Here is a 72,089-nt window from a genome sequence, read left to right on the forward strand (position 1 = left end):
TGTTTTTATAAAATCCTTGAACTTATCAGCAGACATAATTCATTACAGCCTTGGAGTCTTGCATCTAAAAATATACCCAAGACACATTTAAATGTGTTCAAACATACTGTATAATCTTGCATGTCCAGGTGTGCTTTGAGTTGCATCTGAAATATATATAATATACGGGTAAATATACGTGAACCATTATGCAACGAGTTGACAATTGATTTAGGTATGCCCGTTTGCGCTAAGACGGAATCCGGTCGCAAAAATGGCCACGGAAGGGGCACGAGTCGCTATTCGGCTTGTCCCGGAATAACACGAGTTGGTCACGAATGCGAAACACACTGTTCGGCCATTCGGCACCGCTCGCCCATTTCCGTAACCCGGAAGCAAGGAGCAAGCAGCAAGCACCAATCACAAGCGAGTTCACGAATGGACAAGGTGTTTGCCTCCATCACATGGTCATTGAATCTTGTGGCAGGCATCACCGCACACACGCGTGCTCGCTCGGTCTTGTCGCATCTCCATCGCAGGTCAGGACTGTTAGGCACATCATGCATCTGCAGGTCAGTCCATTTATATCTTTCACTCGACATTCTTTTTTCTTGCTCACGCCAGAGACCATATAATGGTTTCTCAGCAATGCTCATGGCAAGAGGAGGTAACTCTTCCTGCACTTATTCTCAAAGCTAGTTTACCACACCTCGGAGGGTCGGTTCAAAATCCCATCTCTTAATTCCTCGATTAACGCAGAAAGCGGGAAAATCAGCGTACATCACAAACTAGGGTAAAGGTTGCGTGCGTATTTCATAAGCTGCTATTTTTAGAATTTTCTTGGAAGTTGAGTTTCATTGATTAAGTCAACAGTTATTCTTGAAACTATCAATTCAGCCGAATACGCGGTTTGAAATGGGTGTATTCTCTTCAGCAATTATTTGTTATAATTTGCAGTGTGTTTTAGATTTAAGTTATAAGGAACAATATATAAAAAAAATCATAAATCGGACCCCACCCTATTTCTATTAGCGGTATGCAGTTTTTACATAACTACGCAGTTACTTCCCTTCGGACAAACACGATCGAATTTACTACAGTATTTTTTTAACAATCCAGCAACAATTCTCGCAATTTGAAGCAGTATATGTAAGTATGTTGTAAAGGAGAATATATTTATGATATTGGGGTATTTTGTGCACTGTAAATTTCGCGATGACAAACTATGATATGTGTTTAAAGTTTAACAACAAACTTTGTCCGGCTGAACCATTTCAGTTTTTTCACATTGTCAATGTCACGTGTTTGTGACTAAAACATGTTTATTATCACTAAAGAACATAGTTTCAACGTAGTTAGGAGGATCAATTATGATGTTATGTGTTACAACAAATAACTCAATTTATGTTTTAATTAAAGTAAAGTACAGTGTACTTGTATGAAATATTGTACAGCAATGATTCATGGGGGTTGGGGTGGGGCAGATAGGGTGATTGGAATAATCTTCCCACCCCACCCCACCCCCACCCTCACCCCATGCTCTATTTAATGTATATAATTGTATTATATATAGTGCACAGTCTGTTATATATATATCAACAATTGTCAATTTATTTGATTGTGGCAATTCTCATTTTAGTTTGAACTTTGTGAGCAAAAAAACTTCTTCAAGAGGAACATTGATGTAAAGGTTCCATCCAAAAAAAGATTGAAATATTCACTCATTACGGGATAAATGACTTTGATAGGTGTTGAGAATTAACTGTTACTTGAATGAAAGGGGGGTAACTCTTGTATCTATCTGTTACAGTTGGCTTATTCACTCACCTTAAAAAAATACAAAATCAGATTTTAGTACCGAAAAAATGTAATTAATATTTTCATTCAATATTTTTTTACCTCAGTACACAAAAAGGATTAGTTTGAATAATGCTATAGCATTGTTTTAAGAATAATGGAAGGCTCTGCACACACAAGTCCATGGTCCACCACTGTGTGGAGCTCAGGGGCGTCTGCTACACCAAAATATGATATTTCCTTACAACTATTAATGAATGACTTGGTCGTCATTACATGTTCTACTACACTAAATCAGAACCGGTTGGGACAGTGCGGTTTTTCAGCCTTCAGTGCAGATCGAGAGTCATCTGCAGATGTGATTGGCTGATATTTTGTAAGATTTTTATGTCTTTTAAATGAACATCCATCCAGTAATTAAAACTGACCATATTTTTCAATATTTGGTGCTGACCTTTTCAACAAGATGACTTGTGCTTTATGTGAGCACAGCTATTTTCAAGTAGGTGACATTTGGTGCGAAACTGGGGGTGATGTGTTCAGCTTCCTGTACTCGTAAAAGGAGCTGGCTAACTAGCCAAAATTTGTGTTTTTATTGCAGCTTAATACCAGACTGAGCATATACTCAACAACAAAAGTTCCCGTGACACCAATATTTCAGTGTATTTTTCAAACAAGTAAAGTTTAGTTTTCAATATCGTAGTACATGTTTGGAATCAAGTCACAAAAACGCAACTGCTACAGAAAAGCATGCATTTCATGAAAAAGTTGACTTTTATGCAAGCTCCATGCATTTCACTACCCAAGAATGGGTATAAAAACGTATGTTAACGGGATTCCATATGCATTGTTTAGCATCGTGCTGACAACAACCACTCAGAAAAACAACAAAATTATGCAATGATTCAACATTACGAAATGCCCAACTGTTCGAAAATAGGCGTCTGCGAGCCATTGGTATCCTTGAAGCAGGATTGAGTCAACGTGATGTTGCAAGATCAATTTATTGTCCACAGAAACACCATTTGGTGTTTATGGCAACGTTGGCAACATACGAATGCAGTCAGAGACCATCCTCAGAGTTGCAGGCCACGCGTAACCAATAATCGCTAAGACAACTGGATTCGAACAACATACCTACGAAATCGATTCCAGCCAGTCAGAGTGACTGCAAGAAGCATCCCTGGCCTTTGACGAATATCTTCACAAACCGTATGTCATTGCCTCAAATGTGCAGGGATTGTCGCCAGAAGACCCGCCAGACGTCCCATTTTGACAGGAAAACATTGTCAAGTACGTCTACAGTGGTGCAGACAGCGTCTACGCTGGACGGCCATGCAGTGGGGACAAGTTCTATTCACTGACTGTCATGGCACAGGCATTACCTTTCAACATGACAATGCCCAGCCTCATATTGCTCGACTTGTTCAGTATTCTCTTCAACAAAACAACGTGAATGTCATCCCCTGGCCGGCTTGCTCCCCTGATCTATCACCAATCGAGCACATGTGAGATGAGATGGATCTGCGCCTTCGACGTCAACCACGTGTTCCACAGACACTCCAGGAACTTCTAAACATGCTCCAGCAGATATGGGCAGATATCCATGAGGACCTTTGTGTGACGCCTGGTCCATTCAATGAGAAGATGTGTTGCTTGCATCGCAACCAGAGGTGGACACACACGCGATTGATTTGTAAATTGACATTTTGGCATGTTCATGTTTTTTTATGAAATCACGCATTTTCTGAAGTCAGTATGGCAAATTAAACCATTTGAACACTTACATGAGTCTTTTATCTGTTGCAAACCAAAATTGGTTCAGATTTGGTAAAAAACATAACTTTGCATTCAGTCTTATTCAGTGTCACAGGAACTTTTGTTGTTCAGTATAATATGTGGTGAGTTGTCATGACTGCTAATTTCACAAAGCTAATTATATAATAATAGGCAATAACTTTGTTATATCTGTCAGTTTGTTATAAGCGTGTTCGTCATAAACCTAGTATAATAATAGGCAATAACTTTGTTATATCTGTCAGTTCGTTATAAGCGTGTTCGTCATAAACCTAGTATAATAATAGCCAATAACTTTGTTATATCTGTCAGTTTGTTATAAGCGTGTTCGTCATAAACCTAGTATAATAATAGCCAATAACTTTGTTATATCTGTCAGTTTGTTATAAGCGTGTTCGTCATAAACCTAGTATAATAATAGGCAATAACTTTGTTATATCTGTCAGTTTGTTATAAGCGTGTTCGTCATAAACCTGGTATAATAATAGCCAATAACTTTGTTATATCTGTCAGTTCGTTATAAGCGTGTTCGTCATAAACATAGTTTACTGTATTGAAATACGGTCGTCAGCAAGACACATATTGCAATACAGTCCTTGTGTATCCATATTTTCCCATACAGCCACAGAAGAATTAATATCATATAATATAAATTATGTCTACTATCTTGAGGCATTTGGATGGACTGGGTTCCTATCTAAACCATGTAAACAGCACACACTTCACACTGTTTACATTACATTCCATATTGATGACGTAATATGTAGTCTCGTTTATCCATGCTACCAGTCTTGCAGTCTGAAGTCTGAAGTCTGGATTATTGCATGAAGAAGTACAAATGTATATAATTTGGACATCAATACATCTTGCAGTATGTATGGCAATACAGCTCTCCATGTTGCAATGCAGTGTTTATGCCAATACGCCAACCCTACTGTAAAACCCTGAACATATTTGACATGCAAACATTCTTGTTGTTTTTAGATCTTGGTTCTGAAGGTTAAAGCTTCCAACACCAATAGTAACAAAAGCACTGTGTTAATATGACACAAATGCCCTCATCAAGTTGTTGTTGGCAGTGAGGGCACGGGGGCCCAGTCGTCTAAGGCGCCTCAATTTGCTGTGCAGAGTTGCGTCCCTTGGATACGCCAGAAACCTATGATTGTAGGTTCGAATCCCGGTTCGCCCAAATTATGTTTCTAGGTTTGTCAGCACCATACCTGTGCTCGTGGGTTTCACCGAAGGGGTTAATGTCTAAGACCTGCATCACTTCGGGTTTTCCTCCCACAATAAGCTGTCATGCCATGATATAACTGGAATACTGTTCAAAGCGGTGTTACACCCACTCACTCACTCGCTCACTCACTTGTTGGCAGTGTGAAGGCCCCATCATGATGATGTGTGTAGTATGTGCAAGTGACCGTCGATGAACATTTAATGGGAAGCTTGTGGGTGATACATTCAATGCATACATTTCAAGGTGTAATATGCAATTCACGTGTCACATTTACCAGGAGTTGCTGTCATAGCTCGTCACATTACGCGTTTGCAATAACATTGCTGCCACAACATACCGACTGCCTCCTGTGTTGAACACAGAATCTCAATAGAGAGGGGGGACATTGCTGTATTTGAGCACAGAAATAGTCTCTCTTTGTCTCATCCTGCTCTAATTATGAACATTGTCATATAAGCTGAAGGACTTTCGGATGCTATTATCAATTCATGAAATCAAAACCCGAGAATCAAACCATTGAATAGTTAAAGGTGGAAATTGAAACAGCATGGAAGTTGACACCTGTGGAGATCCGGGTTACTATAGGTCTCAGGCAACCTGGCTTGTCGTAAGAGCCAACAGGATCGGCTGGTCAGGAACACTGAGCGTAGAATGATGCTCATGATGTTAATCACTGGATTGTCTGGTTCTGGCCTCGATTATTTACAGACTGCCTTCATATAGTTGAAATATTGCTGAGTGCGGCGTTAAAAAACTTTCTTCACAGACACTATTCAAATTTATGGTAGTTCCTGCCCGTTGTCAGATTATGTACCATCAGGGACATCTGTTCCTGCCCGTTGTCAGACTCTGTACCATCAAGGACATCTGTTCCTGTCTGTTGTCAGACTCTGTACCATCAAGGACATTTGTTCCTGCCTGTTGTCAGACTGTACCATCAAGGACATTGATTCCCACATGTTGTCAGACTCTGTACCATCAAGGACATTTGTTCCTGCCTGTTGTCAGACTCTGTACTTTCAAGGACATTGGTTCCTGCCTGTTGTCAGACTCTGTACCATCAAGGACATCTGTTCTTGCCCGTTGTCAGACTCTGTACCATCAAGGACATTGGTTCCTGCCTGTTGTCAGACTCTGTACCATCAACAACATCTGTTCCTGTCTGTTGTCAGACTCTGTACCATCAAGGACATTGGTTCCTGCCTGTTGTCAGACTCTGTACCATCAACAACATCTGTTCCTGTCTGTTGTCAGACTCTGTACCATCAAGGACATTGGTTCCTGCCTGTTGTCAGACTCTGCACTATCAATGACATCTGTTACTGTCTGTTGTCAGACTCTGTACCATCAAGGACATCTGTTCCTGCCTGTTGTCAGACTCTGTACCATCAAGGACATCTGTTCTTGCCCGTTGTCAGACTCTGTACCATCAAGGACATTGGTTCCTGCCTGTTGTCAGAATCTGTACCATCAACAACATCTGTTCCTGTCTGTTGTCAGACTCTGTACCATCAAGGACATTGGTTCCTGCCTGTTGTCAGACTCTGTACCATCAAGGACATTGATTCCCACATGTTGTCAGACTCCGTACCATCAAGGACATTTGTTCCTGCCTGTTGTCAGACTCTGTACCATCAAGGACATCTGTTCTTGCCCGTTGTCAGACTCTGTACCATCAAGGACATTGGTTCCTGCCTGTTGTCAGACTCTGTACCATCAACAACATCTGTTCCTGTCTGTTGTCAGACTCTGTACCATCAAGGACATCTGTTACTGCCTGTTGTCAGACTCTGTACCATCAACAACATCTGTTCCTGTCTGTTGTCAGACTCTGTACCATCAAGGACATCTGTTACTGTCTGTTGTCAGACTCTGTACCATCAAGGACATCTGTTCCTGCCTGTTGTCAGACTCTGTACCATCATGGACATCTGTTCTTGCCTGTTGTCAGACTCTGTACCATCAAGGACATTGGTTCCTGCCTGTTGTCAGACTCTGTACCATCAACAACATCTGTTCCTGTCTGTTGTCAGACTCTGTACCATCAAGGACATCTGTTACTGCCTGTTGTCAGACTCTGTACCATCAACAACATCTGTTCCTGTCTGTTGTCAGACTCTGTACCATCAAGGACATCTGTTACTGTCTGTTGTCAGACTCTGTACCATCATGGACATCTGTTCCTGCCTGTTGTCAGACTCTGTACCATCATGGCCTCCGTGGTCTTGTGGTAGAGCGTCCGCCCGGAGAGCGGAAGGTCCAGGGTTCGATCCTGGGTCGCGTCATACAAAAAGACGTTAAAAGATGGTACTTGTTGTTACCCTGTCTGGCGCTTGGCATTAAGGGGCTAAAACAAGGACTGGTCGGCTCGGAGTCAGTATACTGTGTCTGAGTGGGGTATTCATGTTAAACTGCGGCATGGTATCTCAGTGAGCTAGCACTATAAATCGGCATCAGTCCGGACTAGTACAAGCAGCCACACACACACATACACGTGCATGCACGTCGCTATATAAGTGCAATAATCTTCGACGCCACGTTAAACCCAATTTCACTTCACCTCACCTGTACCATCATGGACATCTGTTCCTGCCTGTTGTCAGACTCTGTACCATCAAGGACATCTGTTCCTGCCTGTTGTCAGACTCTGTACCATCGAGGATATGTGTTCCTGCCTGTTGTCAGACTCTGTACCATCAAGGATATGTGTTCCTGCCTGTTGTCAGACTCTGTACCATCAAGGACATGTGTTCCTGCCTGTTGTCAGACTCTGTACCATCAAGGACATCTGTTCCTGTCTGTTGTCAGACTCTGTACCATCAAGGACATCTGTTCCTGCCCGTTGTCAGACTCTGCACCATCAACAACATCTGTTCCTGTCTGTTGTCAGACTCTGTTGCTGCTAGCTGTGTGAAGAGGTATTGCAGACATCTTTTTGAGGTTTTTGTTTTGTCTGATGAGTTACGGTAAGATATTTGTTATGATTTAAGTTCACATCAGTGCACTTGGAAGTACAGATGTTTGTGACAGATTTGTTGACATGGTGCTCAGACATGTACATTTAACAAGATAACTGACTAGGAAAGGCTGACCATTTGTTTGGAATTGATGACATCAACTCTGTCTTCATTGTTTCTACAGCTTCTTAAGTGCCAATGAAAGACATTTCTCAGATCTCATTATTGTGAAGTATTGCATGTCTGGCATATTCCCAGCAATGACGTCAATATTTAACGAGATGTACATTTGACCCCATTTTTAGCATGACGGCTATGGTAGCCCTTTTGTAAACCTATTCTCAGCCAATTATTTAGTTTCCAATGAATTGATCATTAGTTTTCTAAATGTTCCAGAAACAATGTAAGGTGAGCTACATGTAGTTATCTTAAAACTTAAAACTACAGAAAGAAAACCTCTTGATTCCATCACCTCAAAAAACATTACTTCTAAAATCTTCATAACCAATTTTTTTGGCAGCTTGTCACAACATAGGACACATTTCATAAAGGGGACATGTTTTGTTTGTTTGTTTGTTTGTTTGTTTGTTTTTTAACGCCGCACTCAGAAGTATTTCAGCTTAATGATGGCGAGTCTGGGCCGGACAATCCAGTGATCGACATCATGAGCATCGATCCACGCAATTGGTATATGATGATATACATCAACTAAGTCAGCAAGCCTGACTACCCAATCCCGTTAGTTGCTTCTTACGACAAGCATAGTCGCCTTTTACAGCAAGCATAGTCGCCTTTTACAGCAAGCATGGGTTACACCGGGTAGCCTAGCGGTTAAAGCGTTCGCCTGTCACGCTGAAGACCAAGATTTGATTCCCGACATGGGTTCAAGGTGTGAAGCCCATTTCTGGTGTCCCCCTCCGTGATATTGCTGGAATATTGCAAAGCGGGGTAAAAGCATACTCACTCACTCACTCACATTAACAAGACTCTCAGGTTCAAACTTTGCTCATTTCTCTCATGCTGTTGACCACAGTAAATATTGATTGCGGCACCACGCAACACCATATCCAACCTTAATTAGAATAATATTGGGGGTTTAAATCCAAGATATGACAAGTTTGTAGGGATGTCGCAGTACAGGCGTTACACGATGTGATACATATCTTAATACAGAAGCCACCATGTGATTTGTATCTCAATACTGCATCTATGACATTTTATGACAAAATCCCAGTCATTAGACTGAGAATACAGTTTCATAGAAGGACAACTGACTAATTCCCATCAAACATGACAATGAGTCAAGCCAACCATTTAGTATAAGAATAAGATAAGAAACAAACAGTTTATGTATTGTATTATGACAGTCAGCAAGGAAAAGCTGGTCAGTTTTGTTATTGGGCCGGTGTCGTATCCGTAGGACGGCCAAAAAGTTATGAGGAATTTAAAAAATAGTTTGTACTTGCTTATTCATATAGATGAGAGATCATCATGGACAATCGATACGGGGTTAAATGGGAATCGCTGCCAAATTAAATGTATCGGGTATCGTATCGTGCAAAGTTTGCTGACGATGCGCCTGTTTCCCGATGAATTGCAACAACACTACCAGTTTTGGCATGCTCTTTGTTGAGTAAAACATGACTGGCACATGTCTAAGGCAGGTAAAGGTTAGACTTGGCATAGTCTGCTTTTGAATTGAGTTTCAGCCATGGTAATCTTGTTAATCCAATGTAGTTTTTCTCAAGATTAATTTGCGTTTTGCTGACTACGCAATTTCAGTGTGGTCCTGTGCTCCCCATTGTCGTATTGTTCAGGTTAAGATGGTCATGGCCTGGGACCATCTACACTACAAATGTTTGGCAGCAGGCAGAGATTTCCAAGTTGGAACAGTCACTGTTTCAAACCTGTGTGACTTTCATGGTCCTCTATTCATGTCTGTCCATAATAGTGGGCAAGTCTAGATTACTGCAATATCAGGAAATGAAGAGTCTCTGGGCTCCTTTTTATTATTTCTTAATTAAGATAATTTACCAACAATTTTTCTGTAAGATAAGTTCCATTCGGAGATTTGTCTAGGTTCTCTAGTAATGTGATGGTTTTGTTATTTTCAGATGGTATTCAGAAATGCCTCCAAGGAGTGGGTGCTATCGCCAGGCTATGCCAAATGAACATTTCCTGTCCGACAAGGGGAGGCATCGCCAGGTAAACATGGCTTATGTCACAGTTGACCATTGGACAGTGATGAATATGGTCATCGATGAAGACAGATGTGATGCTTATTGTAGGCCTGGATGATTGTTTGAAATGTTTAGTGTGAACCTAAAAAAATAATCCAACAGCAAAGTTTTTGTAAAGATTTGTTTTCGCCACATACCTCTACACGAAAATGTTTGTGAAGATATTCTAAACGAGTTGTTAAGATGAGCTGTAAGTGTATTCAACTTCTGATATCTGGGACTCTGGCGAAAAAATTACGCACCATAAAATGAAACAACTCAGATTGAATAAAATGATTATTTCGAAAGGCTCTGATGCAAGTTATTTAAGTGGTTTAAACCATTCGACCTGTCTCTATTCTTTCAGTAAAATATAGAAATAATAAATAGATTATTCTTGATTCATATTTAGATATTGTAACAAACAAGCATGTTATTGAGTGGTAAAATTAACTGATTGTCAGTGAAGTGTATTGACAGATTTGATAATGTAGGCTAGCTGTCTGTCAACGTAGTCATTGATTTCGCTGGCAACATATTTGTTTTGTAGGATTTCCCTTGTCACAACGTGTGTTTCTATCATGTTGGCATCTATTGATAGTATCAAGTATTCTCTTTGGGTAGATGGATTGTTCTGTAATTTGACATTGAAGGAAAAGTACCTCCTGATTATGTATTTTGTTACAAGTGATTGAATGATCCTCTGCAGTGTGAATGATCCTCTGTAGTGTGAATAATCCTCTGTACTGTGAATAATCCTCTGTACTGTGAATGATCCTCTGTAGTGTGAATGATCCTCTGTGGTATGAATGAATCTCTGTGGTCTGAATGATCTTCTGTAGTATGAATGATCCTCTGTGGTCTGAATGATCCTCTGTAGTGTGAATGAATCTCTGTGATGTGAATGATCCTTTGTGGTCTGAATGATCTTCTGTGGTATGAATGATCCTCTGTAGTGTGAATTATCCTCTGTAGTGTGAATTATCCTCTGTAGTATGAACGATCCTCTGTAGTATGAATGATCCTTGGTAGTGTGAATGATCCTCTGTAGTGTGAATGATCCTTGGTAGTGTAAATGATCCTCTGTCGTGTAAATGATCCTCTGTAGTCTGAATGATCCTTTGTAGTGTGAATGATCCTCTGTAGTCTGAATGATCCTCTGTAGTATGAATGATCCTCTGTAGTGTGAATGATCCTCTGTAGTGTGAATGATCCTCTGTAGTGTGAATGATCCTCTGTAGTATGAATGATCCTTGGTAGTGTGAATGATCCTCTGTAGTGTGAATGATCCTTTGTGGTCTGATTGATCCTCTTTGGTGTGAATTATCATATGTGGGGTGGAAGATCTTCTGGTGTGAATTATCTCTTTATAGTGTGAAGTGTCCTCTGTAGTGTGAATTATTCAAATGTGGTTTGAATGATCCTCTTTAGTGTGAATGATCCTCTGTGGTCTGAATGATCCTATATGGTGTGAATCATCCTCTGTAGTGTGAATGATCCTCTGTGGTGTGAATTATCATATGTGGTGTTAATGATCCTCTGTAGTGTGAATGATCCTCTGTAGTGTGAATGATCCTCTGTGGTCTGAATGATCCATTGTGGTCTGAATTATCCACTGTGGTCTGAATGATCCACTGTGGTCTGAATGATCCTCTGTGGTCTGAATGATCCACTGTGGTGTGAATGATCCTCTGTGGTCGGAATGATCCTCTGTGGTCTGAATGATCCTCTGTGGTCTGAATGATCCTCTGTGGTCGGAATGATCCTCGGTGGTCTGAATGATCCTCTGTGGTCTGAATGAACCTCTGATACCCACTCCCCATGACTGACCCACAAATCTCCATCACTGACACACCACTCCCCATCACTGACCCACCAATCCCAATCACTGACACACCACTCCCCATCACTGACACACCACTCCCCATCACTGACCCACCACTCCTCATCACTGTACCACCACTCCCAATCCCTGACACTCCACTCCCCATCACTGACACACCACTCCCCATCACTGACCCACCACTCCCCATCACTGACTCCCCACTCCCCATCACTGACCCACCACTCCTCATCACTGACCCACCACTCCCCATCACTGACCCACCACTCCTCATCACTGACCCACCACTCCCCACCACTGACCCACTACTCTCCATCACTGACACACCACTCTCCATCACTGACACACCACTCCCCATCACTGACACACCACTCCTCATCACTGATACACCACTCCTCATCACTGACCCACCACTCCTCAGCAATGACCCACCACTCCCCATCACTGACCCACCACTCCTCATCACTGACACACCACTCCTCATCACTGACCCACCACTCCTCATCACTGACCCACCACTCCCCATCACTGACCCACCACTCCTCATCACTGACACACCACTCCCCATCACTGACACACCACTCCCCATCACTGACACACCACTCTCCATCACTGACCCACCACTCCTCATCACTGACACACCACTCCTCATCACTGACCCACCACTCCTCATCACTGACACACCGCTCCCCATCACTGACTCACCAATCCCCATCACTGACCCACCACTCCTCATCACTGACACACCACTCCTCATCACTGACCCACCACTCCCCATCACTGACCCACCACTCCTCATCACTGGCCCACAAGTCCCCATCACTGACCCACCACTCCCCATCACTGACAAACCACTCCCCATCACTGACCCACCACTCCCCATCACTGACACACCACTCCCCATCACTGACCCACAACTCTCCATCACTGGCCCACCACTTCCAATCACTGACCCACCTCTCCCCATCACTGACCCACCACTCCCCATCAAGGACCCACCGCTCCCAATCAATGGCCCACCACTCCTCATCACTGACACCACACTCCCCATCACTGACTCCCCACTCCCCATCACTGACCCAGCACTCCCCATCACTGACCGACCACTCCCCATCACTGACCCACCTCTCCCCATCACTGACACACCACTCCCCATCACTGACTCCCCACTCCCCATCACTGACCCAGCACTCCCCATCACTGACCCAGCACTCCCCATCACTGACACACCACTCCCCATCACTGACCCACCACTCCCCATCACTGACTCCCCACTCCCCGTCACTGACCCACCACTCCCCATCACTGACCCACCACTCCCCATCACTGACCCACCACTGCCAATCTGTGACCCACCACTCTCCATCACTGACCCACCACTCCCCATCACTCTTCATCATTGACCCACCACTTCCCATCACTGACCTACCACTCCCCATCACTCCTCATCATTGACCCACCACTTCCCATCACTGACCTACCACTCCCCATTACTGACACACCACTCCCAAACTCTGACCCACCGTTCCCCATCACTGACCCACCACTCCCCATCACTGACCCACCACTCCCAATCTCTGACCCACCACTCTCCATCACTGACCCACCACTCCCCATCACTCCTCATCATTGACCCACCACTCCCCATCACTGACCCACCACTCCCCATCACTCCTCATCATTGACCCACCACTTCCCATCACTGACCGACCACTCCCCATTACTGACCCACCACTCCCAATCTCTGACCCACCACTCCCAATCTCTGACCCACGGCTCCCCATCACTGACCCACCATTCCCCATCACTTACCCACCATTCCCCATCATTGACCCACCCCTCCCCATCACTGACCCATCACTTCCCCATCATTGACCTACCACTCCCCATCACTGACCCACCACTCCCCATCACTGACCCACCACTCCCCATCATTGACCTACCACTCACCATCACTGACCCACCACTCCCCATCACTGACCCACCACGCCCATTCACTGACCCACCACTCCCCATCACTGGCCCACCACTCCTCATCACTGACCCACCACTCCCCATCACTGACCCACCACTCCCTATCACTGACCCACCACTCCCCATCACTGACCAACCACTCCCTATCACTGACCCACCACTCCCCATCACTGACCCACCACTCCCCATCACTGGCCCACCACTCCTCATCACTGACCCACCACTCCCCATCACTGACCCACCACTCCCTATCACTGACCCACCACTCCCCATCACTGACCCACCACTCCCCATCACTGACCCACCACTCCCTATCACTGACCCACCACTCCCCATCACTGACCCAACACTCCCCATCACTGGCCCACCACTCCCCATCACTTACCCACCACTCCCTACCCCTGACATTTGGTTGGAAGTATTCTCAGGTGATAGGAATTCACAATTGTACAAAAGGACTGATTGTGTAAATATCCCGGTGAGCGATACAGGCCCCATGGATCTCTTGTTTTGTTACTGGAATGCAATTTCTCTTCGCTGTCACTGACACCAGTCAAAGCTCCCCACTGTGATGGGTGACCACAACCATGCTTGGAGTACAACTCGCAACCGACTGACCATTTTGTTTATAATCAAGTGATGACTTCCGTGACACCGAATATACACTTACCTCAGCTAATAATTATTGCTTTCTCAATTTGAATTCAATTTCGTATCAACTATCATATAATTGGTACAGTAGGAATGTAAGGGGGAAGTTGGGTGATTTTATTAAACTGGTTCCATTGTTGGTACGCCACGCAAGGTTAGCGCGATTTAGTTTAGGTAGACAGGAACACAGTCTAGTGATTTCATGTTAGTCTGCAATCTCGATCCAGAGATCCAAAGAAAAAGGTAAATTCCAGAGCTCAAGATAAGCTGTGTATTTGCGTAAAATACGCATTAAATAAACTGAACTACGCAGATTAATCAAATACGCAACAAAAACTAAAATTTTTGCTCTTTAAATAAAAATTATGCTTATATTATAACTATTAGATAAAACGATTGCATATGTTACAACTGTTAAATAACATGATTGTGTATCAGACGATCGCCAAATTCACTTAACGTCAGTTACATTCGGAAAAGCGTTTGCGACAAACTGATCGATGCCAAATAAAAAGCACATCGTGTCTCGTCAGTATACATTATACATATTGTATCTTAAAACATGGGAAACACAATCAAAATTAACCCGCTGGATGCTGAGGTTTTTTTCAGACGCACATTTTCCTAAGATCGGAAAAGTGCAGGTTGTGCGACAATTGCGCTCATGCGGGACTGGATCTACCTCCGGCTATATGATTACACAGAGTATTACATTTCCTATCTGATGGTTTAACTGTAACTGCAGATATTTATCCGTTTGAACAAAAGATACTGCTAAGTGTTGTCTGAAAATTTATTCAGGAAATTTCGCCGCTTTTTATCATCAACTGGTAAAAGTACTGTGAGACAATTTTTGTTATTTAAAGCTTTACGGAAACTGTGAGCGAACAAAATTCTGCCTAATATCTGAACGACATAACTATATATCAAATGGAGTTATATGAGTACTTATAACGCCATACATTCATATAACAGTGTTTGGGTAAAAACTAAGAAGTTTGGTAGATGCAGTGGTGGTGTGACAATTTTTATTTGAGAATCGTGGGTCATTGATGGATATTTAACAAGGATATATGAACATTTTGAAAATGCAGTAGTTTTCTTATTTAACACATCAAGATTAGGTATTGACAAGGATACAATCTTGATTCTGACATATCTATCACCTGAGAACTCGCCTATCTATGAGGATAAAGATAGAGATGGTATGTCAGTATTGGAGGACTATTTGACAGAGATTGTACATGATCACCCAGAAAAGGAACTCTATCTTGCTGGTGATTTGAATGCCAGGACCAAAACCTTCCTTGATTACATACCTGAAGATAACATTGATTTTATCCAAAAGGAGATTGATGATTACCCAACTGACAGCTTTGAAGTACCAAGGAACAATAAAGATTCTGATAACTGCAACAATTTTGGTAAGAGACTTGTTGAATTGTGCAAATTATTCAGTATACATATATTGAATGGAAGATATCACCGAGACAAGCAAGGTGAATATACATGCATTACACACAATGGTGCCAGTACTGTGGACTATATGATAGCTTCCCCTAGCCTCATTCCATGTATATCTGACTTTGGAGTAGGTGAGCGAGATGAGTCAAATCACTTCCCAGTGTTTTGCAGGTTTAATTTTGCTCATAATGATTGCAGTAATGTACAAGTCAACAAGTACAATGATGATTCTCTGCTTAGTGAACTTGAAGTTAATCCCTGGTACAAATACCCATGGAAGGAAGATAATAAAGATGTCTTTAAATCCAAGTTTAAAGACTTGTATGACCTCCTCAAAGATGAAATTGAACAGATAATTTCAACAGATGTTAATACTGCACTCTGTGGACTTGTGAATGACTACCACGAAGCAGCATCTATAAACAAGAGACTTTACTGTTTTCCTTCAACACATGATAAAACTAGACAGATCAGTCAACCACCTTGGTGGGACTGTGAACTTGAAAACTTAAAGAATGAAAAATACTGTGCCCTGAGAGGACATAGAGACTATTGTTTAGATATTAGTGTGTTTAAGGAGTTGCGATCTAAACTCAAGAAAACTTTTGCACTTAAAAGACAATCTTATCAAAATCAACAGCAACAAAAACTAATTGAATCAAGAGCTAATCCTAAATTATTCTGGAAATTGTTAAAGCAAGGGAGACAATCACAATTGCTAGCTGGAATTAGAACTGATGAATGGATGAAGCACTTTTCTTCCCTCCTCCACTCAGAAAATAAACCCATCTTACCTCCACCAATGGACACAGATAATTATGTAACTGATGATACCCCGGCACATGAAGATTTAAATCAACCTATAACAAATCAAGAAGTTGAACAACATATCCAAAAGCTTGCAAATAATAAATCACCAGGACCTGATGGTATTGTCTCTGAATATTTCAAGAATACAAAAAATATAATTATACTTACATTGACTGCTCTCTTTAATGAAATACTTGACAATGGTGTGTTTCCAAATGCTTGGAATAGAAGTATCATTTGCCCTCTTTTTAAGTCTGGAGACAAGCATGATGTAAACAACTACAGGGGAATATCCTTGATTGATAACTTGTGTAAAATATTTACCTCTATCATAAACTGGAGACTTAAGAATCTTTGTGAGAAAAATAACATAATTGATGAACTACAAGCAGGATTTAGGTCCAATTATTCAACTATTGACAACATTTTTAGTCTGCAGGCAATGACTCAAAATATGCAGGGAGAAGAAAGGGGAGATTTTACTACCTCTTTGTTGACTTTACAAAGGCATTTGACACCATAAGACATGGTTACTGCAAAGCCTGCATGATGTTTGGATCAAGGGTTAACTGTTCAACATAATTTCATCAATGTATTCAAGTCTGTGTGCTTGTGTAAGGGCTTCAACTGGACTAACTGATTATTTTGAATGTAAAAGTGGTCATATAATGGTGAAAGCATTGATGTTGTTCCATTTTACAGATATTTAGGAATTATGTTCACCCCCAAACTGGTGTGGACCCAGGCTCAAACATGTTTAGCTGCTCAGAGTTCCAAAGCTGTGTTTGTCATAAATAGATATCAGAAGAAACTTGGTGATATTCCATGCAAAGATTTATTCAAAATTATTGATAGTATCGTAACTCCTATCCTGTGCTATGGCTCTGAAATCTGGGATGTTAATTACAGCAAAATCATTGAGGATATTCAAGTTAAGGTGTGCAAATGAGTTCTTAAAGTGTCAAGAAATACATGTAATGTGATGGTGCTAGGTGAGTGTGGTAGAGCTCCTTTACAGCTTACATATATATGACAAGAGCTGTGAAGTACTGGTGCAGGCTGATACAACTGAGCCCGGAGAGACTAACATATATCAGTGTTACAAGATGCTAGCTGTTCTGGATGATTCAGGTCGCACCACCTGGACCACCTGGGCCCGGAGAGACTACCATATATCAGTGTTACAAGATGCTAGCTGTTCTGGATGATTCAGGTCGCAGCACCTTGACCCCTGGACCACCTGGACCACCTGGGCCCGGAGAGACTACCATGTATCAGTGTTACAAGATGCTAGCTGTTCTGGATGATTCAGGTCGCACCACCTGGACCACCTGGGCCCGGAGAGACTACCATATATCAGTGTTACAAGATGCTAGCTGTTCTGGATGATTCAGGTCGCACCACCTGGACCACCTGGACCCCCTGGGCCCGGAGAGACTACCATATATCAGTGTTACAAGATGCTAGCTGTTCTGGATGATTCAGGTCGCACCACCTGGACCACCTGGGCCCGGAGAGACTACCATATATCAGTGTTACAAGATGCTAGCTGTTCTGGATGATTCAGGTCGCACCACCTGGACCACCTGGGCCCGGAGAGACTACCATATATCAGTGTTACAAGATGCTAGCTGTTCTGGATGATTCAGGTCGCACCACCTGGACCACCTGGGCCCGGAGAGACTACCATATATCAGTGTTACAAGATGCTAGCTGTTCTGGATGATTCAGGTCGCACCACCTGGACCACCTGGGCCCGGAGAGACTACCATATATCAGTGTTACAAGATGCTAGCTGTTCTGGATGACTCAGGTCGCACCACCTGGACCACCTGGACCACCTGGGCCCGGAGAGACTACCATATATCAGTGTTACAAGATGCTAGCTGTTCTGGATGATTCAGGTCGCACCACCTGGACCACCTGGGCCCGGAGAGACTACCATATATCAGTGTTACAAGATGCTAGCTGTTCTGGATGATTCAGGTCGCACCACCTGGACCACCTGGGCCCGGAGAGACTACCATATATCAGTGTTACAAGATGCTAGCTGTTCTGGATGACTCAGGTCGCACCACCTGGACCACCTGGACCACCTGGGCCCGGAGAGACTACCATATATCAGTGTTACAAGATGCTAGCTGTTCTGGATGATTCAGGTCGCACCACCTGGACCACCTGGGCCCGGAGAGACTACCATATATCAGTGTTACAAGATGCTAGCTGTTCTGGATGATTCAGGTCGCACCACCTGGACCACCTGGGCCCGGAGAGACTACCATATATCAGTGTTACAAGATGCTAGCTGTTCTGGATGATTCAGGTCGCACCACCTGGACCACCTGGGCCCGGAGAGACTACCATATATCAGTGTTACAAGATGCTAGCTGTTCTGGATGACTCAGGTCGCACCACCTGGACCACCTGGACCACCTGGGCCCGGAGAGACTACCATATATCAGTGTTACAAGATGCTAGCTGTTCTGGATGATTCAGGTCGCACCACCTGGACCACCTGGGCCCGGAGAGACTACCATATATCAGTGTTACAAGATGCTAGCTGTTCTGGATGATTCAGGTCGCACCACCTGGACCCCCTGGACTACCTGGACCACCTGGGCCCGGAGAGACTACCATATATCAGTGTTACAAGATGCTAGCTGATCTGGATGATTCAGGTCGCACCACCTGGACCACCTGGACCCGGAGAGACTACCATATATCAGTGTTACAAGATGCTAGCTGTTCTGGATGATTCAGGTCGCACCACCTGGACCACCTGGGCCCGGAGAGACTACCATATATCAGTGTTACAAGATGCTAGCTGTTCTGGATGATTCAGGTCGCACCACCTGGGCCACACACTTTAAAAATATTTTTATTCCGATTTGGATTTGAATATGCATGGATAGCACAAGAATTTGGGATAAAATTGTTTTTATTTCCATGTTTAAACAGAGACTATTTGACAACTTGCAGCAAACCTGGAGTGTAAATGTGAACAGTTTATCTGACTCTTATTCCTATAAACATTTTAAATCGCTACCAAATGTTGAATATTACTTAAATTCACCACTTCCATCTCACTTAAAAAGGATTTTAAGTAACTTTCCAATAGCAGTATATATTGGAAGATACCATGCCTAACCATCTGAAGAAAGACTTATCATTAATTTGTGAATCCTACAGCCCCGGTAATGCACTTTTAGATAAATATATTACCTCAAACCTTCAGCATAACTTTATCTCTATTATTTCCTCAGATGCATAAGATACCTTATATAAAATATCTATTTTTCTTAACCAAAGCTCATCAATTAAGGGTAAATAGTAAATAATCCACTGCGAATTTATAAGAAAAAAAAATATGTAAATAATGTAAATTTTCCCAGTTTGTAAATATGTCATTTTGCGCAGGCTTTATGTATTCCTGCATATGTATGTATTTTGGGTCAGTGGCTTCTATTGAATAAATTGTCTGTGTGTCTGTCTGTCTGTCTGTCTGCCATACATTCAATGCAAAAAATAGCCTGCCGTAAATGATGAAAACTGATTTTTCACTATGATGTCAAAAGGCGACAGAGAGGTTACGCACGAAAAAAGAAAAGGGGGCATAATTTGGCTTATGTTGCACCATTATTAATGGAGTGAGTGAGTGGGTTTGGTTTTACGCACCTTTAAGCAATATTCCAGCAATATCACGATGGGGGACACGTTAAATGGGCTTCACACATTGTAACCATGTCGGGAATCGAACCCGGGTCTTCGGTGTGACGAGCGAACGCTTTACCACTAACCGCCCATTGTTAATGAAGCACTAGCCTTGTGATCAAATGTAATGAAATACTTAAAACATCACACCCTTCTATTTGATGTATGGCTGGTTTTATGTCTTTGACAACGTCGGAGAAAGACGACACTGGTATTTTGATTAATATATATATACCTCCCCTAATTACTTTCTACAATTCTTGGAGAAATAAAGTAAACAGTTTAATATCCTGTGATAACAATATTTAGAAAAAGATGAACATTTTGATTATATAATGCAAAACGAGAGGAATAATTCGTAAATCGTTTGTGACAACGCACATCTGCGAATCGTTAGATATCACCATTATGTTTATCAAACGACCTAAAAAAACTATTCCAAGACCAAGACAATTCTCCTGGAAATGTGTGCATATATTTTAACGAAAAATATTATCCATTTGGTTAAAGTAATATATTCAGTTTTAAAATAAAATGAAACGGCTGTTCATGGAAATTGTTTATATGAACACTCCCCCAAAATACGTACATGTTGCAGTTACATTTACATTTCACCTTGTAACACTTCTCCAAAGGAAAGAAATTTGGTATACGACACTATAAACTTAGCAATTTCTTATGTAAACAATGTTCAAACAAACACGAGATCATCAAAGGTACATTCATACATGTTGTGGCCTATATTTACGTATGATATTATATTGAACACTGGCGAATATCCAAAGTTAAATTAATTGTGTGGAAATATGTATTAGAGATAGGCAAAATCTACATCACACTTGAAACTGTAAACAACAGGATACAATGATCGTGTGTGCTTTCATTCAAGGGCCTTCACCTTCAGAAATTACCAAATATGTACAACAATGTTGACTTATGACATCACTACCGGTGACTGACTTTTACAAAATGACGTGTTCCCTGTCAACAGTACGCGGGATTGTAGGAGGTGACTTTCGTTGATTCACGGATCGTATATACATAAATGTGACATGTAAGTAATCAGAAACATTCTGACAATCTGTTTACTGTTATTTGTTGTTATATTTTTATTGAAACCAACGGAAATAGTCAGAAATTCCGATAAATACCGTTGTCGTTGTGCGTGATATTACGTCAGTCATGGCTTCACACAGAACGGTAGCTTGGACAATTTCTGTTGGAAAATATCAAAGCATAGCAATATATCTATTTTTAATTTCCTAATTCTTCCTATAATTCTCTTCCCATGCAAATTCTGAACGAATAGACGAATGGATAGCTAAAAAAGGGGAAAATGCTACACTGTTAAATATGTATTTAGCTTTGTTTACATTTCAAACAAGTGCAGTTTTTCGAGCACAGCTTTGTTTTCACACGTAACTTATTTTGCTTTATTTGATCTCGGCACTTTGTATTGGTGACAGAGACCATGTGTCATTTGATTCTAAAATGTATGAGGAATTCAAGGATGTATGTATCACAGCTGAGTTTGAAATACGCGTAATGTTACAGGTGTCTCATTACCGGTAGGCTACATGTGAAACGTGATTTTGTAAACACTATCTAATATGGCGGAAAGTTCACAGTATACAAAACTGTGACGTGTATCTGCGTGTCTGATGTATTTTGAATTTTATTCGACTTCAAAGTGAGGTTTGAAGAGGAGGGACATATATATCCCTCTGGCATCCTGCCCCTGGGTAAAAAACAACAAATAACCCAAACCCTATCTATAGCTCTGAATTCATCTGGGAAATCTGGTCAGTCGTAAAACGAGAGTGTAAAGAAGGTGTGACGCGCTGGGAAGTAGCTTGATTGAAATGGTGATATGGGAGAGAGAAAATAAATATCTCGCCAATCAGAAATTTTTCTTTTTAAATTTCAGCAGCAATAATATGCAACACATCTCCACTTGTTAATCTATATCGCCCACATGAGGCCTGTGCTGTACTTGCATACATCGCGAAGTCAGCAATGTGCCGCTCTGTGAATTACCGATATCGTAGTTAGCAGAGAAAACAGCCGGCAGCTTTAGTGTTGAGACCTAAGCCGGAATGCCGTGACGTCATCGACAGTGTGACGTCACTGTCATTGTACATTTGGCGCCAGGTCAGCTGGGCGAACCTCGCCTCGGTCTGACGTCACCGAGTGCAGCGAGATGTAAACAAACAGGGGTTTTTTTTTGTGTGTTTTTCACGATTAATTACAAACTTATGGCGTAAAACTAACACAGAAACATATGACGACATGCATGAACATATCACGAGGTGCGGTGCTTACATACCAATCACACATCATCTCTATTTACACTCAGTTAACAATTTTCTTACCTGATCATGCGAAGTTCCAAACACAACAAATGACAAAATGTCTGACAAAGTTTTTACAAGTTTTATTCATCTCTCAAAACAACAAACAGTTTCACGTAAATAAAGACAGATGTACACACGACGACGTGAACGGCACACCACGTCACTGTCAGGTCTCCCCCACCGTCTACACAAACACGACACTGACGTCACTGAGCGCCGCGGGACACGAGGAGATCCGCCACTCGCGTATGTCCATTGAGTCTCGCCCAGCCCGCCGCCGTGTCCCCGTAGTTGTTCCTGGCGTCGATGTCCACCACGTGCAGAGACAGCAGAAACTTCACCGTCTCCATGTCTCCTCCAGCACAGGCGAAGTGAAGGATGTTGTCACCGACCCCGCTCACCAGTGACACATCGGCCCCTTCACCCACCAGGAGCTCCACCACGTCTCTGTGTCCCCCGCCTGCTGCCCACATCACCGGTGTCTCGCTCCCCCTCCACCTACAGTTGACGTCCACGCCCCGAGACAGGATCCGCTTCACCTCCTCCAGGTCCCCGTCCCCGCTGGCGACATAGAGGTCCCCGCAGTCTGCTGGTGATGGAGTCGCTGTAACACAAAGTAAACTCTGTACACTTCCAGACATCTTCGTCATACATCTACATGGTTCACACCTCAACGTGGTGACACGTGACACGGTACGTCATCAACCACTTCCAACATGGCTGACAACACAAGGATCAAGGGGAAGGACGACAGCTGGTTCATGTAATCAAGGATTATGTGGTCAATGTTTAGAATCTTTCTGTTACATCCAGTTGTTGTAACATTATTCTGTGTGTGGCTGGAGAGTGTCAACGTTTCATGGACTGAGCTTTATGAGATGATACTGTCAATACAATTGTTGACTGGAAATATTACATAGATCTTATAAGACATGACATTGGAGTATGTCAGCCTGTTTGTTTGTTGTTTTACGCCGCACTCAGCAGGAGTCCAGCAATAAGATGGCGGAGTCTGGTACAGACAGACAGTCCAGTGGTTGACAACATGAGCACCGATCGACACAACTGGGATACGATGACATGCAAGACGCAAGTCAAAACCCCCACGGGTCTGTCTATACCCCAGCTTGTTAATTGTTGGAGGGATTAAAGTGTGGGCTTTCTACCTGCTGGGTTCTCCCACCTACCCTGTGTAGCAGGCTTTTTAGTGGTCGTCACTGCTGTCCTCGCGGTCTGGCTCGGGTCACTCGAGGCTGAAACACAGAACATGCTGTTCAGAAAACAATACAAACCACATAAGCATTATACATACAAGATATTCTACAAAGTTTAGGTTTTTAAAATTTTGACTGATGAATACAATTTCAAAACCATTCATCTTAGAAGAGGTATTATTATAAGGTAGTCTAGCGACTAATAAATCACTCAAACGCCTATCATAAATATACAACACAAAAATTGAGATTGCTGTTCATCTGAGCCGCGCGTCTGTACAGGCTTGTTGGATTGAGCCTTATGGTGGTACTGGCAATACAATTGACTTGTTTCAAATTATTAGAATAATAAGAGACTACATTTATCAATTTGTTATTGTAGAGACTGTTCATATGAAGGTTTTTGGAGTGAACTTTCAGGCTTATATTTGTTACATGTTGATGTGACCTCATCTCGTACAAAGTTGGACAGTGACAGTATCTACCACCTGCTGGGTTCTCCCACCTACCATGGGTCGTCACTGTCGTCATCTGTGCAGCCCTTTCTCCGTGGCTCCGGTCGCTCGAGGCTGAAACACAAAATATGCTGTTCAGTTGGGTTTTACAGGTTCTTAGCAATATTCCAGCAATATCTGGGCGGGGAACACTAGACATGGGCTATGCACATTGTACCCATGTGGGGGAATCAACCCCAGTTTTTCCGCGCGAAGGGCGAATGCTTTAACCACTAGGCTACCCACCACCCAAAACCCCCATATATGCTGTTCAGAAAACTATATATTGCAGGTAAACATTATAACTACTGGCCTCAGAGAAGCTTTTGCCTTTCAACAAATGTGTGACTTTCAAATTTATTCTCTGATGAACTTAACCTTTAATACATTTGTTGCAGTAGAGGCTTATTCATATATCATAGCATGGTGACTGACAAATTTTGGAAATCACTTATATTTATTAGATTTAGATTGCTTTTATCACTTCTGAGATATATCTCTTCTCATGGTTGAAGTTGCAGGAACTGAATAGATTGTTATTTTGTTGTCATAATAATATAATCATACAACATACAACAAAAATGAACATTACTACATCAGCGATAGAAATTGGCACTCGTCCTATATTCCCTGCCAAACATCCCAACAGGCCCCCTAGTTCAGATATCATAACGACTAAGCTAGTAGACATATGTCATTCTTTAGGGTTTTATATGTTATCATTATGAGGACTAAGGACTAAACATGTTAGTTTATATTGCTGTACACAGAATACACAGAATATGTGCAATTATTAATTTCGAACTTTACAACATGGTATTACATCAGCTACCTACCCTTAATTCCCAATTATGGAATGATTAGTATTTTAGTCTGACTTCGTTAGTGTGGGTGGAATCGTTATGACAATGAAATGGTCCCCGCAAGTTGGTGCGTTGTTGCATAATATCTGCAATTGAGTATCAACACTGTGAATAGCAAACCTACTTCGCTCATACAGGTCAAATACTGAACATTGTTTTCTAATTTTCATTGCCTGCTATGTTATTACTACTGTATATTTAAATTATACTCAGGTATTTGTTGCGAGTGAGAATCAATGCACATCGTTATATATATTTTGACCAGGATATGACGCCCACCAGTGTAATTCTGGAGGAAAATATATTTCTCGTGCATTTCAACGTCTGTGGACAATGGGCATTTAACACAATTGTTACATCGACAACTGTCTTGATGGTTTCTCTGGGTCCATATTGCCTTTGCCAATTGATGATAACAGGCTACTAAATGTAGAGTGCTGCGACCTATCGTAAATTATTTGTTGTTCCAAGTGACTTTGCTTGATGTTTTAGTCCCCACCCTCCCCAATACAAACACTCTCTTAACTAGACTCTGAAACTGGTGCACTTTACGTCGCTTGGTGTCTCGGGCTACACAGTATTACAAACGTCGATATACGACATGCTACAGATTAATATTTCAGTGAGGACATTTTCTTGATGATATACAATCAGTGTAAAAGAGCAACAGGTCTACTTGACTACGCGCGTGTGCAACACAGTGGTAATTCAGTGTCAGGAAAACTGTTTGCAACACTGTCATAATTCAGCATTCCGAGCGATGGCGGCAGTACATCCATCACAGATCAGGTTACTATCTGAGGCAGAAACTGTAGCCGGCACTACAAGATGTTTGATACGGTGTTTGGTTGTGTAAAGAAGGGAATAAACATGTGGCTCTATAAAGTGATAAGAAAGTGATTGAAATGCCGATTGCCCGTGTGACATGCGCCAAATTGTTTTCGCATTTAACGTCCGTTCTAACTTAACCATAACATAATGAGAATCATGCACATTTTCTCTTATATATTCTACATTTCCTTGCAATTCTTCAAAAGCAATGCAAAAATACATTTGTTAATGATAATATTTTCCGGATTCGAAGAACAAAGCTGCAGGCCTTGAGTGTAAAAATAATATGGCTGACACATTTGGCCGTTCTGTGATGCAGAACAACGTTTTAAAAATATGAGCGCAAAAACACATCCGACACTTGACTGAACAGATTTAGGATCATCTGATATAGTCTTCAGTCCCAGTTGTAAATAATTGTTATTAGTTCAGAGATGAAACTTACAAGCATATATTATGTAATAGACTGATTAAAATAGAACAAGCTTTTCAGTTGAAACGAAGTATGAATGTTTACATCCAGACGTTTGTTATCCCCGGTGACAGGCTAAACAAACGTCTGGGTGTAAACATTGTGTGAAGCAAGCACCTGATTCCTTCAAAATGTATTCTGTTGTACATCAATCTTAAAATATTTACAATGTTTGTTTCATTTAATTTCCTAACAAAACTCTGAAGTACAAGCGGAAAACTTACCCACTGTTTACGTCCTAACACGAGTGACACGTCCCACTGCCAGTCAAGAAACGCAAGAAACGCCTTGACTGGCGAAGGGGCGAACTATGACGTCAGTGTGACGTGTCTGGTTAAGAGCATGGCATAGTTTGGCGCTCGGCTGCTTGTGCCGATCACTCTAAGATAATACAGTGTGGAGTGATACTAGAAGTCTTACTACAGTCTCACCTTATTTCGTCTCAGATTGCATGTTGAGGTAAAAAAATAAGCCTACTTCATTGGTTAAAGAAATCTACCTCATCACCGTCCGTAAAATATGTCTTTATTTTTATTCTAAGATGCTTCCCTAAAAGATCAAAGGCACCGACAATACTTTATCCTGCGACAAAGCATTGTTTCCGCGTGAAGATCCGGAGTAGAATAAGGTCTCGAGCAACCCATGCTTGGCGTAAGAGGCGACTATGTTTGTCGTAAGAAGCGAGGTCGGATGGTCAGGCTCGGTTACTTGGTTGATGCATGTCATCGATCCCAATTGCGTGGATCGATGTTCATGATATTAATCACTGGATTGTCTGGTCCAGACTCGATTATTTACAGACTGCCGTCATTTAGCTGGAATATTGCTGAGTGCGGCGTTAAACAACAAACAAACCAAACAAACCATGCGACAACAGTCACAAAATTGTTCGATTCGGGCGTTGGTGCTCTAAGAAATTAAGTAGGCTATGTCTTCAGCATGGATCGATGCTCATGACATCAATCACTGTAACGACTCGATCTATTGACTGTAACGACTCGATCTATTGACTGTAACGACTCGATTGACTGTAACGACTCGATCTATTGACTGTAACGACTCGATCTATTGACTGTAACGACTCGATCTATTGACTGTAACGACTCGATCTATTGACTGCAAGCCTACTCTTCTCACTTTACCATATTTTTAAACTGGTCGAGCCCGACTTGCCTGGCCCTCGCCCTGCATGAAACATCATTCTGGTTTGTTAAGAACCATCAGACCATGAACTCGTGTTTGTGTTTTGATCGGAAAATTACCAAGAACTACTGACCAGTTCCTCAACCTTATCACAAGCAAACATAGCATCGAAGCTATCGCGACGGTAGCCACCATTTTGAATGTTGTATTTGTAAAACATGTCGGCCGCTGACATAGTGATGAAGTGTTGCCTTGTCGCTGTTGCATTTCGTATTGCTTATTTCAAAATCTTTACTGAACATGAAATTTGATTGTAGATGAATGCGCCCAGGTATTTAACTCAGTCACAACAATAACACATGTGCATACTTAAGTCCGTAAAGAAGGAGCTAAATCTGTGGGTTAAAGAGTCGTTGGTTATCTGATACACTAGTAATTTATCGATAAAGGATCGTCAAAAAGAATATCCTGAATGACTATTATTTCGCGCCGCTTTTAACAGTATTTCGGTTATACCACGGTGTGTCAGCTTGATGTGGGAGGAAAATCGGAATTATGGTATGGTGCTGGGAATCGAACCTACGATTATTGATTTCTGGCACGCCTAGGGGACGCAACTCTGCATGGCGAATTGTGCCGCCTAAAACTGGGTCAACCGTGTCTGTATGTCCCTTTGTATAAATAAGATAAATATATTTACGGGAGTAAATGTTACTCATCTGCATTCTCCTAAAAGTGTCAATCTTATTCTGCTTTGTCTCTTGGTAGGTAAGCCAGCTATACAGGTGTGAACATGCGTGACGGAACGGTCGCTTTACCTGCTATATACCAATTATCAGAATACGTATCTATATCTACAGAGCGTTAGAAACCCTGGACAATGCGGTTCTGACAATTCAATCAGGAAGACGAGTTATTTCAAAATGTTTCAGTACACCGGTGGCCCGGTCGTCTATAGGGCGCGATTGTGGGTTCAAATCCCGGTTCGTCCAGATGATGTTTCTAGGTTTGTCAGCACCATACCCGTGCTTGTGGGTTTCACCGAAGTGGTAAACGTCTGAGACCTGCATCACTTCGGGCTTTCCTCCCACATTAAGCTGACACGTCGTGATATAACTGGAATAATGTTTAAAGCGGCGTTTAAACCAACTCACCCAACACATGTGCGGCGGAAGGATTTTTGCTGATCAATTTCCGTCTATGACTTGTCACAGATTCTTGTTACTTCGCGTGTCCCGCTGTGATATTGCTGGAATAATGCTAAAAGCATACTCACTCACTCACTCACTCCGCGTGTCATACAAAGACACCTTTCACAGATATATCAGGCACCTTTATCACACTAAGGACGTATAAATAATCAATTGATAATATTTTTATTTATGCTTCAAAATAATTTTCTACTTTAATGTTTCGACAAGGGGGGTTCCACCGCCACTGACCCCTCTGTGCTGTCTGTGTAAGAAAATACGGATCTGCAGACAGCGTTCGGCTTCGACCGAAATAAAGAACTGCGCTACGTGGAACGCGTTTCATTCGACAACTTCCCTACAAATATAAAATTTACTGACATCTACCCCTATGTCTGTTTACCAGAGTTAAATTAATTATTCGTTCTCGGGCGCTTTTAAACCTGAATGTCTTTGGTGATAAATGTCACCGTTTAGCAAAATGTTTTTATTAATGGTAAACCAAATCAACGCCATATGAAAATGGCAGACAACATTCCATGCAACTGGGCCTAATGTATTTAGCACGAAAACAAAAGTATTGTGTCTATATCATAAGTCTCCACGGGTTAACTGCCATTTCAAGGATCCACCTCTCAATGTATACTATAGATCACGCTTTTACTTTGTGTTTTTCCACATTTACACGAACGAACGATCGAGCCGATCGAGGTAAGGCCAACTAGGCCAAGTGATGAAACTATACTCGTGACTGAAAATATATAAATTGTCAATGAGTGAGTGAGTGAGTATGGTTTTACGCCGCTTTTAGCAATATTCCAGCAATATCACGGCGGGGGGCACCAGAAATGGGCTTCACACATTGTAACCATGTCGGGAATCGAACCCGGGTCGTCGGTGTGACGAGCGAACGGTTTAACCACTAGGCTACCCGACCGCCTCCTCAATGCAAGAGAATAACAAATCTAGATTATCCGCCGAAACAGATTCCATTTTGGATAGAGGGCAAATAGCGGTAAAGATTATGTGAATGACCACTGAAAATCAGTGATGACACCAGGTGTTCGTGAAAAGGATGAGCATGTCCTGACCTACGGGTAGCGCCCGCACTGAATTGTGGCATATGCTCTTACTGCAATAACATTTTCTCCCTTGAACAGTTTGTTTTTTCAACTATATGTAATAGTTTTCTGAAAAATCTATGGGATGTGTGGGTAATTGAAATAATGCCTTTAGGGTAATTGAGTAGAAAGTACATGCATTTCTATTTCTTTAAACAATTGCCAATAACATGTCACATTTGGTAATTTTTCGACTTTTGTAAGCTGTTCAACCCCGAATGCAAGACATTTGTAAGAAAGTTTACCGCAATAATGAGCGTGAGACAGTGAGATCATCGTCCCGTAGAAACATTTTGACATGCATGTATAAATTTTCCCTTGGAAATAGTTTGAGTTAATAGTAATAGGACATGCCTTAATCCTTTAATAGGGCGCGCCTTCACGAAAAGGACAGATTGTGAATGAATGAAAAATGAAGCAAAACGATTCGGTTTGGTACGTCGTGTGCCATTGTTACAGGCGGACATACAGTATAGTTTATTAACGATATGTAAAGCATGTGCATGGCAAGTCAGTTATGCGAAAGATGTAAACAATTTCAGTTAATAGTGAGTCACTGATTGAGAGAATTCAATCTAAGGCCGCGTATAAGCCATGTAACGAGGAGAGGAGTTTGTCAACCTCTGAGTGCCCCTAGCCTTAACTGCCAGTCTTTCCGCCTCACATGCACGAAGTCAATCACATTCCTGTAAATTATTAGGTAACCCGCAATATTCGTTTTGCTCTATCCCTTGGCGTTGAACGTGTCATGACATGATGCGCACGCAAATCGAGTGGGTGAAGAGTGAGATGCTCAAGATGATTGATACTAGATGTAAGTATAGTTGTCAGTGATACGATTCAGTGAGGAGATTTGAGTTATTAATGTAACTTAACATCACTTTTAGAACTAAACAAAAGATGGAGAGACGTATTTTATTTCGCGAATAATATGTGCCGGTATGTGTCCAACTTAATCTCTGATATTTCTTAGCGGGGTACTTGTGAAGCATATGACAAGGGAAGTAGATATTTATTAATAACTAGAGCACCACCTAGGTGGTGCTCTGACGTCATCAAGGTCACGTGACTGTCAGTGTCTCATTAATATGCAGAATAACTCATTAATATGCAAATGTATGGCTGATGTCACAGGTCAATTAGGTTAATAAAGGGTCAACTGACCAGATGCAATCATGCAATAAATGACTTGACCATTCGTTAACCGTAGAACACGGGATAGTAATGAATGTCCCTATATGGACATGATATTACGACTGGGGGTTGGGTTGGGTCTTGACTCACGCGGAATGGAATGTCATTGTGAGACCATTTTGGCGCAAGAACATGTGGTGAACATTTGAACCTTTTGCGTTGAAGACATTTCTCTGTGCACATTTGGTGGCGGGCTATGTGTGGTAATATTAAAAAGCCCAGGAACAAGTTTACATAGAAAGATCTCCCGATATTCAATTACGTTAATTAAGGGTCAACTGATTGGATGCAATCATGCACTTGACCATTCGTTAAATGTAGAACAACATGTGTCTAAAAACAAGATGGCCGACGTTGCCATGAACGCTCACGGGTGTCACGTGTCCTCGGTTTGAATCTCGCGCCTGACCTACAAGTTAGTTCTATGGGGCCCCCGTTCCACAAAGCGATATGAGACTAAGTTGATCCGCAAGTGCATTAACTCATTTATACTCAAATATAATCATGACGTCACAGGTCAGAAAGGGTAATGAGAGGTCTGTTGTTCCAATGCACGAATGCAGTGTGTTAATGAGTCCTTCATTAAGTGAGAACAAAGCATAGTAATGAGTGTCCCTATATGGAAGTGGTTACTACAAGGTTCAAATGTGATTCACGGGGAAAGGAATGTCATTGTTAGACATATTCCATTGATGCATGGATTTCGGTAGTAATGACTGTCACATATGGCAAAGAGGGGTGTGAGTTGAATTTCCATAGAAACCACATGTCCAGTTCTTAACTCTTCTCGTGTTACCCATTATAAGTTCCTTTTAACAAACAGTTGCCATGACAACTATAAAAAAAAATAAGGGTTAACAGTCTTGACTCCTAGCTAGAGGTTAGCTCGGAGAAATATAGAGTCGGTATCGCGAAACCCGTGTGTTGAAGACTGTAATGTATGCCAGTCTGGTATATGACGTTTTAATACTGTAAAATTCTATTCTTTTTTCTCAAAGATGTTTGAGTTCAAAATGTCGGTTCAGTTTCCTATTTCAATGGAAAAAATACTCGTTTAACCCATACCCAGAATCATTTTCATGAGAAAAAATAGAGTGAAATAACGTAGTTTAGTAGATAACTTCTAAGTAATAAGATTACTTGAGCATTCATTAACAAAGAACAATGGATAATAATGAATATCCTTATATGGAAACTTAGGTCACCAATCCCTCATTAATATGCAAGATAACTCATTAATATGTAAATGTATAAGTGATGTATCAGGTGAATTAGATGAATACAGGGTCAACTGACCAGATGCAATTTACTTACATTAACAAAGAACAATGGATAGTAATGAATATCCTCATATGGAAACTTGACATCGCACGCGAAATGGAATGTTATCGCGACTGCATTTTGGCGCCTTTTTGCCCCCCTCTCTACATGCTCATTCGGGGGGCTGCGTCTGCTGAGATTATCAGCCCAGGAATAAGAGTGTGATTTATGTCAATATGTGTTATAAAACTCAACGGTAGTGTTGAGTGACTCACATTTTCACTCTAACCTTGCTGACAGTATTGAAGACGGAATGAATGAGGAGAATGGAGGTCACGTGCTACTGTGTCAGAGTCGTCTTAGGTGAGCAATAAGTTTAATCTAAATATTTTTACAAATTATTTACTGATATGTAATTAGTTACATTGAAATCTTTTTTCTTTCTTTCTCATCTGTCTACCTCTAATGCATATTTGTGTAAAGTATTTTTGTAATGTTACGTATGCATTTGTACACCATGCTTTTGATAAAATAATTCATATTATTTAACAGTTAAACTTAAAACAGATTCTTATTTTACCAATCCATTTGTAGAGTTTAATACCCAACAGAAATTAGATATAATTCTTTTCTTTTTTTGTTGTTGTTGATAAAACATCACTCGTTAAACATTTTACAAAGCAAGAAATAGAACACTCATAGTGATTTTATGAAAATTTACTTTTTATGAAATGTAACAAAGTGATTTCTGATACAGACTATACTTTGGTGTGCGAGCGGCGCACAACTTTTGGGTACATGCTATGGCATTGCGATTCCTGGCTGTAGATGTTATAGTCTGTTTCTGCATGATGTATGATGTGTATGAAAAAAAAACTTGATTGAGTTTATTATGTTATCATGAGTCCAACGAATTCTCATTTAGGAAAAAAAAAGTACATGTTCAAATTCAATGTTCCCTTTGTTCAAGGGTGTGTGCACCACAAATGGCGTCCCATTGAAGAACCATCATAATTAAGAGACATAGTGATGTAGTTACCTTTACCTATGTGCTCTTTAATATAGTCAGACATGATCGATCAATGTATTCTTATATTGTCTTTTTTTTATCTCTTTTTACAAAACAGTTACGATTAATCTTAAGGTTTTAAAAAGGTGATCTTAGCATAGTGTTAGTTAACCATTGTCATGATACATTTCTATGACTCGAGATAAAGTTAGAATATTCTGAATTTAGCATGATTAGTTTTTTAAAACCTTAAGATTAATCGTTTGGTGTATTGTGTCCTCTGTCAGTGGTCAGGAAGATAACCCGATGATCAATTCAACGCAAGCTTCACCAAGTACATATTCGCTGGGGAGTCACGTGATCACCTTCTTTACAGCGCTCAATGGGCATAGTAATATTTCCATATTTAGTTAGTGTACTATGTACACAGTTGTCGACGCATCTAACAGTAGATCACATTGCTTATATTGTTACAAGTGAGGTTTATTTTACAACACTCCGAATGAGTTCGTATATGCTATACACATAACACCTTGTTTTGTCCGTGTTCTATGAGGCACCATTCCACATCTCAGGCTACGTTGATCCATAAGTGCAATAACTCATTCATTGTGAAATATAATCATGACGTCACAGGTCAGAAAGAGTAATGAGAGGTCTGTTGTTCCAATGCAAGAAGGAAATGTGTTAATGAGTCCTTCATTAAGTGAGAACAAAGCATAGTAATGAGTGTCCCTATATGGAAGTGGCTACTACGAGGTTCAAATGTGATTCACGGGGAAAGGAATGTCATTGTTAGACATATTCCATTGATGCATGTATTTCGTGTAGTTATGACTGTCACATGTGGCAAAGAGGGGTGTGAGTTGAATTTCCATAGAAACCAAATGTCCAGTTCTTAACTCTTCTAGTGTTACCTCTTATAAGTTCCTTTTAACATTCAGTTGTCATGACAACTAAATAAAAAAATAAGGGTTAACAGTCTTGACTCTAAGAGGTCAGCTCTGAGAAATATAGAGTCGGTATCGCGAAACCCGTGTGTTGAAGACTGCAAAGTATGCCAGTCTGGTCTGAGACGTTTTAATACTGTAAAATTACATTCTTTTTCTAAAAGATGTTTGGAGTTCAAAATGTCGACTCAGTTTCCTTTTTTCAATGGAAAAATACTCGTTTAACCCATACCCAGAATCATTTTTATGAGAAAAAATAGAGTGAAATAACGTAGTTTAGTGGATAACTTCTAAGAGATAAGATTACTTGAGCATTCATTAACAAAGAACAATGGATAATAATGAATATCCTTATATGGAAACTTAGGTCACCAATCCCTCATTAATATGCAAGATAACTCATTAATGTGTAAATGTATAAGTGATGTATCAGGTGAATTAGATGAATACAGGGTCAACTGACCAGATGCAATTTACTTACATTAACAAAGAACAATGGATAGTAATGAATATCCTCATATGGAAACTTGACATCCCACGCGAAATGGAATGTTATTGCGACTGAATTTTGCCGCCTTTTTGCACCTTTTCTCCATGCTCATTCAGGGGGGCTGCGTCTGCTGAGATTATCAGCCCAGGAATAAGAGTGTGATCTATGTCAATATGTGTTATAAAACTCAACGGTCGTGTTGAGTGACTGACATTTTCACTCTAACCTTGCTGACAGATAAGACGTCCGTTTTCAAAATGAAGAGAGTTTCAGAGGATATATTTGGACCTACAGTCATTTTCACAAAGCATAGCAAGACCAAGTCGAGAAAAACATGTCGGAGAAAATCAATGGCATCAAAGGGGTCGCCGAAGAGACTGGTTGCATCTAAGAAGAAAAAGATGACAACCAAGAAAGCGAAAATGACTATACTGAAAATGCAACCCCTGTCGAAAGTAAAGGCTGCATAAACACCCTCCTCCTCCTCCTCTTCCTCCTCTAGATAAACACCCTCCTCCTCCTCCTCCTCCTCCTCCTCTGGATAAACACCCTTCTCCTCCTCCTCCTCCTCCTCTGGATAAACACCCTTCTCCTCCTCCTCCTCTGGATAAACACCCTCCTCTTCCTCCTCCTCCTCTGGATAAACACCCTCCTCCTCCTCCTCCTCCTCCTCTGGATAAACACACTCCTCTTCCTCCTCCTCCTCCTCTGGATAAACACCCTCCTCCTCCTCCTCTGGATAAACACCCTCCTCCTCCTCCTCCTCTGGATAAACACCCTCCTCCTCCTCCTCCTCCTCTGGATAAACACCCTCCTCCTCCTCCTCCTCCTCCTCTGGATAAACACCCTCCTCCTCCTCCTCCTCCTCTGGATAAACACCCTTCTCCTCCTCCTCCTCTGGATAAACACCCTCCTCCTCCTCCTCCTTCTCTGGATAAACACCCTCCTCCTCCTCCTCCTCCTCCTATGGATAAACACCCTCCTCCTCCTCCTCCTCCTCCTCTGGATAAACACCCTCCTCCTCCTCCTCCTCCTCTGGATAAACACCCTCCTCCTCCTCCTCCTCCTCTGGATAAACACCCTCCTCCTCCTCCTCCTCCTCCTCTGGATAAACACCCTCCTCCTCCTCCTCCTCCTCTGGATAAACACCCTCCTCCTCCTCCTCCTCCTCCTCTGGATAAACACCCTCCTCCTCCTCTTCCTCCTCTGGATAAACACCAGAGGAGGAGGAGGAGGAGGGGGGTGTTTATCCAGAGGAGGAGGAGGAGGAGGAGGAGGAGGAGGGTGTTTATTCAGAGGAGGAGGAGGAGGAGGAGGAGGGTGTTTATCCATAGGAGGAGGAGGAGGAGGAGGAGGAGGAGGGTGTTTATCCAGAGGAGGAGGAGGAGGAGGAGGGTGTTTATCCAGAGGAGGAGGAGGAGGAGGAGGAGGGTGTTTATCCAGAGGAGGAGGAGGAGGAGGAGGAGGAGGGTGTTTATCCAGAGAAGGAGGAGGAGGAGGAGGGTGTTTATCCAGAGGAGGAGGAGGAGGAGGAGGAGGGTGTTTATCCAGAGGAGGAGGAGGAGGAGGAGTGTGTTTATCCAGAGGAGGAGGAGGAGGAGGAGGGTGTTTATCCAGAGGAGGAGGAGGAGGAGGGTGTTTATCCAGAGGAGGAGGAGGAGGAGGGTGTTTATCCAGAGGAGGAGGAGGAGGAGGGTGTTTATCCAGAGGAGGAGGAGGAGGAAGAGGAGGGTGTTTATCCAGAGGAGGAGGAGGAGGAGGAGGAGGAGGAGGGTGTTTATCCAGAGGAGGAGGAGGAAGAGGAGGGTGTTTATCCAGAGGAGGAGGAGGAGAAGGGTGTTTATCCAGAGGAGGAGGAGGAGGAGGAGAAGGGTGTTTATCCAGAGGAGGAGGAGGAGGAGGAGGAGGGTGTTTATCTAGAGGAGGAAGAGGAGGAGGAGGAGGGTGTTTATGCAGCCTTTACTTTCGACAGGGGTTGCATTTTCAGTATAGTCATTTTCGCTTTCTTGGTTGTCATCTTTTTCTTCTTAGATGCAACCAGTCTCTTCGGCGACCCCTTTGATGCCATTGATTTTCTCCGACATGTTTTTCTCGACTTGGTCTTGCTATGCTTTGTGAAAATGACTGTAGGTCCAAATATATCCTCTGAAACTCTCTTCATTTTGAAAACGGACGTCTTATCTGTCAGCAAGGTTAGAGTGAAAATGTCAGTCACTCAACACGACCGTTGAGTTTTATAACACATATTGACATAGATCACACTCTTATTCCTGGGCTGATAATCTCAGCAGACGCAGCCCCCCTGAATGAGCATGGAGAAAAGGTGCAAAAAGGCGGCAAAATTCAGTCGCAATAACATTCCATTTCGCGTGGGATGTCAAGTTTCCATATGAGGATATTCATTACTATCCATTGTTCTTTGTTAATGTAAGTAAATTGCATCTGGTCAGTTGACCCTGTATTCATCTAATTCACCTGATACATCACTTATACATTTACACATTAATGAGTTATCTTGCATATTAATGAGGGATTGGTGACCTAAGTTTCCATATAAGGATATTCATTACTATCCATTGTTCTTTGTTAATGAATGCTCAAGTAATCTTATCTCTTAGAAGTTATCCACTAAACTACGTTATTTCACTCTATTTTTTCTCATAAAAATGATTCTGGGTATGGGTTAAACGAGTATTTTTCCATTGAAAAAAGGAAACTGAGTCGACATTTTGAACTCCAAACATCTTTTAGAAAAAGAATGTAATTTTACAGTATTAAAACGTCTCAGACCAGACTGGCATACTTTGCAGTCTTCAACACACGGGTTTCGCGATACCGACTCTATATTTCTCAGAGCTGACCTCTTAGAGTCAAGACTGTTAACCCTTATTTTTTTATTTAGTTGTCATGACAACTGAATGTTAAAAGGAACTTATAAGAGGTAACACTAGAAGAGTTAAGAACTGGACATTTGGTTTCTATGGAAATTCAACTCACACCCCTCTTTGCCACATGTGACAGTCATAACTACACGAAATACATGCATCAATGGAATATGTCTAACAATGACATTCCTTTCCCCGTGAATCACATTTGAACCTCGTAGTAGCCACTTCCATATAGGGACACTCATTACTATGCTTTGTTCTCACTTAATGAAGGACTCATTAACACATTTCCTTCTTGCATTGGAACAACAGACCTCTCATTACTCTTTCTGACCTGTGACGTCATGATTATATTTCACAATGAATGAGTTATTGCACTTATGGATCAACGTAGCCTGAGATGTGGAATGGTGCCTCATAGAACACGGACAAAACAAGGTGTTATGTGTATAGCATATACGAACTCATTCGGAGTGTTGTAAAATAAACCTCACTTGTAACAATATAAGCAATGTGATCTACTGTTAGATGCGTCGACAACTGTGTACATAGTACACTAACTAAATATGGAAATATTACTATGCCCATTGAGCGCTGTAAAGAAGGTGATCACGTGACTCCCCAGCGAATATGTACTTGGTGAAGCTTGCGTTGAATTGATCATCGGGTTATCTTCCTGACCACTGACAGAGGACACAATACACCAAACGATTAATCTTAAGGTTTTAAAAAACTAATCATGCTAAATTCAGAATATTCTAACTTTATCTCGAGTCATAGAAATGTATCATGACAATGGTTAACTAACACTATGCTAAGATCACCTTTTTAAAACCTTAAGATTAATCGTAACTGTTTTGTAAAAAGAGATAAAAAAAAGACAATATAAGAATACATTGATCGATCATGTCTGACTATATTAAAGAGCACATAGGTAAAGGTAACTACATCACTATGTCTCTTAATTATGATGGTTCTTCAATGGGACGCCATTTGTGGTGCACACACCCTTGAACAAAGGGAACATTGAATTTGAACATGTACTTTTTTTTTCCTAAATGAGAATTCGTTGGACTCATGATAACATAATAAACTCAATCAAGTTTTTTTTTCATACACATCATACATCATGCAGAAACAGACTATAACATCTACAGCCAGGAATCGCAATGCCATAGCATGTACCCAAAAGTTGTGCGCCGCTCGCACACCAAAGTATAGTCTGTATCAGAAATCACTTTGTTACATTTCATAAAAAGTAAATTTTCATAAAATCACTATGAGTGTTCTATTTCTTGCTTTGTAAAATGTTTAACGAGTGATGTTTTATCAACAACAACAAAAAAAGAAAAGAATTATATCTAATTTCTGTTGGGTATTAAACTCTACAAATGGATTGGTAAAATAAGAATCTGTTTTAAGTTTAACTGTTAAATAATATGAATTATTTTATCAAAAGCATGGTGTACAAATGCATACGTAACATTACAAAAATACTTTACACAAATATGCATTAGAGGTAGACAGATGAGAAAGAAAGAAAAAAGATTTCAATGTAACTAATTACATATCAGTAAATAATTTGTAAAAATATTTAGATTAAAATTATTGCTCACCTAAGACGACTCTGACACAGTAGCACGTGACCTCCATTCTCCTCATTCATTCCGTCTTCAATACTGTCAGCAAGGTTAGAGTGAAAATGTGAGTCACTCAACACTACCGTTGAGTTTTATAACACATATTGACATAAATCACACTCTTATTCCTGGGCTGATAATCTCAGCAGACGCAGCCCCCCGAATGAGCATGTAGAGAGGGGGGCAAAAAGGCGCCAAAATGCAGTCGCGATAACATTCCATTTCGCGTGCGATGTCAAGTTTCCATATGAGGATATTCATTACTATCCATTGTTCTTTGTTAATGTAAGTAAATTGCATCTGGTCAGTTGACCCTGTATTCATCTAATTCACCTGATACATCACTTATACATTTACATATTAATGAGTTATCTTGCATATTAATGAGGGATTGGTGACCTAAGTTTCCATATAAGGATATTCATTATTATCCATTGTTCTTTGTTAATGAATGCTCAAGTAATCTTATTACTTAGAAGTTATCTACTAAACTACGTTATTTCACTCTATTTTTTCTCATGAAAATGATTCTGGGTATGGGTTAAACGAGTATTTTTTCCATTGAAATAGGAAACTGAACCGACATTTTGAACTCAAACATCTTTGAGAAAAAAGAATAGAATTTTACAGTATTAAAACGTCATATACCAGACTGGCATACATTACAGTCTTCAACACACGGGTTTCGCGATACCGACTCTATATTTCTCCGAGCTAACCTCTAGCTAGGAGTCAAGACTGTTAACCCTTATTTTTTTTTATAGTTGTCATGGCAACTGTTTGTTAAAAGGAACTTATAATGGGTAACACGAGAAGAGTTAAGAACTGGACATGTGGTTTCTATGGAAATTCAACTCACACCCCTCTTTGCCATATGTGACAGTCATTACTACCGAAATCCATGCATCAATGGAATATGTCTAACAATGACATTCCTTTCCCCGTGAATCACATTTGAACCTTGTAGTAACCACTTCCATATAGGGACACTCATTACTATGCTTTGTTCTCACTTAATGAAGGACTCATTAACACACTGCATTCGTGCATTGGAACAACAGACCTCTCATTACCCTTTCTGACCTGTGACGTCATGATTATATTTGAGTATAAATGAGTTAATGCACTTGCGGATCAACTTAGTCTCATATCGCTTTGTGGAACGGGGGCCCCATAGAACTAACTTGTAGGTCAGGCGCGAGATTCAAACCGAGGACACGTGACACCCGTGAGCGTTCATGGCAACGTCGGCCATCTTGTTTTTAGACACATGTTGTTCTACATTTAACGAATGGTCAAGTGCATGATTGCATCCAATCAGTTGACCCTTAATTAACGTAATTGAATATCGGGAGATCTTTCTATGTAAACTTGTTCCTGGGCTTTTTAATATTACCACACATAGCCCGCCACCAAATGTGCACAGAGAAATGTCTTCAACGCAAAAGGTTCAAATGTTCACCACATGTTCTCGCGCCAAAATGGTCTCACAATGACATTCCATTCCGCGTGAGTCAAGACCCAACCCAACCCCCAGTCGTAATATCATGTCCATATAGGGACATTCATTACTATCCCGTGTTCTACGGTTAACGAATGGTCAAGTCATTTATTGCATGATTGCATCTGGTCAGTTGACCCTTTATTAACCTAATTGACCTGTGACGTCAGCCATACATTTGCATATTAATGAGTTATTCTGCATATTAATGAGACACTGACAGTCACGTGACCTTGATGACGTCAGAGCACCACCTAGGTGGTGCTCTAGTTATTAATAAATATCTACTAAGGGACTGATAGAAAAGTTCTCTCCTTAAAAGTTGTTCATACATGGCTTCAACCACGAGTTGTTCATGAAGCACGGGGCTGGTGTATCATGTCTACTGTACAGTGTTAGAAGTGTTAATGACACTTCCCGCCGCCATTAGAAACACAGGGCTGGTGTATCATGTCTACTGTACAGTGTTAGAAGTGTTAATGACGCTTCCCGCCGCCATTAGAAACACAGGGCTGGTGTATCATGTCTACTGTACAGTGTTAGAAGTGTTAATGACGCTTTCTGTGTCCACTAGAAACACAGGGCTGGTGTATCATGTCTACTGTACAGTGTTAGAAGTGTTAATGACGCTTTCTGACTACACTAGAAACACGGGGCTGGTGTATCATGTCTACTGTACAGTGTTAGAAGTGTTAATGACGCTTCCTGACTACACTTGAAACACAGGGCTGGTGTATCATGTCTAGTGTACAGTGTTGGAAGTGTTAATGACGATTCCTGTCCCCACTAGAAACACAGGGCTGGTGTATCATGTCTACTGTACAGTGTTAGAAGTGTTAATGACGCTTTCTGATACCACTAGAAACACAGGGCTGGTGTATCATGTCTACTGTACAGTGTTAGAAGTGTTAATGACGCTTTCTGTGTCCACTAGAAACACAGGGCTGGTGTATCATGTCTACTGTACAGTGTTAGAAGTGTTAATGACGCTTTCTGTGTCCACTAGAAACACAGGACTGGTGTATCATGTCTACTGTACAGTTTTAGAAGTGTTAATGACGCTTCCTGATACCACTAGAAACACAGGGCTGGTGTATCATGTCTACTGTACAGTGTTAGAAGTGTTAATGACGCTTTCTGTGTCCACTAGAAACACAGGCCTGGTGTATCATGTCTACTGTACAGTTTTAGAAGTGTTAATGACGCTTCCTGATACCACTAGAAACACAGGGCTGGTGTATCATGTCTACTGTACAGTGTTAGAAGTGTTAATGACGCTTTCTGTGTCCACTAGAAACACAGGCCTGGTGTATCATGTCTACTGTACAGTGTTAGAAGTGTTAATGACGCTTTCTGTGTCCACTAGAAACACAGGGCTGGTGTATCATGTCTACTGTACAGTGTTAGAAGTGTTAATGACGCTTTCTGTGTCCACTAGAAACACAGGGCTGGTGTATCATGTCTATTGTACAGTGTTAGAAGTGTTAATGACGCTTTCTGTGTCCACTAGAAACACAGGGCTGGTGTATCATGTCTACTGTACAGTTTTAGAAGTGTTAATGACGCTTCCTGATACCACTAGAAACACAGGGCTGGTGTATCATGTCTACTGTACAGTGTTGGAAGTGTAAATGACGCTTCCTGATACCACTAGAAACACAGGGCTGGTGTATCATGTCTACTGTACAGTGTTAGAAGTGTTAATGACGCTTTCTGTGTCCACTAGAAACACAGGACTGGTGTATCATGTCTACTGTACAGTGTTAGAAGTGTTAATGACGCTTTCTGTGTCCACTAGAAACACAGGGCTGGTGTATCATGTCTACTGTACAGTTTTAGAAGTGTTAATGACGCTTCCTGATACCACTAGAAACACAGGGCTGGTGTATCATGTCTACTGTACAGTGTTGGAAGTGTAAATGACGCTTCCTGATACCACTAGAAACACAGGGCTGGTGTATCATGTCTACTGTACAGTGTTGGAAGTGTAAATGACGCTTCCTGATACCACTAGAAACACAGGGCTGGTGTATCATGTCTACTGTACAGTGTTAGAAGTGTTAATGGCGCTTTCTGTGTCCACTAGAAACACAATGATGGTGTATCATGTCTACTGTACAATGGTAGAAGTGTTAATGACGCTTTCTGTGTCCACTAGAAACACAGGACTATTGTATCATGCCTACTGTACAGTGTTAGAAGTGTTAATGACGCTTCCTGACTACACTAGAAACACAGGGCTGGTGTATCATGTCTACTGTACAGTGTTAGAAGTGTTAATGACGCTTTCTGACTACACTAGAAACACGGGGCTGGTGTATCATGTCTACTGTACAGTGTTAGAAGTGTTAATGACGCTTCCTGACTACACTTGAAACACAGGGCTGGTGTATCATGTCTAGTGTACAGTGTTGGAAGTGTTAATGACGATTCCTGTCCCCACTAGAAACACAGGGCTGGTGTATCATGTCTACTGTACAGTGTTAGAAGTGTTAATGACGCTTTCTGATACCACTAGAAACACAGGGCTGGTGTATCATGTCTACTGTACAGTGTTAGAAGTGTTAATGACGCTTCCTGACTGCACTAGAAACACAGGGCTGGTGTATCATGTCTACTGTTCAGTGGTGGGAGTGTTAATGACGCTTCCTGATGACGCTCGTCAAAACAATTTAGGGAACACTGATATTTTGTAGCACTGTTCATTCGATTCCTTTTAAATTTGGTAAATGGCCTCCTGATCGGCGGCTTACATACTGATATTAAAGACTACCTTTACTCAAGTGACTTCATGACCAGAACAAAGAATTTGAATCATACTGGACTCGTCAACGTTAATTTTGACCAGCATTCATTTAATGGTAATTTTTGTTGTAATCTCCTCCTCACAGCTGCCGTAAGAATGGAGATCGTGCATTTGCTCACTTATCCTCACGAAGCACGAGCCACACTGTGTTCAACATGCCACAACGTCGACACCTCACGACTGAAGAACGAGCCAGAGCTATTGGGTTGCTAAATGAAAATATTTCACAGCGGGAAGCTGCTCGAAGGTTAAATGTTAGTCCATTCGTCATTTGCAGATTACGTCAGCGATTCCAACAAACACAGACAGTATGTGATCGATCAAGGTCAGGACGCCCTCGTGTGACAACAGGAAGAGAAGACCGGTGCGTCGTTGTTGAAGCATTGAGGAGGAGAACAGTCACAGCAAACCATCTTTGAAGGCAACCGAGGGCTGCTCCAGGAACAAATGTCAGTGACCAAACCACAAGAAACCGTATGAGGGAAAGAAACATCAGGCCCCGACGTCAAGCCGTTAGATCGCTTTTTCTTCCGCGTCACAGAGCAGCCAGAGACGCATGGGCCACCAACACCGACAGTGGACAAGACAACAGTGGTCAGCAGTTCTTTTTTCTTTGAATCTCGGTTCTCACTGCAGCATAATGACGGTCGTGTTCTTGTCTACAGACGGCGTGGGAAACGTTTTGCTGACGTCAACGTCCGTGAGCACAATCGTTTTGATGGTGGTAGTGTCATGGTGTGGGCCGCCTTCTCATTTCATCACAGAACCAATCTGTACGTCATCAACGGGAATCTGAATGCTGTTCGCTACAGGTGTGAAATTCTGAGACCAATGATGATCCCTTGTCTTCATCGAATAGGCCCACAGGCGGTTTTCCAGGATGACAATGCTAGACCTCATCGTGCACGCATAGTCACTGACTTTCTGGGACAAAACAATGTTACTCGCATGGAATGGCCAGCATATTATCCTGATATGGCACCCATTGAGCACGTATTGGATCTGTTAACGAGACGTGTTAGAGAGAGCCACCCTCCACCTCCAGATCTACGCCAGCTTGCTCAATGGCTGAGTGGCCTGCTATCCCACAGAACACACTACAGACATTAGTGACATCCATGAGGCGTCGTTGTGTTGCATGTGTGGCTGCTAGGGGCGGACACACTCGTTACTGACTTTTCTCTCATGGCCTGGATTTCCAATTTTGACCCCAGTGACATTATTGACATCAACGCTTGTTCGCGTTATGAAATGTAGTGGGTTGTTCATGATTCTTTCGGGGGCACGGGTGGCCCAGTCGTCTAAGGCGCCGCGATTCTCTGTGCAGAGTTGCGTCCCTTGGGCACGCCAGAAACCTATGATTGTGGGTTCGAATCCCGGTTCGCCCCGATTATGTTTCTAGGTTTTTCAGCACCATACCCGTGCTCTTGGGTTTCACCGAAGTGGTAAACGTCTGAGACCTGCATCACTTCGAGCTTTCCTCCCACATTAAGCTGACACGCCGTGATGTAACTGGAATACTGTTAAAAGAGGCGTTCAATCCAACTCACTGACACTCACGTTATGAAATGTAATGGATTGTTCATGATTCTTTCTTACTGTATACTCGGTCATAATTGAATTTACTACTCAGTCTTCTGTTCCTTTTTTATTTTAAGTGCAAACATATCAGTGTTCCCTAACTGCTTTTGAGTAGTATAGTTAGCCTAGTAGAACGCTCCTGTATATTTTCACCCCGTGTAAATGTCGTATTACTAAAAACTTATTTAAGAGACGCGCACCTTTTCTAGTTTTTATCTGAGTCATGCGCTCTTTTCTATATTGTATTGAATATTGCTGGGAGTATTCATACCGACGTTGACCTATGTACCTGGGTATTGGGTGTCCCGTCTTTTGATATTATGATCAGAAGGACGATCAGCTTTGAAAACAAGACTGCCAGAGACAGACGCTAAACGGTTTCGGAACCAAACCCTAACGCCTCAACACACACGAAACCTTGCACACAAACATTCCTCCGTGCACGTGAGCTGGTAAACTCTCTACGCTTGCTGCACTGCAATGTTTATGATCAGAGTAGGAATGCGTCGTCTGCAATGTTATGAGGAGGTGAAATTGGGTTTAACGCCGCGTCCAAGATTATTGCACTTACATAGCGACGTGTGTGTGTGTGTGTGTGTATGTGTGTGTGTGTGTGTGTGTCTGCTTGTAATAGTCCGGACTGATGCCGATTTATAGTGCTAGCTCACTGAGATACCATGAATACCCCACTCAGACACAGTATACTGACTGTGAGCCGACCAGTCCTTGTTTTAACCCCTTAATGCCGAGCACCAGACAGGGAAACAACAATTACCATCTTTTAACGTCTTTTAGTATGACGCGGCTAGGGATCGAGCCCCGGACCTTCCGCTCTCCGGGCGGACGTTCTACCACTAGACCACGGAGGCGGTCTACAATGTAATGAACGCCTAAGAGTTATTGTCATTCCGGAAACTGGCGGAAGTCTCGGTGGGTAGACAATATGTTCAATATGTTCTGCAGAAAAGTCAAGGATCGACCCCGCACAGGCCGCCCTAGGTCAAGATCAAAAGTTCATCGGGCTGGAAACTAGACTTTAATAAATTGACTTGTGGACGATCATGCCTCGGGAAGATGATGCTATCTGAACGTGCTACATTGACGCGATGACATCTTTCCAACGAATGAATCATGACTTTCTTTCGCATGAAACAGTATGACAACATATATGTGTGTGTGCGCGCGGGCGCGCGTGCGTGCGTGTGTGTGTGTGTGTTAATACGAAGTTATAAACAATATGTAGGATATAATATTTGTTTTAGTACAGCATGTATAGTGTAAGCATTAGTTCAGTGTAGGTTATAATTGTGTGATTTGAGTGTATGAATGTAGTTAAAGTCATTAGTATAAGTACATTAATGATTATACCTCCATGATCATGTGTGTTTGTAATTAAGAGTATATCACAGCACAGGTAATGCTAGTATGGCTCAGATAAGGGCATATTTATGTAGGTTTATCTATGCTATTCAATTTGAGATTATTTTTAGAATAAAATGATATGGCAGTATTACTGTGTATATAATTGTATGATATGTATACTAAACTATGTAAGTGACGTGTATTTGATCACTTACAGCAGGATCTGCAGTGACAAGCAGTTACAGTAGATTATGCCTACTGTCACCTGAGTGCCACACATTCGGTAGGCATCTTAAACATTCTAGTCCTAGTATAAGCTACATGCCTGTATTTGTGAACTGTATGTTTATATGTATACTATACATCGTGTACATATGAGTGCATTGGTGCAGTTTAAGTAATATGTAGCACAGAGATGAGTATAATGAATCATGTGATATCTGTCATAGCTTTATGTGATGGGATGTAAATAACATGTATGCCTATTCATCAAAACTAAGTTCTGAATATTACATAAGGAGGACACCATGATAAATGTGGAGAATGCATTTTGATTATTAGATCAATAACTGTGATACGTGCAGTGTGTAGAACTCCATGTATGTTTTACTTATTTGTTGTTCGTTCTGCTACAGGGTGAATATGAATATTGGACTTTATTCAGACATCTCAATTTTCTGAGACAGTTTTATGTAGGATAACACGGTTATGTGTCAGTGTATTTTATTGTATTACACATTTATAACACAGAATGTTTAGACATAAGTTAAAGGCAGAAGGCATATCCTTTGTATGTATGTATGTATGTATATATATATATATATATATATATATATATATATATATATATATATATATATATATATATATATATACATACATACATATACATACATACATATATGTATACATACATACATACAAATGATATGCCTTCTTCTGCCTTTAACTTGTATATATACATACATATACATATACATACATATAGATATATATAGATATATTGTTTGAAATTCAAGACATACACTAATGCTTTTTTCAAATTTAATAATATATTTCATGCATCTTTCGCATGGAATGTTTAGAGAGAAATCTCTGCTAAAAGTCTCACCTCCTGCAGCACCCGGAAACGAAGGGGGCGATGCTGTGAATGACACCTGCGACAACGACGATGTAGTCAGCGACCTGTCAGTAACATTGACCTCTTTAATATCTTCTCTCACCACACAGCTTGTGTTCAGTGTCACCATGTCCTCTGTAAGACCAGTGATTACTTGATTTGAATCATGTAGGTCATCAATGGTCTGATTTAGTTGAATGTTTAAACTCTGAATGTCAGTTTTTAACTTTTGCTGCATTTCCTGCACGCCCGCCCTGTATGACTGTTCATCATTGGAGCGCGCTTCTATCTCTTCTCTCTTCACACAGCTTGTATTTAGTGTAACTAAATCTTCCTTAAGAAAAGTGTTCACCATCTTTGCATCGCGAAGACCAGCTTTCGTCTCATTCAGCTGCAGCTGTAAACTGTGGATGTCTGTGTTCACCTCGCTACGATGTTTTTCAATACTTTCTTTGTAACTGTCTCTTTCCCTTTCTACACGTCGGAGCTGTTGTGTTACTGCCCGAAGTTGTGTCTTTGTGTAATGAACGTTGACTTTCAGTCTGTTAACTAAATCATGAACACGTCCACTCATAATATTCCTAATGTTATACTCTTTCAGGATGCCAGTAATCGCTTGCTCCACTAGAGGCTTTATCAGGGCAGGAATGAACGTGTCAGTCAGTTGATTTTTCAGTGATGACTCCCACCTCTTAAAGTGCTGTTTCATATCAGTCTTAATATTAACAACTCTTCCTTTCCATGCTTGGATACTTGCTGTCAGGACTCTCACTTGTCCAGTCAAGTCGGTCAAATTGGTATCAGCATGTGCGTCTCTGACACCACATAAGAACACAAGAATGATGAATACAACGCTTGTTTGTTCCATCATGCAGAGATATGTGCAGCTCGTCGCAGTTACGAGAAGACTGACTTGGTGCTGGATCAAGATGGAGCTTAGTCCGAAGTGTTTGACAAAAAGCCAACTCAGGAATGCTCTGACAGAAAATTCCTGTGCGTACATGTGGCACCACAGACACAAATAAGGCAGGGAACTTCATCAGGGTATTGTGTTACATACCAAGTATGTTGCCACAATAGCCTCGTGTTGAGAGTATTATTATTATTGAAGTAACTTGAAAAATATTAGATTACTTGTTTACTTTAACTAATCTCGATCCAACCCCTTAACATTGATAATGTGCGTAAATTACATCTCTTTGTCTCACGCTGCGGAACTTACTTATTACCCATCCCCGACACCACGGTCTATATGTCCAATGTACAACATATACCTTTGATCACCCGTAGCAGACACCCAGGTCTCTATGCCACATGCAGTCTCACATATACCTTACTCCTCCAATCCCCCACCCCCAAAAATCCCCCTCCCTGTTTCACCATGGCTAACAATCATTCTGTTTCTAAACGAAGACATTTGGATACGAGTTCGTTTGATAAGGCTAATACACATGTTGATTCCTTGTGATCGAAGTTACAGATCATAAACCAATCAAATTGGTATATCCAGATCTGTTCATGGCCATTGTGGGGAGTTTAAAATGTGACACGTTTGCGCAGTGGAGCTCTTCAGGTGAAATGTGCCGGGACAAAAATCAAGTTTAGTCTGTCAAACGTTTTACCAGAAAGGATAATAAATCAACTACTGTTCAAACGAACACATATTTATTCACTTGCCCGTTGACCTGCTCCCAATTCAATTAAAGCTGGTTATGTCAACATCGGAGTGAAGATGTATGTCCCCAATACACTCCGATGATTTAAATGTAAAAAAAAGTGGACATGGTTCGAAAACCTGTACACATCCCCTGGTTTGTCATCGTTATGGTGACAACCATGAAAGTGCAGATTGTCCTCAAGATTTGAAATGTTCAAACTGCGATGGGCAACACATGGCCACTTCCAAGTTCTGCCCTGTTTATCAAACAGAAATCAAAATTCTTAAACTAAACAAGAACGAAACATCAGCTTTGCCGTCGCCAGGTAGCTTACTTTTACTCTAAATTCTTCTGCTGCTGTAGCCAAATCTGCCACAACCTCTTTATCTGTTCTGTGTTGGACTGAGTTGACATGGGTCAAGTCTGATCAACCTGTCGTAGCTTCGTCTGTCACCCTGACAATCAATCCGAATCGACATATTCTCCCTTTCAGGCTGATACTGAGACAATTCATGTCGAACCAGCAAATGAGTGAGTTTAAAAAAACTAGATTCTATTCATCATCAGAGACTGAGGATTTGCCTTTGAGCCTTTAGAGCTTCTCTGAGACAAAGCCTGTATGTGGATGCTGGTTGTGTTTTTAATCCTCTATATACAGAATGCTGTAATAAAAAGGTAATCTCTTACTCTACTCATCAATACTCTGCTGCTGTCACATTTAGTCGCCCCATGTTGGAGGTATAGAGAATAAGAAACTCTATCTGTGCTGTAAGGAGCATGGCATTGTAGCGCCACACTAACACATCTGTTAGACGAGACATACATGCATAATCGACGTCAGTAATCTGCATGTCAGCTTGACCCGCTTGAACTTTGGGACACTAAGATTTAGGTAATTGCATATTAGTTATTTGTGGAAACATTAATGGGCATCAGAGGTTTCAGGAAAGTATGGATTTCGGCCAAATGACTTCACATTAAATTTAGCCAATGTCAGAGTGACCTGTACGAAACTCGGTAGAGGATGTTGGCAATTTTCCTTTGACTTGCGCAACCCCTAACTACTGCAGTTCGAGACACATTTGACATCAACAACAACAAAACTCACTCACTTACTCCTGGCTAAACCCCTAACTACTGCAGTTCGAGACACATTTGACATCAACAACAACTCAAACTCACTTACACCTGACTCAACCCCAAACTACTGCAGTTCGAGACACATTTGACATCAACAACAACACTCACTCACTTACTCCTGGCTAAACCCCTAACTACTGCAGATCGAGACACATTTGACATCAACAACGACTCAAACTCACTTACTCCTGGCTAAGCCCCCTAACTACTCTTGTATAAAACACATGTGACATCAACAACAACACTCACTCACTTACTCCTGGCTCTACCCCTAACTACTGCAGTTCGAGACTCATTTGACATCAACAACAACACTCACTCACTTACTCCTGGCTCAACCCCCACCTACTGCAGTTCGAGACACATTTCACATCAACAACAACACCCACTTTCTCCTGGCTAATCCCCTAACTACTGCAGTTCGAGACACATTTGACATCAACAACAACACTCACTTACTCCTGGCTAAACCCATAACTGCTGCAGTTCCAGACACATTTGACATCAACAACAACACTAACTCACTTACTCCTGGCTCAACCTCCACCTACTGCAGTTCGAGACACATTTAACATCAACAAGAACACTCACTCACTTACTCCTGGCTCAACCCCCAACTACTGCAGTTTGAGACACATTTCACATCAACAACAACACTCACTTACTCCTGGCTCAGCCCCTAACTACTGCAGTTCGAGACACATTTGACATCAACAACAACACTCACTTTCTCCTGGCTCAGCCCCTAACTACTGCAGTTCCAGACACATTTGACATCAACAACAACACTCACTTACTCCTGGCTCAGCCCCTAACTACTGCAGTTCCAGACACATTTGACATCAACAACAACACTCACTTACTCCTGGCTCCACCCCTAACTACTGCAGTTCGAGACACATTTGACATCAACAACAACTCAAACTCACTTACTCCTGGCTAAACCCCCACCTACTGCAGTTCGAGACACATTTCACATCAACAACAGCACTCACTTTCTCCTGGCTAAACCCCTAACTACTGCAGTTCCAGACACATTTCACATCAACAACAACACTCACTTACTCCTGGCTAAACCCCTAACTACTGCAGTTCGAGACACATTTGACTTCAACAACAACACTCACTCACTTACTCCTGGCTCAACCCCCAACTACTGCAGTTCGAGACACATTTCACATCAACAACAACACTCACTTACTCCTGGCTCAACCCCCACCTACTGCAGTTCGAGACACATTTCACATCAACAACAGCACTCACTTACTCCTGGCTCCACCCCTAACTACTGCAGTTCGAGACACATTTGACATCAACAACAACTCAAACTCACTTACTCCTGGCTCAACCCCCACCTACTGCAGTTCGAGACACATTTCACATCAACAACAACACTCACTTACTCCTGGCTTAACCCCTAACTACTGCAGTTCGAGACACATTTCACATAAACAACAACACTCACTTACTCCTGGCTAAACCCCTAGCTACTGCAGTTCGAGACACATTTCACATCAACAACAACACTCACTTACTCCTGGCTTAACCCGTAACTACTGCAGTTCGAGACTCATTTGACATCAACAACAACTCAAACTCACTTACTCCTGGCTCAACCCCCAACTACTGCAGTTCGGGACACATTTGACATCAACAACAACACTCACTTACTCCTGGCTAAACCCCCAAACTGCTGCAGTTCCAGACACACTTGACATCAACAACAACACTAACTCACTTACTCCTGGCTAAACCCCTAACTACTGCAGATCGAGACACATTTGACATCAACAACGACTCAAACTCACTTACTCCTGGCTAAACCCCTAACTACTCTTGTATAAAACACATGTGACATGAACAACAACACTCACTCACTTACTCCTGGCTAAACCCCCACCTATTGCAGTTCCAGACACATTTCACATCAACAACAACACTCACTTTCTCCTGGCTAAACCACTAACTACTGCAGTTCGAGACACATTTGACAACAACAACTCAAACTCACTTACTCCTGGCTCAACCCCTAAATACTGCAGTTCGAGACACATTTGACATCAACAACAACACTCACTCACTTACTCCTGGCTAAACCCCCATCTACTGCAGTTCCAGACACATTTCACATCAACAACAACACTCACTTACTCCTGGCTCTACCCCTAACTACTGCAGTTCGAGACACATTTGACATTAAGAACAACACACTCACTTACTCCTAGCTCAACCCCCATAACTGCACATCAACAACAACACTCACTCACTTACCCCTGGCTAAACCCCTAACTACTGCAGTTCGAGACACATTTGACATCAACAACAACACTCACTTACTCCTGGCTAAACCCCTAACTGCTGCAGTTCCAGACACATTTGACATCAACAACAACACTAACTCACTTACTCCTTGCTAAGGCCCTGACTACTGTAGCATGAGGCACTTTTGACATCAACAACGACTCAAACTCACTTACTCCTGGCTAAACCCCTAACTACTCTTGTATAAAACACATGTGACATGAACAACAACACTCACTCACTTACTCCTGGCTAAACCCCTAACTACTGCAGTTCGAGACACATTTGACATTAAGAACAACACACTCACTTACTCCTAGCTCAACCCCCATAACTGCACATCAACAACAACACTCACTCACTTACTCCTGGCTAAACCCCTAACTACTGCAGTTCGAGACAAATTTGACATCAACAACAACACTCACTTACTCCTGGCTAAACCCCTAACTGCTGCAGTTCCAGACACATTTGACATCAACAACAACACTAACTCACTTACTCCTTGCTAAGGCCCTGACTACTGTAGCATGAGGCACTTTTGACATCAACAACAACACTCACTCACTTACTCCTGGCTAAACCCCTAACTACTGCAGATCGAGACACATTTGACATCAACAACGACTCAAACTCACTTACTCCTGGCTAAGCCCCCTAACTACTCTTGTATAAAACACATGTGACATCAACAACAACACTCACTTACTCCTGGCTAAACCCCTAACTACTGCAGTTCGAGACACATTTCACATCAACAACAACACTCACTTACTCCTGGCTCAACCCCTAACTACTGCAATTCGAGACACATTTGACATCAACAACAACACTCACTTACTCCTGGCTCAACCCCTAACTACTGCAGTTCGAGACACATTTGACATCAACTACAACACTCACTCACTTACTCCTGGCTCCACCCCTAACTACTGCAGTTCGAGACACATTTCACATCAACAACAACACTCACTCACTTACCCCTGGCTAAACCCCTAACTACTGCAGTTCGAGACACATTTGACATCAACAACAACACTAACTCACTTACTCTTGGCTACACACCTAACTAATCTAGTATGAGACACATATGACATCAACAACAACACTCACTCACTCCTGGCTAAACCCCTAACTACTCTTGTATAAAACACATATGAGATCAACAACAACAACACTCACACATTCCTGATTAGACCTCCAACTAGGGGCGGTCAGGTAGCCTAGTGGTTAACATGTAAGCTCGTCACACCGAAGACCCGGGGCCGATTCCCGACATGGGTACAATGTGTGAAGCCCAGTACTGGTGTCTCCTGCCGTGATATTGCTGGAATACTGCTAAAGCATCGCAAAACAACACTCACTCACTCCAACTACTGTTGTTCGAGACACATGAGTTAATCAGCAACAACAGCAATATTCCTTTCAAAAGCCCTTTGACGTCATTACTGGTGAAGTCGATGACTTCTGTAGTATGATACATTAGCACAGGAAAAAACTAGTGATGGGGATATTGTGCTCCTGAGTTGTCAAAGAAAACGAGAGCGAGAACAAAACAAGACATTGGAGTAGCTGTCGTCATATACATAGAACAATGGCAAAACACTGGAGTAGCTGTCGTCATATGCACAGAACAATTGCAAATCACTGGAGTAGCTGTCGTCATATACACTGAACAATGGCAAATCATTGGAGTAGCTGTCGTCATATACACAGAACATTGGCAAATCATTGGAGTAGCTGTCGTCATATACACTGAACATTGGCAAATCATTGGAGTAGCTGTCGTCATATACACAGAACATTGGCAAATCATTGGAGTAGCTGTCGTCATATACACAGAACATTGGCAAATCATTGGAGTAGCTGTCGTCATATACACAGAACATTGGCAAATCATTGGAGTAGCTGTCGTCATATACACAGAACATTGGCAAATCATTGGAGTAGCTGTCGTCATATACACTGAACATTGGCAAATCATTGGAGTAGCTGTCGTCATATACACTGAACATTGGCAAATCATTGGAGTAGCTGTCGTCATATACACAGAACATTGGCAAATCATTGGAGTAGCTGTCGTCATATACACAGAACATAACAAAAGGCTGGAGTAGCTATCGTCATATGCACAGAAATATTGCAAATAATTGAAGTAGCTGTCGTCATATACACTGAACAATGGAGGAGCAGCTCTCTGGACTCCACGCTGGTGAGGTCACCAGACGTAAGTGGGCATACTATTGACTGTCAATTCTGATATAGGTTTAATACTACCATGGTTTAGATTAACGTGTTTGACATAAATTCATACACGACCTCGTGTTTCCTTAGTGAATTATTTGTTTCATGCTTTGATGGTTAGTTCTTATGAACTTTTGTGTCAACACTGGTCATGTCATCTATTGGAATACGAAACCAGTGTTTCTATTTACAGCCCAGGCTGCCACGGTGCTGCACTGCTTGAACGTGTTGCTCATCACCTCACAACACAACAGGTTTTATGCCATTCCATTCTGAAAGCACTTTAACATGAGCCACGTATACCACTATGATGGTCCACCTAATACCTCTTGTTCCTTGAAAACAATAACAAATGTTTCAGGAAGTCATTGCTGTGAAAGCATATTACTAGCTTTGATTCAATTCATGTTTGTCGTTTGTCGTCTAAGGCGCCGCGATTCGCTGTTCAGAGTTGCGTCCCTTGGACACGCCGGAAACCTGTGATTGTGGGTTCGAATCCCGGTTCGCCCCAATTATGTTTCTAGGTTTGTCAGCACCATACCCTTGATCGTGGGTTTCACCGAAGTGGTAAACGGCTGAGACCTGCATCATTTCGGGCTTTCCTCCCACATTAAGCTGACACGCCGTGATATAACTGGAATACTGTTTTAAGCGGCGTTAAACCCAACTCACTCACTCACTCACTGAAACTGTGCAGTTTGATTAATTAGAATTATACTTAAAGTTACGACACTGGCAATAGAGGTTCATCTTCGTACACAAGCCATAGGCTAGACGTTGTATAGATATCATTACATGACAATTGGGTACAGCTAACACATCTGACAAAGTCTAGATTTTTTTTCATGATATTAATCGTTGAAAAACTTTTCAAATTTGTTTTTGTTCTTCCAAGAAGTGGGCATCACACCTAGTGAGATAAGGGCGGGTTGCGTTAACTCTGACCACAGCCTTGGAATCTGGTGATGGGGACTAGCCGCAAGTCTATGTAACCAAAATCTCGCGATCACACTTGCTTCACGCTTCCCGACACTTCTCAGTGGCTCCCCGCACACATCACATAGCAGCCTTTCCTTACTTACAGATCGCTATGCGGGAAACATGGACCCAGTTTCGTGTTGGAAGGAAAACAACTTTTTCGACAGCCTGATCAACTTACGTGTCAGACTACAGCAGTACACTGACAGTGTGTTAAAACGTCAGGGAGGTAACTCTTATAGAGAAGAATGATTCAAGGTTACATAAAACATGCACACTCACAAAAATACGCGCAGATATGTTGTAAACATTATCATGTGCCAAGAAAACAGTTTTTATACCATTCCATTCTGAACACACTTTAAACATATATCATGTATACCACTATGATTATGTCAACCTAATACCTATTGTGTCCACTGAGGTGAAATCGGGTTTAACGTCGCGTCCAAGATTATTGCACTTACATAGCGACGTGTATGCACGTGTGTGTGTGGGAATCGAACCGCGGACCTTCTGCTCTCCGGGCGCACGCTGTACCTCTGGACCACGGAGGCGGTGAAAACAATAGCACATGTTTCAGGTAGTCATTGTTGTGAAAACATATCACAAGTTTTGCTTTGAATTTCTGATTTTTTTCTGTTTTATTTATCATTACCTAAATATTTAAATTCATGCCATGTTCTCATATCCTGATTCTGAAATTGCAATTCGGTTTACCTTCTGGGATACGTATGTGCGCTTTCTGACAGTATAGGTACTTACATTGCATCAGTAGGTATGTATCTACAAAATATCTTTGCATCAGTAGGTATGTATCTACAAAATATCTTTGCGCCGTGTTGATCCTTTGGCTAAGAGTTATCTGGCATACATGTTGCGACTTTTGCGCGCCTTTAGACATCGTCTTCGGGGAGCATTGTACGCGATATGCAGTTATCGGGTGCTAAAAAGGCCCCCAAAAGTACATTTGTATTTATGAATAGGAAATGGCGATTCCTAAACTGTTATCTTCATGTAATTTTCATAATCGACACCGGAATGTAAGAGAAACAAAAAACAACACAAGTGAACATAATTCTCTGATTTTCAACACATGTGTCACTATTCTTCTTATTATTATTATATACTGATAAGATATAAAATAAATTGGCATATAAATAAATTGGTTTACGGCTATAACGATAGTTATCCCTATAATGTCTGCAGGAGACAAAAAAATGTTTTCTACATAAACGACGGTATGCTCACCGGCGACATACTTTTGATGAAAAAGACTTGTTATAGGAGCCACGTGACACTGTAAGTTGTGATAGCGTGGAGCGCGCGAGGGTGCACGTGTCTTGTATACGTCCTACAGTGTAGCATGAAAAAAAAAAACGCAAGTAGAAATCCACTGCCCTTGTGTTCAATCTGTTTACTCTGTGCATCCATTTAACGTTCATGATGATTCCAGGCATTTAGGTCAACATTGGAGTTGAAGTTAGCATTGTGATCTGGAATCAGAAAAGGATAGGGTCGCCTAGAGCGATTTCCTACATTGGAACAATGTGTGCATCATTTTTCTCGAGTCTCCGATGTGATTTTACTGGAAACTCACTCACTCACTCTCTCACTCACTCAGTTTACACAGTGCCGATTGTGGCTCCCGTTTGACATCAGACAGCACTGCGACACGAAAAGTGGAAAGGTCGGATTACTAATCTCAGTGATCTGTTATGTCCTATCATTGTCTGGACGCAGTCGTATACGTTCGTAACAGAGTCCTACGGATCGGGAAAGGTCCAGAGAGGTCGGCCAAGCAGACCGACAGTATGGTGCGTCCCGTAACATTCGGGAAACTCAACCCATTTTGTCTAGTCGGGTTGCGATCGTGACTATGTCGTGACTTTGTTGTGACTATGTCGTGACTATGTCGTGATTATGTCGTGACAGATTCTGCTGTATCGGATCAAAATCGTAACAATCCTGTGTTGGCTGGACAGTGTCCTTTGGATCGGGACGCTGTCGTGATGAACAGGCATGATTTGGAAAAATTGTTCATTGCCTTTTCTTGTCGATCGAGTCCTGATTGCTTCCAGATCTTAACGAATGCGAACCGTCTTTGTCGGTTCACTGTCTGATCACATTCGGGAGAATGGGGACGCTGTCGGGACAGATTCGGTCGTTTTTTACCAAGCGGATGATACAAATCGGATCAGGTTCGGATTGACAAAGGGAGAATCGGGACGAATTCGGCTGGAAACGGTTGAATCTGGACGCTTCCTGAACAATACCTGATTGTTGTCGTGATTAAACAAATGTAATTTACAAATTTGTGAACTTACCGCCACGAATCACAAGATCTAGATTAGGATTTTGACAAATTTTAATCGGGAATAGTCCCATCAAGTACAGCCATAAACATCCTGAATGTGTGACTTAGTCCTTAGCTTATACAAATAGAATTGCAGATTGCAACGCCATTGAAAAATAACAACAACAGCAACAACGTGATTACTCTTTTCTAGCACAACAGCTACAGCATAAAAACATTAATGATGCGATAGAATGTCATACGGTAATCAAGAGTTCACTAAACATCAATCATTTGTGAATGTAATCTTCATTAGATTTCATACCAAATGCACAATGTTGGAAATACGAACCATATCGTGTTATGATAACATATTCCATTTTCAGAGGAGATTTTGTATTACATTGTCTATACATTCATAATAGTTATCAATAATTATCTTGCACAATCAAACATGTTCCATGTACATTAGACAAACGATATTTACTATTTCAGCAAAGCAATCATAACGCCATTATCCCTGTTTCAAAGAAAGGAAAAGCAAATCGAACTTTACAGTGCAATCAGTCCCTGACTAGTTAACTAGATTCTAGCGCCCGCCAAATCGCCATGACACACATTCGATAAAATATGCTATACTTGAAAACAACTTCTCTTGCGGAGTAAACGTCAGTAGTCTTACGCCAACTCTACGGTAGGGAAAAGTAAATCTTTATGAGTAGTCTAATCAGATTTATTTTTCAGATTGGTTCCCTGACACTAAAACACCTGCATGTGACAAGGGTGCATAACCAAAATTCGCCGCCATTCGCTTGAAGTTTAAACTAGGCAGAAAAAGGTCGGAAACTACTTTACTAATCTCACAATATTTCGACATCCGTGGCACTGTATAAAATGTCAGTCACACTATGTTAACGCCATGATGACGGTTATGATTTTGATTTTACGCACACAGTGTTTAATATCTGCACGGATGAAAAGGGTAATTTCCCTCACGGTCCAGTGGCACCAAGTGAGTCAAACGCATTTATGTACGAGTTACAGTACATGCCGCCTTACGGGGACAGAGTGAGTGAGTATGGTTTTATGCCGTTTATTATGTGCAGTATTCCAGCAACAGCACGTCGGAGGACATCAGAAATACGTTCCACGCTTTCTTCTCATGTGGGCAATCGAAGTTGCATGTATGCGTTGGGCGAGACGAGCAAACGTTTTGACCACAGCCCCTCGCTGTAATGACAACCGTGCGAATCAGACGCGAAATGTCCTTTTGGAAAAAACAAACACCTCTTATAATCAATACCGGGAGTACACGTTTTAAGCCTCCTTGTTATTTATTCGAATATAAATAACAATATTAAAACGTGTTTATGCCCATGGGCTTAAATTAAATGGTAAAATGGATTGATCTCCCAAACCGAGAGATCTTCAAGAATTGTTGTAGCACGCTTCTATATGGCCACTTTGACCAAATGTTGCACCACAATTGTTAGAGGTTTCCATGTATACACGACACATTGGGCCCTTAACATAGATGGTATTCTAGATTCTCAGGACTGTTTTAACGCATGTGACAAACACTCATAATTGCGCTATTTGGTTCTTGTTACTTTGTTGACAGATGACTAATTCACTCCTTGAAAAAAGAAAACAATTTCTTTTGTTAAAGTGTGGCTCGCTCATTTCACTTGTGTGTATTGTTTCATTTCACATGTGACAGTCATTCTTCCTTTCATTGGTCATCTGTGGTTCCTCAGCCCTGCCCTTAAATTTAGATATTGTGCTTCTCAGCTTAAATCTGCTAATTCCATAATATGCCCAGGGCTGAGAAAACGCGCAATTTCGATACTTTTCTTGACCAACACGTTTTATAGTACACCTTTCCAAATATGACACATCAGTGACAAAATGATGTCCGATGCAATTCCTCATTTTGACTTGTACCATGTGTTCCCGTGTTGTTTCAGGTGAACAACTCACTTGCCATGCGTTTGTGACGGGTGCCACCGGCGGGGCAGGATACGCTCACCTTTTCGCGAACACTTGGTTACATTACTATTTGATAGTGATTTATAAACACATGCTCATGATATAGTCGGAATCGTACAATCGACTCTGCTTTATGCAGAAAATTATATTGGCTGTGGAAAGGGTGTTGTCACTTTTTTTTCGGTTTGCTTGATATTTACGTTTGTGCCATTCAAAGTATTGCCGATGAACAATTGCTGTGAGCCAGATTTGAAGCCAATAATTTCAATGGTTAAAAGTGTGAGAAACACATGCCTCACTGATCATATTTATTTTATCTTATTATTTTATAAATTTCAGCACCAACAATTTGCAACACAACTCTAGGGAAAAAGATGTATATTTTGCCTTTGTTAAACTATGCCGACTTGTGTATGCAAATGCCAAGACGACGAGATTGTGAATTACCGAGATCGTATTTGGCAGAGAAAAACGTCTACTTTAGACAATGTCATCAGGTCATTAGCATTGTGACATCATTGTAAGTGTACTTTTGTTGCACATCAACTGATCGAACCTCAGTTCAGCCTTAGGTCACAGAGTGCAGCGAGATGTAAACAAATCTAGTCGTCTAGGGCGCCGCGATTCGCTGTTCAGATTTCCGTCCCTTGGGCACGCCAGAAACCGATGATTGTGGGTTCGAATCCCAGTTCAGCCGATTATCTTTACAGGCAGCCCTGTTGTTGACAACATGAGCACCCATCTACACAACTGAGATACGATGGCATGCAAGAGGCAGCCCTGTTGTTGACAACATGAGTACCATCTACACAACTGAGTTACGATAGCATGCAAAAGGCAGCCGGTTGTTGACAACATGTGCACCCATCTACACAACTGAGATACGATAGCATGCAAGAGGCAGCCCTGTTGTTGACAACATGAGCACCCATCTACACAACTGAGATACGATAGCATGCAAGAGTCAGCCCTGTTGTTGACAACATGAGCACCCATCTACACGACTGCGATACGATAGCATGCAAGAGGCAGCCCTGTTGTTGACAACATGAGCACCCATCTACACAACTGAGATACGATAGCATGCAAAAGACAGCCCTGTTGGTGACAACATGAGCACCCATCTACACAACTGAGATACGATAGCATGCAAAAGGCAGCCCTGTTGTTGACAACATGAGCACCCATCTACACAACTGAGATACGATAGCATGCAAGAGGCAGCCCTGTTGTTGACAACATGAGCACCCATCTACACAACTGAGATACGATAGCATGCAAGAGTCAGCCCTGTTGTTGACAACATGAGCACCCATCTACACGACTGCGATACGATAGCATGCAAGAGGCAGCCCTGTTGTTGACAACATGAGCACCCATCTACACATCTGAGATACGATAGCATGCAAGAGGCAGCCCTGTTGTTGACAACATGAGCACCCATCTACACAACTGAGATACGATAGCATGCAAGAGTCAGCCCTGTTGTTGACAACATGAGCACCCATCTACACAACTGAGATACGATAGCATGCAAGAGGCAGCCCTGTTGTTGACAACATGAGCACCCATCTACACATCTGAGATACGATAGCATGCAAAAGGCAGCCCTGTTGTTGACAACATGAGCACCCATCTACACAACTGAGATACGATAGCATGCAAGAGGCAGCCACGACGGGTCTTTACACCAGCTTGTTAATTGTATGAAGGATTTAGCAGTGGGCTCTCTGCCTGCCTACCTTCTGTGTAGTCACTGGGAGACGTTCAGCCCTCTCGCGTCGTTTCGCAGTACACGGAGCTGAAACACATAATATCCTGTTTAGAAAACCATATAAACCACATAATCATACATATATCACTTATAAAGCTTGCTGTGCTATGCTATTAAAAGTCGGCGCACCTCAAAGTCTGTACAGACATCACTTATGGAGCTTGCTATGCTATCAACAGTCGGCGCACCTCAGAGTCTGTACAGATATCGCTTATGGAGCTCGCTATGCTAACAATCAACAGTCGGCGCACCTCAAAGCCTGTACAGATATCTCTTATGGAGCTTGATATGCTCCTATCAACAGTCCGCAAACCTCAGAGTCTGTACAGATATCACTTATGGAGGTTGCTATACTAACTATCAACAATCGGCGCACCTCAAAGTCTGTACAGATATCGCTTATGGAGCTTGCTTTGTTAACTATCAACAGTCTGCGCACCTCAAAATCTGTACATATATCACTTATGGAGCTTGCTATACTAACTATCAACAGTCGGCGCACCTCAAAGTCTGTACAGATATCACTTATGGAGCTTGCTATGCTAACTATCAACAGTCCGCGCACCTCAAAGTCTGTACAGATATCACTTATGGAGCTTGCTATGCTATCAACAGTCGGCGCACCTCAGAGGCTGTACAGATATCGCTTATGAAGCTCGCTATGCTAACTATCAACAGTCTGCGCACCTCAAAATCTGTACATATATCACTTATGGAGCTTGCTATACTAACTATCAACAGTCGGCGCACCTCAGAGTCTGTACAGATATCACTTATGGAGCTTGATATGCTATCAACAGTCGGCGCACCTCAAAGTCTGTACAGATATCGCTTATGGAGCTTGCTATGCTAACTATCAACAGTCGGCGCACCTCAAAGTCTGTACAGATATCGCTTATGGAGCTTGCTATGCTAACTATCAACAGTCCGCGCACCTCAGAGTCTGTACAGGTATCGCTTATGGAGCTTGCTATACTAACTATCAACAGTAGGCGCACCTCAGAGTCTGTACAGACATCACTTATGGAGCTTGCTATGCTATCAACAGTCGGCGCACCTCAAAGTCTGTACAGATATCGCTTATGGAGCTTGCTATGCTAACTATCAACAGTCGGCGCACCTCAAAGTCTGTACAGATATCACTTATGGAGCTTGTTTTGCTAACTATCAACAGTCGGCGCACCTCAAAGTCTGTACAGATATCGCTTATGGAGCTTGCTATGCTAACTATCAACAGTCCGCGCACCTCAGAGTCTGTACAGTATCACTTATGGAGCTTGCTATACTAACTATCAACAGTCGGCGCACCTCTGGGTCTGTACAGATATCGCTTATGGAGCTTGCTTTGCTAACTATCAACAGTCGGTGCACCTCAGAGTCTGTACAGATATCGCTTATGGAGCTTGCTATGGTAACTATCAACTCTCCGCACACTTCAAAGTCTGTACAGATATCGCTTATGGAGCTTGCTATACTAACTATCAACAGTCGGCGCACCTCAAAGTCTGTACAGATATCGCTTATGGAGCTTGCTTTGCTAACTATCAACAGTCGGCGCACCTCAAAGTCTGTACAGATATCGCTTATGGAGCTTGCTATGCTAACTATCAACAGTCCGCACACCTCAAAGTCTGTACAGATATCGCCTATGGAGCTTGCTATGCTAACTATCAACAGCCGGCGCACTTCAGAGTCTGTACAGGTATCACTTATGGAGCTTTCTATGGTAACTATCAACTCTCCGCGCACTTCAAAGTCTGTAGAGATATCGCTTATGGAGCTTGCTATGGTAACTATCAACTCTCCGCGCACTTCAAAGTCTGTGCAGATATCGCTTATGGAGCTTGCTATGGTAACTATCAACTCTCCGCGCACTTCAAAGTCTGTGCAGATATCGCTTATGGAGCTTGCTATGCTAACTATCAACAGTTGGCGCACCTCAAAGTCTGTACAGATATCACTTATGGAGCTTGCTATACTAACTATCAACAGTCGGCGCACCTCAGAGTCTGTACAGATATCACTTATGGAGCTTGATATGCTATCAACAGTCGGCGCACCTCAAAGTCTGTACAGATATCGCTTATGGAGCTTGCTATGCTAACTATCAACAGTCGGCGCACCTCAAAGTCTGTACAGATATCGCTTATGGAGCTTGCTATGCTAACTATCAACAGTCCGCGCACCTCAGAGTCTGTACAGGTATCGCTTATGGAGCTTGCTATACTAACTATCAACAGTAGGCGCACCTCAGAGTCTGTACAGACATCACTTATGGAGCTTGCTATGCTATCAACAGTCGGCGCACCTCAAAGTCTGTACAGATATCGCTTATGGAGCTTGCTATGCTAACTATCAACAGTCGGCGCACCTCAAAGTCTGTACAGATATCACTTATGGAGCTTGTTTTGCTAACTATCAACAGTCGGCGCACCTCAAAGTCTGTACAGATATCGCTTATGGAGCTTGCTATGCTAACTATCAACAGTCCGCGCACCTCAGAGTCTGTACAGTATCACTTATGGAGCTTGCTATACTAACTATCAACAGTCGGCGCACCTCTGGGTCTGTACAGATATCGCTTATGGAGCTTGCTTTGCTAACTATCAACAGTCGGTGCACCTCAGAGTCTGTACAGATATCGCTTATGGAGCTTGCTATGGTAACTATCAACTCTCCGCACACTTCAAAGTCTGTACAGATATCGCTTATGGAGCTTGCTATACTAACTATCAACAGTCGGCGCACCTCAAAGTCTGTACAGATATCGCTTATGGAGCTTGCTTTGCTAACTATCAACAGTCGGCGCACCTCAAAGTCTGTACAGATATCGCTTATGGAGCTTGCTATGCTAACTATCAACAGTCCGCACACCTCAAAGTCTGTACAGATATCGCCTATGGAGCTTGCTATGCTAACTATCAACAGCCGGCGCACTTCAGAGTCTGTACAGGTATCACTTATGGAGCTTTCTATGGTAACTATCAACTCTCCGCGCACTTCAAAGTCTGTGCAGATATCGCTTATGGAGCTTGCTATGGTAACTATCAACTCTCCGCGCACTTCAAAGTCTGTGCAGATATCGCTTATGGAGCTTGCTATGCTAACTATCAACAGTTGGCGCACCTCAAAGTCTGTACAGATATCGCTTATGGAGCTTGCTATGCTAACTATCAACAGTCTGCACACTTCAAAATCTGTACAGATATCGCTTATGGAGCTTGCTATGCTATTAACAGTCGGCGCACCTCAAAGTCTGTACAGATATCGCTTATGGAGCTCGCTATGCTAACAATCAACAGTCGGCGCACCTCAAAGTCTGTACAGACATCACTTATGGAGCTTGCTTTGCTAACTATCAACAGTCGGCACACCTCAAAGTCTGTACAGATATCGCTTATGGAGCTTGCTATGGTAACTATCAACTCTCCGCACACTTCAAAGTCTGTGCAGATATCGCTTATGGAGCTCGCTATGCTAACAATCAACAGTCGGCGCACCTCAAAGTCTGTCCAGATATCGCTTAAATTATGGAGCTTGCTATGCTAACTATCAACAGTTGGCGCACCTCAAAGTCTGTACAGATATCACTTATGGAGCTTGCTATGCTAACTATCAATAATCAGCGAGCCTCAAAGTCTGTACAGATATCGCTTTTAGAGCTTGCTATGCTAACTATCAAGTGTCGGCGCACCTCAAAGTCTGTACAGATATCGCTTATGGAGCTTGATATGCTGCTATCAACAGTCCGCAAACCTCAGAGTCTGTACAGATATCACTTATGGAGGTTGCTATGCTAACTATCAACAATCGGCGAAACTCAAAATCTGTACAGATATCGCTTATGGAGCTTGCTATGCTATCAACAGTCGGCGCACCTCAAAGTCTGTACAGATATCGCTTATGGAGTTTGATATGTTAACTATCAACAGTCGGCGCACCTCAAAGTCTGTACAGATATCGCTTATGGAGTTTGATATGTTAACTATCAACAGTCGGCGCACCTCAAAGTCTGTACAGATATCGCTTATGGAGCTTGCTATGCTAACTATCAACAGTCTGCACACTTCAAAATCTGTACAGTTATCGCTTATGGAGCTTGCTATGCTATCAACAGTCGGCGCACCTCAAAGTCTGTACAGATATCGCTTATGGAGCTTGCTATGCTAACTATCAACAGTCTGCACTCTTCAAATTCTGTACAGATATCGCTTATGGAGCTTGCTATGCTAACTATCAACAGTCTGCACACTTCAAAATCTGTACAGATATCGCTTATGAAGCTTGCTATGCTAAATATCAACAGTCGGCGCACCTTTAAAGTCTGTACAGATATCGCTTATGGAGCTTGCTATGCTAACTATCAACAGTCTGCACATTTCAAAGTCTGTACAGATATCGCTTATGGAGCTTGCTATGCTGACTATCAACAGTCGGCACACCACAAAATCTGTACAGATATCACTTATGGAGCTTGCTATGCTAACTATCAACAGTCTGCACTCTTCAAAAGCTGTACAGATATCACTTATGGAGCTTGCTATGCTATCAACGATTGTACATTCACGATTCATGTTGAAAGGGAGAATTAACAATCTTGGAATGGTGGCTCCAAATACCAAACATATCAACATGAGTGACAAGTTCATCAGTTCCTTCAAATTAACCTACATAGACATAAAATATATTTGGACAAAGTTCTTATATCTTTTAACCTATTAGGTGATACAGTTCTGCAGAGTTTAAAAATATTTGACCACTTGTAGAATTGTTTGGAATATACAGAATTCTTATGTTATAGAAGAGAATCGCATCTGAAAAGAAAGTGAATCATTGAGTTGACAAAGTCGTTCTTCTCTTGGTATATTCTGCCATCGGCCAGTCTCAATGGGCAAGTTATGATTTGAAGTATTAGGGAGTAACAGATAATTTACTTACTTTTAGTGTTTATAGTATATACCCTTTGGACTCGACTCCATACTTTCCCTCGACTTTTGTATAAAGGGATCCTTAAGTGTCTTTTCCATAGTTGAAACTAGCAAATTGGTAGTGCGTATGCATGGTTTATGTAACACTTCAGTCAGTCCAACATCGTTTAGTATGTAATGTAGCGATACAAAAAATGTGATATTTTATGCATGCAATTTTGGCAACTCAGTTTGTGTCAGTAGGTTATCATATTTTTAAACAGTTTAATATAAATTGGTCAAGTTCTCCACATACCATACAATTTCGCGTTTAATTTCTTAATCGGGCTGCAAGTTTCAAGAATTTAAGGGTATTTTTTCTATTACCTCTTAATTACAAAACCCCATTCATCTGAACAATATAAAAGTTTTGGAGCAACCATTATATCAAAGGCAATTAGAAGACGTGGTAGGTTTGTATTTCTGGCACTTTTAAAAAAACAGGTCATCACTTTCGCTGCGTTTTCAATCAGAGCTTTAATTCTCACAACAATTTATTTTTCAATGGAATATTATTCCTCGGTTGGTACGGGTATCTTCTTTTTTTCTAGGGGTCCTTAACTTATAAAAAAAATTACTTTTGATGATTTAGCTTGTTCACCTAAAAAAATTAAAACCTTTGTTTTAGATACACACACTCCAAAAAAGAGGCACAGGTAGTATTTAGTTCATTGAATCTGACTACACAAAAAATCTGGTATATAAATTTTATATTTGTTCATTGGAAAATATTGGTGGCCTCATATTCGATAAACGGTGTATCAAAACAAAGCCATTGTCGATTTGCAATCTTTTAAACAACATTGTTTTCACACTTTTTCAACAATGTCATGGAGGAAAACAGTAAAGCAAAATGCATTTGCATGTTATGGCATTCGTAACTCGTGGTAGTGGCTATAAAAAGGCAAGCAAAAGCGAATAATTTGTCATTCAATTGTCAACATTTTCCCAGTTCGAAAATGCAGAGGCTCAGCGCCGCCAATGTGAACATCGCCATAGGACGTATCCAAAGAGGGGGAATCGCAGTCGTCTGTTGCACACCAATTCAACGTCCACCACAGCACCATTTGTCGCCTTTGTGACCGATTCACACAGTTCAAATCCTTTGCAGACCATCCGACCGAGAGTTACCACCCCAGCACAGGATTGCTACATTCGATTGTTCCACCTACGTCATCGCAATGCCCCAGCTACGGAGACTGCAGGACGCATCCCTGGTTTGAGGAGAATATCGGACCAGACTGTGAGGAACCGAGGCTGGAATCCGACCCAGAAGACCCCCGTTTCGTCCCTGTTTTGCAACAGATCCATCGACAGCGACGCTTGCGTTGGTGCCATACCTCACAGCCTTGGATTTTGAGAAACTGGAGAAGAGTGTCGTTTAGTGATGAATCACGATTTCTTCTTCACCGGCGAGATGGAAGACAATATGTTTATTGTTGTCGAAATGAGCATTTTGCCCCACATTGTGTACGTGAATGTGACAAATTCGGTGGCGGTAGTATCATGGTGTGTGTGTGTTGGCATATCCAACACCACAAGATCTGACTTGGGTGTGGTTCAGGGAATTTTGACAGTAAATCGCTACATGAATCAAATTCTTCATCCTCACCTTCTTCCAATCATTGGCCACCAGAGGGAGCTGTGTCAACAGGACAACGCTCCACCGCACACTACCTACATAATGCCAACATCAACACCTTGCCCTGGCTCTCAAAATCTCATGATCTGAACCCAATCGAACACCTCTGGGATGAACTCGATTGACTTGTACATCAACGTCAGAACACGCCTCAGACTCTCTCACAACTGGCCAACGCGTTGTCATTTTTAATGATGCCCTATTTGGGAAATGTAAACATAGATGGATTACATATATATAACAAACTTTTGATGAACTTGGACATAGCTACATTTGGTTTTCACAAAATTTAAAAAATCCCTCATACCTTGAACATCTAGTCCATAAAACAATAAATGACATTAACCTGCAGTGTTGGACCAGTGCACGGGATACGTCTTCAAAAGGCACAATGGATAGAATCAACAAAAATGATTGCCTAAATTTTGAATATTATTTAAACGTACTGCAGGAAAACGCTTGGTGAGTCTTACTTAAGTTTAGAACTTGTGGTCATAATCTACCTATTGAAACTGGGAGATGGAGAAATATACCTTTAACCGAGAGGAAATGACAACTTTTCACATTATCTGACGTAGATAATGAATTTCATAATTTGTATATTTGTCCATCTTTAGAAAACATTAAAAACACTTTTTACACAGATTCTACTACATTTAGCCCAGTATGCATAAAATGAATTTACTTTTTAAATAATTTACGACCAGGAACATTGAGAAAACTGTCAAAATTCTGTAAAATCATCATGTCATTGTTTAAACCTATCAAGTAACTCTCCCTCTTTTTGAACATATATTGCTGCCATAGTAAATCTGTATTAATATGAATGCATGCTCGGCCAAGATGTTTTTGTATGTATTCTATATTTATATGTATACGTATTATGTTGTTGGAATTATTTTGTTCCTCCGATGCCGCTGATAGCGGCCTGAGCGTAAATAAAGTTCAGTTCAGTTCAGTTACAAGCAGAATGGCGCAGTATTCGTACACTTATCCAGTCAGTGCCGAGGAGATGCAGAGCTGTGATTGCTGCCCGGGGCGGTCACACGAGATACTGAGTTCAGCGTAACCTTGTGTCTTTGTGTGATATGACAGTTTTCAATGCATTTGTCACACCATGTGACTATCAAGCTCCAAAATTATCTATTGCACTGTATCTATGATATTAAATTAAATATATCGACTGTATTAGGTACATTGAATTTCCTAAAAATCTACCTGTACTTTTCTGTTTTTGAAGAGTGTATGAACATGGAAATTAATCAGGCAACACCTAATTCATAGACCTATTATTCTGTGAATTAAGAGAACAGAATGTTACTGATTAATCTTTGTGACATATAGCATCTTGCTGTATAGCAGGACTTTTTTGGAGGTATGTACTGCACGTGCAACGACGCGCAATGCACGGATGTGCGCAATGTCAAACCAAAACATTTTTTAAGTCAAGTTTGGAATCATGACATATCACACTCTCTCCTTTCAGTTTGTATTGCGTGTCAGTACCTTATGGCACGTCGTAAATTGTCTGAGGCTACAAGGTGTCAAATTAATGGCATGCATCATTGTTGGTAAGTAATACACCCCAAATTGACATTTGAGCATTAATATAACAGTCTGAATAAACACATACACGAAAAGGATACATACGGTGCTTTCCCCGAGTCTCCGGAGGCCGCCATTTTGATCTAAATTTAGAACACGACACTGGTGCCACCTAAAGAAAAACACTTTACCGTATTCGAGCTAAAAGTAATGAAAATACATTGCTCTGCTTCAGTTCCACAAGCATGCTCGGATTACCGCTAATATTTAATGAAATAATTTATCTGGGATTTCCAAATGTGATCGGCTGTGTTGACGGCACACAGATTAAAATCCAAACGCCAAAGGTCAACGAGGCTGACTTTGTCAACAGAAAGGGATTTCATTCTCTGAATGTTAAGGCAATTGAGATAAAAAATGATTTTTCATAAACTTTGAAGTCAAACATCTCCTGTAAACATATACATGAATGATACTACAGTACAAGTCAGATTATGGCATTTATGATTAACTGAATAAAAAACAAGGTGCATGTCCACAATGAAAAATAATATATTGATACACAAATAAATACAAAGCTGTCAAATGCATGGGTCTGTAATTCTTAGCATCTGCAATATTAATTTGACAAATACCCAAATAGTATGTTTTAGTGAAATTGATACAAAATCCGCACCTGTTAATGGGTGTACATACATGTACTGCCTGTGATTTCATTAAAAGAACTTGCTTATGCTTCAGGCTGTTGAAACACATAATAAATGTTGAAGGATGTTTTAAAACTGACAAATAAGAGGATTTTCCATTATCCCACCAATCACACATGTCATCAAACATTGTTCGTAATCCAGATTGTAAATTACTTTTATGTGGATGGTTTGCTGAACATAGCGGGGCATAAAGCAGCAGGGCCATCACCATAAATCAATCTGTGAGTCTGGAAGCTTCCGATTCCTGTGATGGAACAGACGACAGAGCTTTGCGTAATAGATGACCAAATAATATCGTTTCGTCGACCATAAGAACAGTCTAGTCTAGAAATGCTCTGCATGCTGTATGTTGTCATTTTAAATGCTAAATATAACTTTTGAAATAAGCTTAATGTACTGTCTTCACATTAAAACACAGAAGGTTTAGACACATTTCTAAAGGCAGAGGAAGGCGTTGCCTTTGTATGTATTTGTATGCACCCCGCCCATTGCTTGTTGTACGAGGCGACTAAATTGGGCAACCCTGTTGCTGTGGGTTGCACCCCCGTGTCGGTGGAGGATGGGATTTTGGTGGTCGAGGGCACTGGAGCCAGGAACAGGCTTTCCTTGTGCCCAACACACCACTTTGGGAGGAACAAGCCTGACATTACTTCTTGTAGTCTTCATAGCTTTTCATGTCTTTATTTCTGAAGTATAGCATTCATGCAGCCCTGGTGTTGCAGCCTTGCAGTTTCCACTGCGACACCATCCTTGTTGACATTTGATGGAGGGAGGGAGCAGGGATGTCAAATCTTCTTTCTTTCATCATGTCTAGCCCACAATCCGCAGAAGACATGTAGAAACAGATGCTAGATCATCAGATGATGAAAATATTGGACAAAATCCAGATTCCTTGACACGACTTCTGGTTGTGTACAGAATAG

At 41.6% G+C, this 72,089-nt stretch overlaps 2 protein-coding genes across 2 annotated transcripts; one reads left to right on the forward strand and one right to left on the reverse strand.

The window, feature by feature from the left end:
- Window positions 1–216: 216 nt before the first annotated feature.
- Window positions 217–18,614, forward strand: LOC139477236 (uncharacterized). The gene is made up of 3 exons (XM_071259790.1): window positions 217–551; window positions 9,882–10,062; window positions 18,555–18,614. Exons 1-3 carry the CDS (start codon window positions 217–219, stop codon window positions 18,612–18,614), a joined length of 576 nt encoding a protein of 191 aa, XP_071115891.1.
- A 4,270-nt stretch (window positions 18,615–22,884) lies between these two features.
- LOC139477192 (uncharacterized) lies at window positions 22,885–48,925 on the reverse strand. Its single transcript, XM_071259751.1, has 4 exons — window positions 47,914–48,925; window positions 24,517–24,576; window positions 23,981–24,046; window positions 22,885–23,397 (listed from the first exon to the last, which is right to left on the reverse strand). The coding sequence occupies exons 1-4, from the start codon at window positions 48,923–48,925 to the stop codon at window positions 23,000–23,002; spliced, it is 1,536 nt and encodes a 511-aa protein (XP_071115852.1). The 3' UTR covers window positions 22,885–22,999.
- Between the last annotated feature and the right edge of the window lie 23,164 nt (window positions 48,926–72,089).

This window comes from Haliotis cracherodii, unplaced genomic scaffold (assembly GCF_022045235.1).
Source record: "Haliotis cracherodii isolate W230 unplaced genomic scaffold, xgHalCrac1.p SCAF_32, whole genome shotgun sequence".
Taxonomy (NCBI): domain Eukaryota; kingdom Metazoa; phylum Mollusca; class Gastropoda; order Lepetellida; family Haliotidae; genus Haliotis; species Haliotis cracherodii.

What these genes read in the sequence shown, in the direction of transcription:
- LOC139477192 (XM_071259751.1), bottom strand. Translation starts at nt 48,925, where the DNA reads ATGTACGCACAGGAATTTTCTGTCAGAGCATTCCTGAGTTGGCTTTTT. An exon ending in GTTTCCGGGTGCTGCAGGAG is followed by an intron (nt 24,577 to 47,913) that starts GTGAGACTTTTA and finishes TTTGTGTTTCAG; the next exon opens with CCTCGAGCGACCGGAGCCAC. An exon ending in TAAAAAGCCTGCTACACAGG is followed by an intron (nt 23,398 to 23,980) that starts GTAGGTGGGAGA and finishes TTTGTGTTACAG; the next exon opens with CGACTCCATCACCAGCAGAC.
- LOC139477236 (XM_071259790.1), top strand. Translation starts at nt 217, where the DNA reads ATGCCCGTTTGCGCTAAGACGGAATCCGGTCGCAAAAATGGCCACGGA. An exon ending in GGCACATCATGCATCTGCAG is followed by an intron (nt 552 to 9,881) that starts GTCAGTCCATTT and finishes TGTTATTTTCAG; the next exon opens with ATGGTATTCAGAAATGCCTC. An exon ending in ATGCTTATTGTAGGCCTGGA is followed by an intron (nt 10,063 to 18,554) that starts TGATTGTTTGAA and finishes TCGCACCACCTG; the next exon opens with GACCACCTGGACCACCTGGG.